The following is a 71732-nucleotide window of genomic DNA, read 5'->3' as shown; positions in this document are numbered from 1 at the left end:
TGGATTCTTAAGACCCACATACTCACTTCCCAAGTGAGCACGTTGTTGAAGTGGCTGGACCCTTCTCTTCAGGAAGTTGGCTGCCACATTGATTCCGGTCAGACCGAGTGCCTTCAACTCGGTGATCTGCTACATCAGGTGATCCAGCTCGGGAGTGTCTTCGGGATCGCTCACCCAGTTTTCCGCGTGTTTGGGCGCGTGACCAATCACCACAGGCAGGCGAGGTTCATGGTTCCCGATGTAAAACCACCTCTTCTTCCACTCACCATGGGAATCAGTCAGGTTGTACTCAATGTATGCGCCCAAGTTTCTGAGTTGGAACCCGGCACCTCCGAAGACTTTCGTCCTTTGGGCACTCGGCTGAGGCTTATAACGGAACAACTTCCTAAATAACTCGAGGCTCGGAGGAACTCCCAAATACACTTCACAGAGGTGTACGAAAATCGACATATGTAGTACACCATTGGGGTTCAAATGCACGAGTTGAAGCTTGTAGTACTCGAGAATACCTCTAAAGAAGTCGGAGGTGGGCACTGCCAACCCTCTTTCCACAAAATGCGCGAGCATCACTGTCTCGCCTGGGTGTTCCTCAAATTGCCACGCATTGGGGAACGCGGGGCGCCACTCAAGAATCTCCTTCGGCTGCAGGAGCCTTGCGTCGACTAGTGCTTGGATCGCTTCCTCCTTCATCACCGAATGTTGCCACGTTGCCCCAGGCGGTGGCAGCGCAGTCTGATTCGTCGGCCCCACCTTCGGCGCCGGCAGCACCAGCTCCTTCCCCTTCTTGGATTTTGCCTTGCCCGCCGCCGGAGCCTTGCCCTGGATCTTCTCGGGTTTCTTGCCCATCTTCTTGGTGCGCATCCGCCAATTTCAACCTCAGCAAAAGGAACTCACTCTCAGATCTCTCTCAAAGGGGAGCAATGGCGGCGGTGGTACTTGGCAATCGCGGCGGCACAAGCGTGGAGCAGAGGCACAGGGGAGGCAGAAAAAACAGATCTAATTATCGTACGGCGTAAAACCAACCGAAAGGGGACCTTCCAGTTTTATCTCTGCCAGCTCCGGTTTCCACACGTCAGTTGCGCAACGGACAGATTAATTGCATATTAATCGCCTTTAAACACTCGACGGCTACTCTTTTCAATGGACTGATGACCACTTCACCGACAGAGATCGCCCAAGTGCTCGGGGGCTACGGGTACCGTACCTGTTGGTCAGTTTTTTCTTTTTTCCTAAGATCTCCAAGGGTAAAATGGACAAAAGCTGGTTTGACCCTAAGTCTGACTCTTTGACTCAACCTAAGGCTTAGGGGCTACTCCATATGGAGTGCGATTGACATCGCACTACCATGTAAAATTACTCGGAACGGAAACAACTCAAAGGAGCAAAAAGAGTACCTTCCAGCCACACAGGACGTAGGGTATTACGCGATCTAGCGGCCCAAAAAAGTCTAAATCGTGTTCCTTACATCACCACTGATTCCTTGATTCTCGACGACCCTTACCGCATAAAAAACCACCTAGGGTACCCTCTAGGCGGGTTGCCGGTCTAAAACACCGACATGTTTGAATGCTTGAATAGTCTGAAGGTCCCGTATGGGTACTCCTCAAATTAAAGAGAATAATAAATATGAAAGAAAAGAAGTTCACAAATCTGAAGGCCCATGATTGCCACATGTTGCTGATCTAGTTGCTTCCGGTTGTACTGAGGGTTGTTCTACCAGAGAGTGTTCGATTGCCGCTCATAAAGCTATGCGCGTTTCTCAATGTGATTTCAAAGAAGGCAATCGATCCATCGAAGCTAACAAAGCTACAGAACGATGTGGTGCAATGTCTTGTCAGCTTGGAGTTGGTATTTCCACCATCTTTCTTCAATATTATGACTCACCTTCTGGTTCACCTAGTAAAAGAGATTAATATTCTCGGACCAGTATACCTGCACAATATGTAGCCTTTCAAGAGGTTCATGTCATTCCTAAAAAACTATGTTCTTAATCATGCCCATCTAGAAGGAAGCATCGCCAAGGGATATGGAACAGAGGAGGTGATTGAGTTTTGTGTTGATTTTATTGACTCAATTGACCCGATTAGGGTTCCAACTTCACGCCACGAGGGGAGGCTGCGGGGAATGGGCACCCTTGGAACGAAAGTATGTTTGAGCAATGGTTCTGATTTGTTCAACAAGGCACACTACACTGTTCTACAGCAGTCAACCTTTGTGGCAACGTATATCGAGCAGCACAAGCAGATGTTAGTTTCCGAAAAACCGGCGAGATCTGATGCCTGACTTACAAGAAGCCACGTGGAAACTTTTCCCTCCTGGTTGCGCAAACAACTTATGGGTAACTCTGAGATTCACCCATAGCTTGCTTGGTTAAACAGGGGACCTTCTAGCACAATCGTGAAATTCCAAGGCTACAATATAAATGGTTATACATTTTACACGAGAGCCCAAGACCAATCAGATGATTATGATCAGTTTGCAGGCATACCTTCATTCGCGGTTGAAGTTGACCCTAGCATCCTGCTATCCAAAGATGAGGCTCCATACTTGCGCCGCGATCATGACCAAGGAACATTCGTGAAGAAGAAATTTTTAATGTTACATTGTAATGCGTTAAATTTGCTTCACATTTATGATTAATTTCATGTACTACTTGATGCAATTTCATGTGTGCTTAAATTAGTTGTTTTCGCGCATATAAATTATTTAATTGATAATTTCTTGATGATAGTGATGCAGTAAAATAATTATTTAAGAAGGTAATATAACTAGTGTAGAATTAATGAGTCATTCAAACTTATTGTAAATATAATTGCCAATTAAATATATTTTTGCATGTTCGAAATATGTAAAGTTTTAATTTTTGCTACATGAAATCCAGCGAAAACATAAAAAAATATATTTCAAAAAAAGAAGAGGGAGATGAGAAATAGGAAAGGGACCGTTTATACCGATTTGTAAGACCCTTTTATCACAATTCGTAATTAGAACCGAGACAAAAGGGTAAATTTCAGTTCCCGCCTGGACGTGACCTTTTATCCCGGTTCGAGTTACGAACCGACATAGAGGGTTGCTCTTTTATCACGGCGCGAACTGGGATTAAAGGGTAGGCCTTTTATCTCGGTTGCTTACAAACCGAGATAAAAGGGCAGGCCGTTTATCTCGGTTTGTTAGAAGAACCGAGATTAAAAGTCCATTTATCTCGGTTCTTCTTACAAACTGAGATAAATGCTAAGGGGTGGATAAAAGTAACTGGCGTTTCTACTCCCCCCCGCACATGGTAACTTAGCGAAATTTTTACTTCTCTCTAGACTCCGCATCGTTTCCGTCACCAGCTCCGCAGGCGTCAAATTGCCGCCTCCGTCCCCATCGCTGCCGGTTGTCTTCATCCCCGTCGCCTCCTCCTCTCTGTCATCCTCTGCCTCCATCCGCACCGCCATTCGTCGTCGTCCGTGAGCCGTGTCCTCTCCTCCGTCCGGCACCCTGTCCTGCCTCCTCGGTCCGGCGCCTCGTCCTCCCTCCTCCGTCTGCGCACCCCGTCCTCCCTCCTTCGTCCGGCGCCTCGTCCTCCCCTCCTCTGTCCGGCGCCCGTCCTCCCTCATCCTCCGTCTGCGTGCCATCCTCCATCCGCGCCTCAAGCCCCAATCCGCCTTGCGCGCATTGCCGCCGCGGCCACCCTCGCGCGTCGTCAACCCCTCACCACGCCTGCACGCGTAAAACCCCAGCACCCGGTGCTCTAGTTAATAAATTTGGCAGTGATGATGCAAGGCAATGATGCAAGCCTTTTTTTTACTTTTTTCTAGTTATATAATTAATAGAAAATTATGGATTAGTAAACTTGTACATGAAGTTAGAATAAATTTGGCAGTGATGCAAGCCTTTTTTTATTTACTTTTTTCTAGTTATAAATTCAATAGAAAATTTTGAATTGGTAAAACTGTATAGGAAGTTAGAATAAATTTGGCAGTGATGCAAGCCTTTTTTTATTTATTTCTTTCTAGTTCTAAAATTAATAGAAATTTTTGGATTGGGAAAATTGTATAGGAAGTTAGAAAAAATTTGGTAGTGATGCAAGGCAGTGATGCAAGCCTTTTCTATTTGTTTTTTTCTAGTTATAAAATTAATAGAAAATTTTGGATTGGTAAAATTGTATAAGAAGTTAGAATAAATTTGGCAGTGATGCAAGCCTTTTTTTGTATGTTTTTTCTAGTTATAAAATTTGGTAGAAATTCTTAGAAATTGTACTAATTAGTACAAATTTTATTGAAATTCCAATAAAATAGTAGAAATCTGTCTAAATAAATTATGCTTCAATTTTTATAGAATTCAGTAGAAATTAGTATAAATTTGTATGGTTTCACGTTGTTCTTCTATGAGTTCATGTATGTACATTAACTTGTAATATATACATTAAAGACATTTCATGTAATTAAGTTTCATTCAAGATTTTTTATGTATTTTTTAAGAAGTTTTTGTGTAAGTTTAATTTCGTGTACGGTTTCATGTGTACATTTCTATGATTTCATTTATATACCTTAACGTACATGTAATTATGATTTCATGGGTGTTTGGAGTAGTTGATATGGCGGACGACGAGAATGCAAGATTCATGCTGGAGAACATTATTGCTGGTAGAGACCATAACGTAACGTACACCAAAGAAGAGAGTAACTAGGCGGACACGTACCTCAACATATCCGCCGATGGCAATGAAGAGCCCAAGCAAAACCTTGCCGCGGTGGAAGATATCACCGAGGTATATATTATTAATAACGTTGTACCCCATTTAGAATGTCTTCTTCTTTATTATTATGTACTAATTAACGAATCCTGAACTGTTAGCCGTTTGGATCGGCGAACCCTAAGAAGACACGAGGTCAAAGCATGGTGGTGGATGGATCGCAAAAGCTAGAGATCACAGAAGCGCCAGAAGATGGCAAGCCGGTTGCTCTCGTCGATGTGGCCAACAAGTACGTGACTCAGCTCGGGGCTATTATAAGGGACAATGTGCCCATCAGCTTCACGAAATGGAGAGGCAAATGCAATGATCCGGACGCGCTGCCGCAAGCAGAAAAGGATATGCTGTGGGAACAGGTCAAGCAACATTTCATATTTCCCGCTAGATATATTGAAAAGGATGTGAAAGCGTGGGCGCTGAAGAAGATAGCCACACAATTTCAAACATTCAAGAAAAAGTACATTAAGAAGGACAAAACTCAAGATTTCAATGAATTTCCAAAGTTGAGTGGCCACTGGGAGTCATATGTCGAGTGCAAAGAGGAGCCACGACGGTCAGCAAAAAGTCAACACCAACGTTGAAAATGCTAGTTGTAAGAAAGAGCACCATAAGCTAGGGCGAGGTAGTTACAAAACAGTAGTGCCCAAATTTTAGAAGATGGAACGACACCTGCTCGTACCAGCAACTCATGAATGGAGCCAACGAGCTAAAAATTTGTTTTTCGCTCATGAAGTCAAACTGAACCCAGAAGGTGAGACGCTGATCTTTACTAAGGAAATACGTCTCAAGGGAAAACGGCTCGCAAAGAACATTGAAGATGTTAAGGCTGGAAGGTTGGTGGTGGATCGAGAAATGGATGAGCTCACATTGGCCCTCGGGAATCCTGAGCACCCAGGACATGTTCGCGGGTTTAGGATCGTTCCGTGGAAGTACGGTTTTAAAGAAAACAGAGACTCGTACAGAAGCCACAAGCGAAGAAAGGATTGGGTTGAGCAGAGCTGGCGGCGCAACCTAGAATCTCAAGTGCAATCTATAGAAGAAAGAATGCATGACGAAGTCAATCATCGAGTGGCCCTTTCCCAATCAGAAGCACAGCCCGATCCACAGGACCAGCAACAGTTCGCTGTTGATTTCATCAGGCAACGCACCTCATGTGAGCTGCATGTACCGGTCGGCAACCTGACTGTTAAGGTATACTCTTATACATAATTAATATTTCTATAATAATCTTCTCAATCCATCGATCCACCACACCTCAGGATTGGAGTTTAATAACATCTTTATTTCTGCTATATGTACAAGTAGCGTACGCGAGTGCCTTACCAAGCTGGGCAACGCAGGCGAGCCATGGCATGGAGATTCCACCTAGCTATGCTAGTGTCTCGGTAGAGCAACTTGTTGATCGCCAATATGAAGGCTATGAGCTCCAGCTCTCGGGAGGCATTGGGGAAAGGACATTAGGAGATGCGGTTCAAGAGGTATCATTCTATGGCGCAAACGCTACATCATCATCCCGGGCATGGAGGCAGCACCCCTCCTAGAAGAACCCGAGCCGCAACCATCTCCTCAAATGGCAAGACCGACTTCTCCACCACGATCAATTATAGGACCATCACCACTAGGACCTTCACCACCAGGACTGTCGTCGATGCATGCTCGATCAAAGTCTCCATCTCCACAAATAAGGAGACTTGATTATGATGTCACGACCAACAACTTCTGATTAGTGTTTGCGAGTAGTGGAGAGGTTGATGTGAAGAGGTCAAGGATGCGGATTTATATGAAGGATGGTTTGGTCTCTGCGGGGGAAGGTTCTTCTGGTAGTAGCTCGTCTGAGTCGTCTTCTGACGAAGATGAAGGTGAAGATGGGCAAGGCCGTGCCGCGAAGGACATAGCGGGAGCGGTTGGGATAAGTGAGGCGGAGGTTCATACTGTATCTTCGGGTGAGGAGGAGGAAGGGGAGAGAGAGGCTGGCGAAGCTTAGGAGGAGGCTGAGGAAGTCGAGGAGGAGGATGCCGAGGTTGAGGCGAGGTCAGAGACAGCCAATCCCGTTGTGGGGAAAGTTCAGTGCATTCCCACTCTTTACTTCAGGCACTTCCAAGTGACTCCATAAGACACTGCGTCTTTTGAGGAGAATAATTTCTTTCCTAAGGGGGTGGGCAGAGCACCTGGGAATGAGGCGGTACCTGTGCCCGAGGTTGGTGAGGCTGTTGTTTTCAGGGACCTATTCACTGCGGGGCTTTGGTTCCCCTGCGACAGGCAGCTGCTAGTTATTTTGGATCGCTACCGTGTTAGGTTGCACTAGCTAACCCCCAACGCCATCGTGAATTTGTCTAAGTTTTACTGGGTGCAGCGCACGTTCGGTGGCAGTTCTGATGTGGAGGGTTTTGCGAGGCTGCACGAACTTCATATCTGGAAGAAGAGGACTTACTTCGAGGATGGAAAAGGGGTTTGCGAGAATCATTTCGGGTGCTGCACCTTCGTGCCACGTAGGAAGAATGATAAAAGGAATTTGCCAAGGATAGAGCTTACCTTCGCGCAGAGAAACAAGTGGGATGATGCCTGGTTGATGCATTGGTTTTATGTTAGAATTGAGATGGCTGGGGTTGGGACTGGATTCCCATTTTATGCGCCATTTGGGCCGATGGATGTGCTCACGACTCCATCATTTATTCATACGGCAGCTGTAACAAAGTGCGAGGCTGCTTACAGGGCTGCTGGGCCCTTGATATCTAGACTTGACCTCGTAGAGGAGTATGTTGCGGCTAGAGTGTGGCCTCTGTCCACTGAATTTGCGAGGCCATTTAAGCTTGTTGAGAATAAGGTGTCTTGGAGCGAGAAACCAGTGCACTACCCTTGCTTTGGAACCGGTGTTGAGAGGGATGCAGACTTAGACTCATTTGTCCAGACAGTGGAGGACATAGCTTACAAGATTTTGGGTCCCGTGACCCAGCCGGAAAGGTGCTCTTTGGAATCCGTTGTGGGACACGGGCGTCGCGTCAACCGGATTTTTTATTTGTATGACATTGTGGTTCCGCCACATCTTGAAGTTGTGGGCAAAAGGCGCTGTCGGGGTGCTGGTCTTGAGCAGAGGAAAAAGGAAAAATTTGACTTCGTGCTCGTGGCAAAGCTCACCGTTGAGTCGCAAGTGGCCGCTAAAGCGAAGCAAAAAACCCAAAACTTGGAGGCGCAAAAGAGGAAAGAAGTTATCGCGGGGGCTTCATCTGCCGCGTTGCCATCGGGGTCAACAGCTACGTCTGGCGACTTGAGAAAACCGGCATATGTCGTTCCTGTCTTCGTGCGCCCTCCAAAGGAGGTCCCTGCTCTTGCACCTTCGTCCACTGGGCAAGCCATGCGGATCAAAAGGGGTGCTAATAAACATCGATTTGCTCGTGTTACCGTTCTGGGTGCCAAGGTTGACGTGCCTTCAGCGGCTGGTACCAAGATCACGGCGCCTTCTACAAGCTCGAAGGCTAAGAGCGCGCAGCCTCTCTTGATTGAGGCTGAGAAACATGAGAGGAGGGTTGCCACCGAAAAGGCAAAGCTTGTGGATGCGTTCTCGTCTGATCCAAAGGGTGCGTGCGCCGAAGCTGTGAGATCTAGTAAGCATGTAGAGGTGTTTCTACCGAAGCTGCGATTCTTTGACTGTGGTAAGGCCTCAGCGGGATTTTTGAAGGACTTGGAAGAAACTATGGGGAGCGTTGGTGAGGTTAGTTGTGAGGATCATGTGAGGCTGAAAGTTAAATGTTATGGTGTAGGTGAGAGTTCGCCGGCGGGTCTTCATGACTGAATGAAGGTCTGGGCTTAAGCGGGCGCATAGAGATTCTAGCTACATGCGCCGAAGGTAGGGTTTATAATCCGCACAACCTGTCTTTGGTCTGTGGGGCTGAAGGTGAAGATTGCGAGCGCTATGCAGATATTGGCGGTTCAAAAAGGGGTGAGAAGGCGGGCACGGCGACTTCGGGGGAGGTCGAAGGCAAAGGAGGGGCTGTGGGTTTAAGTGGCAGAAAGGTTGTGGTGACGTCTAAAGGCGAGGCTAGGGAGGTTGTTCCAGTCGCCGTTGAGGCGCGAAAATATGAGGGTGAGAGCTGCTTGTAGGTGGTTTTACTGTCCTTATCTTTTATTAGTTTTTGTTTTATGCTTACGAGTATATCCTTTGGCGCACAGATTTTCAGCAAGCTGTGAAGTCAATGAGCTCAGAAGAGCTCTTTAACTTGGAGGCCAACCTCGTAAACGAGGTATGATTACTGGATAATTTGGTGATGTGTCTTGCGAGTGTTGTCCTTTACTTTGTTATTTTTGGTGACTTGGTTTTTTTTTAAAAACCTGTAGGTCTCTTATACTTCGATGATTACGAGGGATCAGCTTGCTAAGAGTGAGAAAGCGGCCTTAGAACTTTCGAGGAAGGTAGCTTCACTTGAAGCGACTATCACTGCTATGTCCTTGGAGATGAAGAAAGTCAAGGTTGAGAATGTTGAGCTGAAGGAGGACTCTCGTAGACTCGGCGAGAACTACGAGGCTAGGGGTGATGAGATTGATCGTCTGGTGGCGGATGTGATGCAGCTGGAGGGCCAGATGAAGGAGAAGGACCGTATTATTGAAGGCCTATGCGAGGGTGCCCAGCGCGACAGCGAGGTTATTGCGGGTTTGAGATCTAAGGTTAGCCAGATGGAGCCTGAGCTGGAAATGAAGGCACAACTGTTGAGCCATATTGAGACCACACTAAGGGAGAGGTTTGAGAAAGTTCATGAAGCTTACAAAGCCTCCCTTGGTGTGTTTGGTGCTGAATCTAATGATTGCCCGTTGGATGAGGGATGCGAACGTATGTTCGAGTGGCTTTTGGACGAGGTTAAGAGTCTCCCTGAGGTCCTTAAGGGCTTGAACGACTACTCCACAGTGTTTTGTCTGGAAAGTGCCCTTCACTTGCTGGATCAACAAAGATGCGAGCATAGTACGAATATTTTCGAAGATAACTATGTTGTGCCAACTGCCCTGGAGATTGGCTCCGCTATCAAGTGTAATGTTGCGGAGAATGCGAAGAAGAACTTGTTTGACCGCATGTGGTCAACCTCCGAGCGGGATTATGTGAAGAGGCTTGCGTGTGAGCGGTTAGCTTAGTTGCGCTTGTGGTCTGGTGCGGATGACGACAACAAGGATGCTGCGGAGTAGGTTGGTGCATGCTAGGGGGGGACTTTGACTTATTGGTTTTAGTGTATGAAGTTGACGAAGTCAGATACTTTATTAGTGTGTGAAATTGTTCTTTGTAAAGTACTTATGTGCCAGTCTTTGTTATGTATCTGACTTTTGCAACTGTTGTGTGCTTTATTCCGTCCAATCGTGCTGGCTTCTGGCAAAGTGGACCCGTTGCGAGGTTAGATAAGTCGAAGTCGGGTTGCCATGTCAGGCAACCCACCGACTTAGAAAATGCGAAAGCCGGTTGATACAGTGACCCGAAGTTGCTTCAACCGTAGTTGTATTTCTTGCTGTATTTTGCATGGGTTGCTGTATTTTGCTGTATGTTGCAAGAGAGAGGTCAGATAACAATGATTCGCAGGTCCTTCTCTTGCGAAGTCGTAGAAATTTTTCATGTTTTTTCGAAAAACGTCACCCCCCTTGCGATGTTGCAAGAGAGAGGTCAGATAACACAGACTCGCAGTTGGAGGTTTCGGTATCTTTGATCTGTAATGGCATTGCATTTACAAGTTGGGACTCCTTCGCGCTCTGGCGTGAGGTCGCGCAACTTAGTGTTGCCCGTCGCACGCTAAGTCTCCTCCGCGCCCTGGCACGAGGTCCTGCAACTTGTTGTTGCCTTTTATTTTACACGCGAAACCTCCTCCGCACTTAGTCGCGAGGTCACGCAACTTGTTGTTGCCCTCTTTTACACGCGAAATTCCCTTCGCACTCAGGTGCGAGGTCACACAACTTGTTGTTGCCCTCTTTTACACGCGAAATTTCCTCCGCACTCAGGTGCGAGGTCACGCAACTTGTTGTTGCCCTCTTTTACACGCGAAATCTCCTCCGCACTTAGGTGTGAGGTCACGCAACTTGTTGTTGCCCTCTTTTACACGTGAAATCTCCTCCGCACTCAGGTGCGAGGTCACGCAACTTGTTGTTGCCCTCTTTTACACGTGAAATTTCCTCCGCACTCAGGTGCGAGGTCACACAACTTGTTGTTGCTTTTCTGTATTCTGGATTCTTAGGGGAAACATCCTTTCCTTCGTTGTGAAAAAAGGTGTACATGGATCTGCCTCGTTAAAAACCTTGCCTCCATTATGGAGCCCCTAGCAAGGAAAAGAGTGCAGTCCAGACTCTATGACCTTACAGACGAGGTACAATTTAAAAGCAAAGAAATAAAGAAAAAATACTCTATTACCTTCGGCGTTGCTTATAGTTCCGCAAGCTGAAGGTAACTTATACAGTTATGGGTAATATTTTTGTAAGCTATCAATATTCCAAGTGTGTGGGAGATTATTTCCCTACTGGTCTACAAGGTGGAACGAGCCGGGCCTGCCACTTTTTGTGACGATGTAGGGGCCCTCCCAAGTTTCTTGTAGCTTGCCTGGGTTGTCCCAATTCTTTTTCCTTTTGATGAAGAGGTCGCCAACATTGATCTGTCTCTCTCGAATGTGTTGGTCCCTCCATCTTCGGGTTTCTTTCTGATACTGGTCCAGGTTTTCGATGGCTTCGTTGATGTCGAGCTCAATCATGTCTTTCTTAGTTCTAGCAATTTCGTCCACATCCCCGGCCTTGAGGACTCTTAGGCTTTTGTTTTTTATTTCTTCAGGGGTTACAGCTTTGGCTCCGAATAGGAGCTTAAACGGGGTAAAGCCTGTCGCCCTGGATTCTGTCATGTTATGGGACCATATGACTCTTAGGAGTTCATCAACCCATTTGCCCTTTTTTTGATCGAACAAACATTTTTTTACTGCAGTAAATATGGTGATGTTCGCCCTTTCCACAGCTCCATTTGATTGCGGGTGGTATACAGATGAGAATTTTATCTTCGTGCCGAGGCTGGCGCAGAAATCTGTGAATGAGACGCAGTCAAACTGTTTGCCGTTGTCAACGGTTAGTTTCCTTGGGACTCCAAACCGGCAGACAATGTTTTGCCAGAAGAATTTTTGTACCGAGGCCGACGTAATGACAGCCAATGGTTTGGCTTCAGCCCATTTGGTGAAGTAGTCTATTGCAACTACTGCAAATCTGCAGTTTCCTTGTGCTGTTGGCAATGGACCGACTAGGTCCATGCCCCATCTCTGGAGAGGCCACGAAGGTGGGATGACCTGGATCGGGAGCGAGGGTGCATGCGTTTGCCTTGCTATCTTCTGGCAGGCCTCACAACTTCGTACAAGCAAGTGTGCATCCATGTGGACTGAACGCCAGTAGAATCCCTGATGGATTGCTTTTCCTGCTAGAGCCCTTGAGCCAATGTGGGTTCCGCAAAAACCACTATGTATTTCTTTGAGCAGTTCGCTGCCTGTTTCATAACTGACACAGCGTAGCCATGGTGCTGAAATGCCTACCCTTGTAGAGTTGCCCCTCGATAATTGCGTAGCCCCTAGCCCTTTGCCTCAGGTGTGTAAGTTCGGCTTTGTTCTAAGGCTCAAAGTGACCTCTAAGGAAATCCATTATGCTCGCACGCCAATCGTAACATTGAATGGCGTTGATGGAGGTTGGAGCTTCTTCCTTAATCGAAGGTGAGGTGATGATTTCATAAAATGTGTCGGGTGGGATTGGCTCGCCCTCTGCTGTTGCTTTTGCAAGCTTGTCAGCGTCGTCATTTAGTGCCCTTGGGATATTTTTTACATCAAACCCCCGAAAGTGCCTCTCCATGGCTCGTACTGCCTCAATGTACTTAATGAGCTCTGGCTCTTTGGCCTCGCTATCTTTTTCGATGTGGTCACAGATAACCTTTGAGTCCGTTCTAACGACGAATGTTTGTTGCCTTATGGCCTTCATTTTCCTTAAGGCCAGCAGCAGCCCCTCGTACTCTATGGTGTTGTTGGTTGACTTCGCAGTTGGTGGGAAGTCTAGCCTCGCTGCGTACTTGATTCTTACACCTGTTAGTGATGTGACAACTGCTAACACCCCTGCTCCTTTGCGACACCAAGCCCCATCGCAGTGGACGACCCATGGTGTTTCAAATTGTTTTGGCTCCTGCTTTGGTGAGGTCCAATCAACCACGAAGTCAGCCAGTACTTGGGATTTTATAGCCGTGCGCCTTTCGAAGTCGACAACGAATTATGAGAGTTCAGATGCCCATTTGGCGATACGGCTGGAAGCTTCGCTGTTTGAGAAAAGATCATGAAGAGGCTGGCTAGTTACAACGATTATCTTGTGCCCTTCAAAGTAGTGTCGCAGTTTCCGCACTGCCATAACGACTGTGTATGAGATTTTCTCGAGTTTAGAGTAGTGTATCTTTGAGCCGCTCAGGGCTTCGGATGCGAAGTAAACTGGTATTTGCTTCATTTTGCCTTCGATTTCTTTTTCTTGAATCAGTGCAGCGCTTACGGCTGTTGCTGAGGCTGAGACGTACAATAGCAGTGGTGATTTGGGCTCTGGCGGGCATAGCTTTGTCATAGATTGTAGGTACTCTTTGAGGTCATGGAATGCTTTGCTCTGCTTAGGTCCCCATTCAAGTGTTTTGGAGCTTCGGAATGTTTTGAAGAAGGGGGAGGCTTCGCTCTGCCGCTCTTGGAATGAAGCGGTTTAGCGCAGCAACCCTACCCGTGAGTCGTTGGACTTGTTTGAGCGAAGTTGGCTCTGACATATTAGCCAGCGTCTTGATTTTATCTGGATTGGCCTCAATGCCTTTTGTCGTTACCAGGCAACCTAGAACCTTTCCTCTTTGAACCCCGAATACACACTTTTCTGGATTTAGCTTTGGCTGACCTCAGGTTAGCAAATGTTTCTATGAGATCCAGAATGAGGTCGCTTTGCTTGGCACTTTTGACGATGATATCGTCCATGTAAGCCAGGATGTTACGCCGAAGCTGGTTGTCTAGGACCGTTGCTGTCATCCTTGAGAATGTTTGGCCTGCATTCTTTAGCCCCTCTGGCATACGCACGAAGCAGAACATTCCAAAAGGTGTCACGAAGCTTGTTTTGCCTTCATCCTCCTTCTTTATTCTGATCTAGTGATACCCCGAGAAGAGGTCAAGTAGTGAGAGCATTTCATTGTTTGCAGTGTCATCCACCACCTTGTCAATCCTCTCGAGGGGGTAATCATCTTTTGGGCAGGCCTTGTTGAGATTTGTAAAGTCTATACACATTCTCCATTTGCCATTTTTGTTTTTTACTGGCACTATGTTAGCTAGCCACTCAGGATACTGGATTGACCTGATTACATTAGCCTCGAGGAGCCTGTCAACTTCGGCCTTTACGGCTTGGACCTTTTCGTCGGACATTTTTCTTAGCTTTTGCTTCTTTGGCTTAGCTCCTTGCCTGATATCGAGGCTATGCTCGATGATTTCTCTGTCCACTCCTTTTAGATCGCCTACAGACCAAGCAAAGATGTCTTTGTTCTTGTTGAGGCCCTCGATGAGGTTGCGTTCTTCTTTGGGGTCGAGGTTGGCTCCAATTGTTACGAACCTATCTGCGATGTACCCGTCTAGGAGTACCCGCTTTGTTTCGCAGTCAGCACTGATCTTTATTTTTTCTTTGTCCCTTTTGGGCTCGTCATGGGTCTTTTGCTTTGTTGTGCTTTCAGCTTTGCTTGATGGTGCTAAATGTTGGACATTCTTTTGGCCCAGAGCTACCCCTCTTTCTATGTTTCTTGCCATTTACTGGTCACCGTACACTGTTATGACCCCCTTATGTGCGGGTATTTTCATGCATAGGTATAGTTGCCTAATTGTTGCATCCATCTTGGTGATGAAACCACGGCCAAGTATTGCATTATAGGGATAGTGCATCTCCACCACGTCAAAGGTGATGTATTCTGTTCTCGCATTGTCACGATCCCCAAATGAGACTGGGAGAGACTTTTTTCCCAAGGCTTTCACTGGCTTTCCACCAAAGCCGAGAAGTGGGATGTCGGCTGGGTCGAGCGTGTTCATGTCAATGTTCATTTCTCTGAAGGCGTTTGCAAAGAGGATGTTCGCGGAGCTGCCCATGTCAACTAGGACTTTTCCAACCGTCCAGCCTGCTATCAGCGCTTTAATGACCATCGCATCGTTGTGCGAGGTTGTCTTGAGCTTGAAGTCTTCCCCTGTGAAACTTATGGGCATGTGTGCCCATTATGGCTTCGTTGGGGGTCCGTCGGGTATGATTACATTGACTTCTCTAAAATAGTTTCGCCTCTGCCTCTTGTTCTCGAACTCTAAAGAGGAGCCTCCTGTGATTGGCATTATCATGCCGAAGGTAGGTAAAGAATTTTGGTTGTTGTTTTGCGTGCTTGGCTCTAGTTTGGGCATTATGGCTAGTATGCTTGGGGGAGGAGGTAGTGTTTCTTGAGGCTTCTGAGGCGGATTTGGGTTGGCATGTTGCGGGATTGTTTGGTGGTACGGTTGTATGTGCGGCGGAAGAGGCCAGGTCATTGGCTGCTGGAAATTGGCGAAGCTAGGCTGGTTGGAGTAAAAGATTGGGTGCGGGTAAAAAGCTGTGTGGTGGATTGTTTTAGGTGCTTGTGCGGCTGCTTTCGCGGCTTCTTCTGTAGCCTTTCTCTCTTCTTCTTTCTTTTTGGGGCACCACTCTGTATTATGATGGTTCTGATGGCCATGGTTGACGCAATAGAATGATTTTTATTGTCTTCCTCGACCTCGTCCTCTACCAGAGTGGCCCCCTCTTTGGGTATTGTTGTTTTGGTTTTGGCTCTGGCTTTGGTTTTGGTTTCCCTCAATGTTCATGACACGGTTCTGGCTAGAGTTTTGAGGCTTGTTGTAAGGCGAAGGTTGCCAGCTTCGGTTCTGGTTTGTTTGCCTTTCCTTTTCATGTTCCGCCACTCTTCTGCGGTGGTCCTCGTCGGACCTGATGTATTCATGGAGTTTGCTAAAAAGAGCACTCATCATTTTGGGCTCTTTCCTTGATAGCTTCGACGTTGTTGGGCCAGGGGTGAGGCCCGCGATGCACGCGGATATTGCTACGGATTCCTCAATGTGCGGCGCTTGGGAACGAAGCTAGACATATCTTCTTACATATTCTGCGAGTGGCTCCTTGTCTTTTTGTTTGCATTGGAAAAGATCTGCTTGGGCCATGTAGGGGTAATGAAAACCCTAAAAATTTTGTGTGACCTTCGCCTTGAGGTCATGCCAGCTAATCACCGTGTGCGGAGGGAGTAGTGAGTACCAGTTGAGTGTTGCGCCTTCGCAAGCAATTATCTTGGCGAGGACGACATCGTCTCCCCCGGCTGAAGCTATGGCGGCCTCGTAACTCATTAAGAATTGTCGTGGATCTGTCCATCCGTTGAATTTGGGCAGGGTGGTTGGCTTGTATGTTGCTGGCCACGGTGCGGTTTGGAGCCCGATTGAGACCGGTGATGTGGCGTCGACCACGAGAGACACCCCTGGTGAGTGATGTTGGGTGCCTTGGCCGAAGTTGAGACTGGGTTGGAATTGTTCCTGATCAATGGTGGGGCTTTGGTGAAAATAAGCTGCGGTTTGGTTTGCATTCTCATGTGGGCTTTCAAGCTCCGCAATTTCTTTCTGTAATGCTTCCAGCTGTCATCTGGCTTCGTTCAATTTTGATAGTCTGCTCGAGGCTTCCCTCTGTTGTTGCACCTATCGTGCTAACTGTTCCTTTTTTTTTGACCTCTTCTATCTCCTGGAGGGCTGAGTCTAGCTCATTGTCCAGGTCAGTGAGGCCAGTAGCTTCGTTCACTGCAGGCTGCTGGCTCTGTTGACCGTCAGTGCGGTTGATAGCTTCGTTTGTTGTGGGTTGTTGGCTTTGGTGGTTGACCTCGGGTACAGGTCTCTTATTCATTGCTTTTGTCCTTAGGGTTGCTCGACTCTTGCAAGGCGTTCCTCCTTATCCGAAAGAACCTGATCTGTGGCCTCGGGAGTTGCAAGCTGACCGGCCTCCACTGTGCCGACTTCTCTCTGTACTGCAAGTCTCTTCTTCCGTTGTGGTGGCAGCGTAGGTTACTTGTTGAGTCAGACTACGGTGGGCGCCAAATGTTGGGCCTTAACCAAACAGTAGGTAAGACGAAGTAGCAACACGAAGGCAAAGATATCTCAAGCAAATGTAACTGTGGTTGTCCTATCAATGAATAGTACCCATTTTAGGGGGGACGGTTCACCTCCCTTTATAGTGCTATAAAGTTACATTTCCGTATACCCGTTATACCCGTACCCAACAACTACATCCCAGGCATATCCCATACAAGGCAGTAACTTGACCCCTACCCAAGATGTCGCTTTCAAAGTGAGATTACATTTCTAACCCTTTCCAAGATCTCTATTACAAAAGTGGCCCACAAGGATGTGATCCCAGGACTATCCTGATTCCTCCTTTCCCTGCTCGTTAGCTTCATCCGCACCAAGTACGCCTCCACGCGCTCTCTACCTTCGTTGGTCGAGATCAGCTAACCTTGGGCTTTGGTCGTGGCACCTCCTCGAAGTCAAGTCGCCGGGTGTTCCGGGGAGGCTTCAACTTCAGGAATCTTTGCCTACAAAATCACAGAATGAGCATCTTTAGACCAGCTAACTTCGGTTAATTGTTAGCTTCGTGGAAGAGTATAATTACGAAGTCAGTGTTGGTGTCGGAGAGAGCTCCGCGCCGGCTTCATTTAGGGTGAGTTATGAGGCGGTCCTCAATAGGTACCAATACTTCATAACTTTTACTGATGATTTTAGTAGATATGGCTATGTCTACTTGATGAGGCACAAGTCTGAAACCTTTGAAAAGTTCAAGGAATTTCAAAATGAAGTTGAAAATCAGCATGGCAAGAAAATTAAGGCTTTACGATCTGATCGTGGAGGCGAGTATTTGAGCCACGAATTTAGTAATCATCTCAAGAGTTGCGGAATTGTTCCACAACTTACGCCGCCTGAAACACCTCAGAGAAATGGTGTATCCGAGCGACGTAATCGAACTTTGTTAGACATGGTTCGATCAATGATGAGCCAGTTGGACCTACCGTTATCATTTTGGGGATACGCTCTAGAAACAACAGCTTTCACACTAAACAGGGTACCGTCTAAATCCATAGTTAAAACACCATATGAGATGTGGATTGGAAAGACTCCCAGTTTGTCTTTTCTAAAGATTTGGGGATGTGAAGTGTTTGTCAAGCGACTTCAGTCGGACAAGATCACACCCAAGTCGGATAAGTGCATTTTCATGGGATATCCAAAGGAAACTTTAGGATATTATTCTACAACCGTTCAGAGGGCAAAGTGTTTGTCGCTCGGAACGGGGTTTTCCTAGAGAAAGAGTTTCTCAAAAGAGAAAAGAGTGAAAAGATAGTGCATCTTGAAGAAGTTTGAGATGAGCCGATCGGGCAAGAATCAACGAGTGATGCTAACGTAGCAGAACAAGTTGAGACACCCATGGTAAGAGAAGCACCGCTACAACCACGAAGGTCGGCAAGGCTCCGCGAAATGCGAAAAATATTATTGTTGGACAATGATGAGCCTGCGACATATATAGAAGCAATGATGGACCCAGACTCCGAAAAATGGCAGAGTGCCATGCAATCCGAAATAGAGTCCATGGGAGACAATCAAGTTTTGAACTTGGTTGACCCGCCTGATGGTGTTAAAGCCATAGAGTGCAAGTGGATCTATAAGAAGAAAAAGGACATGGATGGAAATGTTCACATCTATAAAGCACGACTTGTCGCAAAAGGTTTTTCGACAAGTTCAAGGAGTTGAATACGATGAGACCTTCTCGCCCGTAGTGATGCTTAAATCCATTCGGATTATTCTAGCTATAGCTGCATATTTCGATTATGAGATATGGTAGATGGATGTTAAGACAGCTTTCCTGAATGGAAACCTAACTGAGGACGTGTATATGATACAGCCCGAGGGTTTTGTCGATCCAAAAAATGCTGGAAAAGTATGCAAGCTTCAGAGATCTATTTATGGATTGAAGCAAGCATCTAGGAGTTGGAACATTCGTTTTGATGAAGTGGTCAAAGGGTTTGGCTTCACCAAGAACGAAGAAGAGTCTTGTGTTTACAAGAAGGTTAGTGGGAGCTCTGTAGTATTTCTAATCTTATATGTGGATGACATATTGCTGATTGGAAATAACATTCCTATGCTTGAGTCCGTAAAGACTTCACTGAAAAATAGTTTTTCGATGAAGGACTTAGGGAAAGCGGCATATATTCTGAGCATTAAGATCTATATAGATAGATCGAGAAGGCTTATAGGATTAAGCCAAGATACTTACATTGACAAAGTGTTGAAGCGGTTCAGCATGGAAGAGGTGAAGAAAGGGTTCTTGCCTATGTCACATGACATACATCTCAGCAAGACTCAGTGTCCTTCGACTGCTGATGAGCGGATCGCATGAGTAGAGTGCCATATGCCTCAGCTATTGGATCTATTATGTATGCAATGATAAGTACTCGCCCAGATGTTTTATATGCGCTAAGTATGACAAGCAGACACCAGTCTGATCCGGGTGAAAGTCACTGGATAGCGGTGAAAAATATTCTTAAGTACTTAAGGACTAAAGATATGTTACTCGTCGATGGAGGTAAGGAGGAGCTCGTTGTAACAGGTTACACCAATGCTAGTTTTCAAACCGACAGAGATGATTCAAAATCACAATCAGGATTTGTGTTCACGCTAAATTCTAAGCAGGAGATGGAGGCTGATTCTACGACAGAAGCCGAGTACATCGCGGCTTCAGAAGCCACAAAGGAGGGTGTTTGTACGTACGTATACCATCTATCTTAGTATCCTTTTCGTTATCTGATTAATGAATATTTATGTACACAGTTACCACTGGATCCTAATAGTAATTGAGCCTGATAGAAGCCGAGTTACCGCCCTCGATTCCTTGAGGAAACCACTAGCAGAGTACCAAGAGATTCAAGACCTTCTACACTTGTAATTAATAATTCTGGACCTTTATCTCAATACAAAAGTGTATTTCCTAAATTTTTACCTAACACTATATCATTCATTATTTAAATCCGTAGGGCATGGAAACAATTCATCAAAAAACGACACCAAGGTGCATTCCAAGAAAAACTTACATGGGACAGAGACTTCCCGATACGTATGAAGTTTGCATATTTTTTACATTCTACCTGACGAATATTTTATAACTTGTTTTTCCCACTGTAGTGCTTAAGACATAATAATCTATGTGGGTAATATATCTGTAAGAACATGCAAAGTTTTATGTCACACAAAGCTAGGTTGACGCCGTAGGAAAAACAGGAAGTACATAATATAAAATAATACTATTAATAGTTAATTCTTTTCTAGCTCCTTATATTTAGTTGTTCGTGTAACATTACTCACTTCCAAATTACAGATGCATAATATTCGAGAAATGATCTTGGAGAAGAAAAGAATAGACGCAATATGCAAAAGTCTCGTAGGATTCCTGCTAGATGTCCACCAGGAGAATTTTATTACAGTGGATGAAATTAAGAAGCACCGAGCAACACCTCGACAAGAAGACCTCAACAAAGATCCTAGAGCTATATAGCTAGCTAGCTAGGAATTAATTGTACTATATATATATACAAATCAAGAATTGTACATATACTATCTAATTGTATAAGAATTGTATATATAAGTATGTAATAGTTAAATTGATTCGTTAAAATACTATATATAGTTTGATTGATTTCATTAATTATAAAAAAAAACTCTCAACTAACTAAAGAGATATGTGATGCACGAAATTATAGACTAAAGGGGTATGTCCAGCTCCTGGCATGGCAGCCCCGTTAGTCCCGGTTGGTTTACAAACCGGGATTAAAAGAGGGTCTTATATTCGGTTCAGGGACCCGTGATAAAAGACCGCCCCCTTTTATCTCGACGGATTAATCCTGGATGCATTTTTGGAAGATATGCACCCAACGAACCGGTACTAACACTACGGGAAACAAGAAAATTGCCAAGTGCCAGGGACACTCGGCGAAGGGCAAAATACACTCGGCGAGCCGTTTGCCGAGTGTAACACTCGGCAAACGGCACACAGCAAACTTTGAGTCGGCAAACATAGATTTGCCGAGTGTTTTCTGTCGCGCACTCGGCAAAGTCTTTACCGAGTGGCCAAAAAACACTCGGCATCCAATTTTTGAAAAAAATAAAAAAAACATGTTCCGCCGCCGCCGCCACCACCGCCAGCACCACCAGCCACCACCGGCCACCACCGCCAGCACCACCGGCCACCACCGCCAGCACCGCCACCGGCCACCACCGCCAGCCACCACCACCAGCCACCAGCCGCCAGCACCACCACCACCGCCAGCCGGGAGGGGAAGGGCCGGAGGAGAGGGAGGGGAGGGGCGCCGCCCGCGCCGGAGAGGGAGGGGAAGGGGAGGGGGCGGATTTGGAGGGGGGAGGCGGCGGCGCCGGAATCGGGGGAGGCGGCAGTGCCACATCCAGAGGAGGTACGCCGACACCGTCGGCCGCACCACCAGCACGTCGCTCCCATCCACGCCGCCGCCGGCCACCATCCACGCCCGCCGCCACCATCCACGTCGCCGCCACCATCCACGCCCACTGGATCCGGGACCCCCGACGCGAGTCCCCGCCAGATCCGGGGCCCCCGACGCGAGTCCCCGCCGGATCCGGGGAGGAGGGGCGGATTCCCCGCCGGATTCGGCCGGATCTGGGGAGAGGGGCGGGGCTGCCACGCGAGGGAGGGAGGAATGGAGAGGAGGGGGAGGGGCGCCAGTAGGAGAGCGAGAGGGAGGGAGGGAGGGAGGGAAGGGGCGGCGGCGGTTAGCCGGCGGCGGGAGAGGAAGGTGGGGGATGGGGGACGTCGGCCGGGGGTGCGCCGGACGGGTGGGGGGGTCTGGTGCAGGCCGCCGGATGGGTGGGGGGGTCTTAATTGCTATGCGACGCGGGTGGGTTTGGCCCTTTGCCGAGTGTCCTACGTGGACACTCGGTAAAGGGTTTTCTTTGCCGAGTGTCCCACGTAGGACACTCGGTAAATGTTTTTTGAAAATTTTTTAAAAAATATCCAACAGTTTCAAAAAAATACCAAATTTTCACACAAACTAATATATATTCTCTATTGACTATACAAAAAGTTTTGTAGTCAAACCAAACTCGACCGTCACTTCGACTCTAAATCTTATCGAATCCTCTCAAAGTTACTATTCTTCTTCTGAGATGCTTCGGTTTGTAATCATTGTACATGATGAAATGTGCAAAACCTTCTCAATTTTTTTCCACAGCCTCCACGTATTATATCATCACATCATGACAAATCTCATGATTTTCAGACTTTGCTTGTTTTTTTTACAATTTAAAAATACTACTGAAACACGTTCATGGTCGTGTTTCCTGAACAAGATGTTCGAAATTTCTTTTCAGGTCAGGTCTCAAATTGGACCAAATAACATGAATATCATTTTTCTACTCATTTTGTTCCATAATTTGAATCACTTGCCGTTCAAATTTGACTTATACCAAAAATTTCCTTGAAATACAATTAATGAAATAAATATAGCAAATAAATCCAAAAATATACCAAATTTTAACATGGAGTACCACATGTTGTATGTGGGGAGTAGAAAAAATTTCATGGTGAAAAGAGAAAAAAAATTATTTTTTGCCGAGTGTCAAAAAAACACTCGGCAAACCCCCCTCTTTGCCGAGTGTTTTTTTTGACACTCGGCAAACTACCCTCTTTGCCGAGTGTTTTCTTTGACACTCGGCAAAGAGGGTAGTTTGCCGAGTGTTTTTTATTTGACACTCGACAAAGTCCCGATTTGCCGAGTGTATTTTTTTTGCCGAGTGTTTTTAGCTTGGCACTCGGCGAAGAGCTTGTTTGCCGAGTGCTCGAAAAAAACACTCGGCAAAAAAAATACACTCGGCAATTTTTAGCTTTTCCGCAGTGTAATACCCAGTTCTCTAGTAGTGGTAGAAACCATGGAGGAGCGGCGGCTGGAGGTTGAGGAAGCAGCGGAGGAAGGCCAGCTTGGAGCCGGAGTCGGAGCGTCGGAGGCATCCATGGTGGCGAGCGGGCTCGGCCTCGGCGGGCACCCCTACTGCCCTACCTGCCGTAGCCGCAGGCGGCCTGCCGGGAGATCGAGCACCACCTCCTCTCCCTGGCTGCGGTGATTGCGCTGGCGGTCAGCTGGGCGCAATGGCGTTGCGCTTTTGCCTGATGGCCTCCGTTGATCACCTGCACAATCCAACACCGGAACGTGGCGACGGCAATCCGATCGGAGGCTTCGGAGCAGTGGCCGTTGCGTTTTTTCCGGGCGCGAAGCTGCTGGCAGTCGGAGACAAACGGCCAACTTAATCTCGGTTTCCGGCATTGCTTCAGCAACGGGCTCGGAATTCGGAAACCGAATTGAAGACGAGTGCAACCTGATCGCATGGCAAGGCATGGGCAACATAAATCCCACAGAAACCCATTCCCTTCCCATCGTGATCAAGGTGCAGCCACTACTACTCTCGCCAGATTCCTCTCCCCTCCAAGAAACAGACAGAAACCACCACCGCACCATGTCGACGAAGGCAGCCCAGATCCTCGGGCCTCCGCCCGGCGTCAACTTCCGCCCCGACGACGACGAGCTCGTCGAGTTCTTCCTCCTGCCGCGCCTCCGCGGCGAGGCGTCGTGGTTCCCCGGCGTCGTCGTCATCGACGACGACAGCGCCGCCAACACCCTGCCGTGGAACCTCCTGAAGCGCCACGGCCTGGTCGACGACGGCAACGCCTACTTCTTCGTGCACACCAACAACGAAGTTGCTCGCCAGGATCGATACTGCCCCGGCGACGGGACGTGGGTATCGCAGAGGCAAGAGTCCGGCAGCTCGTGCATCTGCGGCGAGACGATCAAGTGGAGGAGGACCAACCTGAACTTGCAGATGGGCCGCGGCAAGAAGGGCAGCATGGGGTGGGTGATGCACGAGTACACGCTCACCGAGCCGCCGTGCCCGTTCCTCAAGATCTGCCACGTTACCTTCACCGGCCACGGCAAGTGGCGCAAGCGAGTTCCAGACGACGAGTCCGACTGCCAGGCCACCGGTGAACCAGCATCTAAGCGACCTCGCGTCGCCGTCACCGCCGCTGCCGTCGACACCAGTGTTCCAGCGATCTTCCAGCAAGAACACTCGCTGCCTTTTCCGATTGACCAAGGCATCTCAGCGATGACTCACCAGCAACAGATGGTCATGATGCCCATGCCGGACGACAAGAACGACTGCCAAGCAACCAACAGCAGTTCAGCGAGTTGTGCATATGGATCGACGATGACGACGGCCGATCAAGACTCCGGCGCGGCGCATGCCTACGCAGGCGAAGAATCGACGCAAGATACTGATGAAGAAACCTTGGAGTGGTTTAGACTTGACGGCAAAGACTTGCTGGCCGATGCAGAACCAACGGCAGAGCAACACTATGGATTAGACCAGCAGGACCAGCTGTTTTGGAGGTCCATAGGGGTTGACACCGAGAACATAGTTTTCTAAGCCGTTTTGTTCAGTCATCTGGTCCAAGATATGATGTACAGCTCTAATCTAAATTCTAACTCTGTAATTATTTTCATGGTTCCAACACTGAACCAAAGTGCTAATGTTGTAAAGTATGTACTTTCTTTCCATGCTGCGATGACAAAAGTACCTGTGTGTGAACCAAGATGCTGTTCTTGTGATTGTTTATCAGTAATTTTTTTTGTTTATTCTTGCACTTGTGAACAATATGCATGCTTGATATGAAAATTGTATTCATTTCATCGATACTTTCGTGTGTACCAGCTGATGGCATTTTTCTGTTGAACTTTTGTTTGATGGAAAAATTTTCCCATGAGTGTTGGAAGCAATTTTTGTTCAATTTTATATCTAAACATTGTATCGATTATTTCAACACCAAAATAGCTTCAAATTAAAAAATCAATTTAAAAATTGTAAATCTCGTGGAGATCTATAATTTTCGAATAATATTGTCCCCATCCAAGTTCATATGAAAAAGTTACGATTTTTTTAAGGTACGTAGCGTGGAGACGGGACATTCTGCCAATTAAATTGGCGGTAAGATGGGTGCAAGAGACATTCCATCAATTCAAGCAGTTATGGCTATTTCAAATGGCTATAAAAGGTATAATTTTGCATTTTTGGGATATATATTTTTGCAAAACACTAAAATAAAAGGTATAAAAATGAAAACAAATTCGGAAAACTAGATAATCGAATAGGCTTGAAGAGTGTTGTTTGGTCAAAATCTTAGCCCAAGTCCAACTTCAGCATGGCCCAACTACCCCATGACGTGGCCCTCTTCAAGCCTAGCGGTGCAATGGTAGCCCACAGGCGGGCCAGGTCTGTTGCGACATTCTCCTCGCCTCGAAACTTTTATTGATCTCTCTTAACTCATTGTGTTTTCCATTTTATCTACAGTTTTTCCTGCAATGGCAATTTATAAGTGTACTCTGATGTTTCAGTTTATAGCATCTATAAGCTAAATAATGCATAGATAGATGGAAAGCTTGAAGCATAGACATGCTTGATAAATAATGCATTTTGTACAGCATAACTAGTAAATGCCAATAATCACATCAGAGGACATAAATACCATTAATCCGATAACTGTAGTAACTACTAATCAACAAATTTTACAATCTTATGTCTGAAATAATGAACCACATAAATGGAATGAACCACATGAATAAACTGAACGAAAAGAAAACGGCAGCTAAGAATAATCCTTCCCCAGCAGTGTATGTATTACTATTAGTACCGATATTTACTGCACTGTAAGTTCAGCTCGGGCTGCCACCACTGGCTGATGCCATGAGCATATTTGAAATCAGGTGAAGGGCTCACGTTGACAATTAAGTCAGCAGAAGGAAGAAGGTGCAGTGGTTCTGATTCCCACCCTAATGCCTTGAAGAACAGATCTCCTATAGAATTCTGTGTTGCGAGCTTCTCGATAAATCCAGCGCCGAGATCCTCCATGTTCTTCCGGTGCTGGAAGTACCCGATGTACTCTGAACAAATGTGGTCTCCTGGATTGACGTATAGATATGGCGTCCATGATGACAAAATGCTGAAAGATTCTTCAGCAACAGATCTCTGACTGTTCCCCTCAGTTTTACCTTTCATTGCAATGGTTAATCCGGCAGTAATTACACTTCTTGCGATGCGGAAACCGTGCTTTACCCTTTCATCTCTGATCCTTTCAATTGGAGCAGCGACAAAGGGTGGATTGAAGAGAAAGCTTTCCAAAAGCTCACCCTTCTTAGCCATGTTTCTTCCGGTAAGGATAGCCATACCTGCACCCAGTGAGTGGCCTGCTAGCCAAACTTTGGATCCGGGGAAAACTGAGGCGACATTTTGAACAGCTTGCATTGCAATGGTAAATCTTGAGGTCCTATGGAGACCATTTTGTACAAGATGGAGGTCAAGGGAAAGATCCCTAGAGATGGTATCCTTTTCTGTTATGGTGCCTCTGAAAGCAATGACAAATCTTGGAGCATTCATAGCAGAAGCTTCTTCACTTGAAGGAGGATTAAATTCAAATATTGCACCAAATGTGGACATATCAGCATCATCAATGAGTTTGCGAATCAGCTCAAAATGGAAGAATTCCCACCATGGAGGTGCCAAGGCTTCAACAGATTGACGATTTAGTTGCCGGTCTCTCTCCAACACATATACAGCCTGAACTAAGCTTGCAGCCACAGATCTCCGATTGTGCTCGCAGTTCCTTTTGACATTTGATAATGAGAAAGTTACATCCCCAGCTCAATGCATTGTAAAACCTATACTAGTAAAAGAATCACATGCCTGCATCTATACCAACAATCAAATCAAACAAACTTCTGACAATCATGGATTTAACCAATAGTGTTGATAGAGTTCAGACTGAGAATGCAGGATATATCCAAGACTTTGTGAACATAACCCTAAAAGTCATCCAAATAGATTGGTTCCTAGTACATTTCAACTAGTGCCCTGTGCCTACCTGAAAAAGTGAACAAGATGGAAACTACAAGTGCCATCTAAGCTAGCAATGATTTCAAAAAATGTTGATAATACAACAAATGAGCTAGGTCGATAAGGAACTTTAAAAGTATTTCTATTCAGTGTTTTAGCACTACACAGTATATATGCAATGTATATATACAAACTTCTACTAATATTTCCTTATACACAAATGATGTTATTTGAAGGCATATGAAATTAAACAAAACACTAGCAACAGATAAAAGTCTGGATTGCATACGATAATTGCTTATTGTTAATGCATAAACATTTAAAGAGATTCAACCCGATCCATAACAGTCATATATGAAGAGTAGCGAGAGAGTCATGTGGTCAATCAAGCACATAGATTGAGCAAAAGCTAAAACACAAGAAGCTATATTTCACAAATTATTTCACTGCTCTTAGAAATATGGTATGCTCCATAATCCATCAATTTCGCAAAATAAGTTGCAATAAATATTACTTTCCTGTATTGAGCTAACCAGAAAAACCTAATTTAGGGTGCTGCTAAAGCATGAGCTGTGTAATTTTCTTCGCATGGGCTTGTTTTTGCTTTTTTCATACTTATACAAAATTTATTTTTGTACCAACATAAGAAATATCAACAAGGACCAGGGCTGAACTTGGACAGGAAAGGACAATCCAGAGGTAATACATGCTACCGACCACTGAGTAATTGTCAATGGTGATTTTTTTTTTCTGGCCAAAGGAACTCCCCTGTGCCACCTTTTTATAGAAGGGTCTACCACATATTTGTGATGCAGAACATTACAAGTTCATACTGGCAGTTGCACATAGCAATGCACAGGTCCCTAAACCCTGAAACACATACGGACAAAATAAACCGTGGCAATGCAGCTTGGAGGGTTGCAGAATCAAAAAGGAATGTAAAGTGAAACAACAATAAAGACAAACAATTTGAACTTCCCTTGAAATTGAAACTCAGCTAGATTAATGACACACTAGAATCAAATACTAAGATCATCTGACATCTTATTACCAATGGTGAATGCTTTTGATAAAGATAAAATGGCAAGTAATTTCATTAGAGAGATTTAACCTCAGTAGACATAGAGAGGTTTGTTGTGCCTTAAACAACTTAACAGTTAGACACTAATGCTCATAGTGGGAGTAAGGTGAAGTAGGTGGGGATGGTTAGCAAGAGTTAAGGGTCATAATTATTTCCAAGTCTGAACATGACAGTGGCTAATAAGGGCAGACAATGGGTCTAGCATCTATCTACATGACAGTGATGTCATGCCATGAACTAATTGGTAACTTGGTGTTAAAAGCAACCCCAAGCCCCATATTATAAGAGTGAAGAAGATGCATGCCTGGTATAAATAATTAAACACGCATTTCTTCTAGTGCTTCTCTTTTTTCATCAGTCTTGAATTTACGTAGTTCATTAGAACGACTTAATTCTCTAATTCCCAGGAAAGAATTGAAACTAAAATTTACAGAAGAGAATACTTGGATGCTTCATGTACTGTGATTGCATTCCCGGAGAACATGAGAACAATTTCATTTAAATGTAGCATTTTCTGCAAACCTAACCCTCTGATGGCCCACAAACATTCCACAAAATGTCATGTAAAATTATTGAAGATGAGAGGAGCTATTAACTACATACCAATCAACACATTTCAGATATGTCGGCCCTGAGATGGCAAACACATCTCTTTCCACAGCCATTGTGCTACAAAAATCTCCTGTTTAGTTGAACAGTTGCGCCACTGGAGAAAAACATAACACTGGAACAGGTAGGGAAGAAGTCAGCATATAAAATATGATACTCATGGCAATAATAGACAAGAGCAGGACTGAAAAAAATAAATAAAGGTCAAACTTAAGTCGCTATCTAGCATTCGATAAGCTAAGCAGAAAGGTGAACAGCAAGCAAAGGTAAATGTCAGTGACAAGTGAATGCAATTGGATGCTTTTAACTGGTGTCGCGGCGTTTCAGTGCCAACCAATCGGGTAAGAGAACGATCTACAACGAAAGGGAAAAAGAAAAGACATTCCTCTGAGGTAAAAGCCGATTCGATAACAGGGGCGAAGGTGGGTTCAAACTCGGGGGAAAATAAAACCGCTGGAAATTGGAATTAGTCAATTACCACCCGCGCACCCGCCCCCGCCACCTTTGCAGCGAACAAATCCGCGACAAGCTAACGTACAGGAGCAAATCCCCATCCCAAAAGGAATGATTTTGATCCGATGGCTGACGGAGGAGAACAACGAACGAATCGACTCTGCGGCGAAATGAACAGCCCGTGCAAGCAAGCTAGGACAGCCTTACCGGAAAACGAAGAATCCGGCTCCACGCCAATCTCCGCTCGGGGGAGTAGGACGGACACCCGCCCGCTCGCCGCCGCCGCGGGAATGAATGAAGAGGGGCGCGGATGCGGCGGAAGCAGGCGAGGATGGCTGGATCTGGATGGAGGCGGGGCACAGGTTTGGGGGGAAATGGAACGGCGGCGAGCGGCCTTTGGATCCGACTATCCCAGTCGGTGGTGGTTGCCGGTTGGGAACTTCTGGCGCTATGGGGAACAACCGACCGCACGGACCCGCTAATCGCCAACGCCAATGCCAACGGTCAAACTGGCCAGTGGCCGCACATTACAGTCTTTCTATTTCTTTTTCTTGTTTATAACTTTACTCTTCAGTTTTCCTTCTAGAAATTTTTCTAAACAGCAACTATTTACTCCAGTCCTGCTCTTGTCTATTTATTTATTTTATAAAGGTTGTCTTTTCTAAACAGCATATAACTTCATCTTCAAACTGGCTACTATTAAAATATATAAGTGAATGTCTTGTTTTTTCTCATTTGCTTTAGCCTTTTTGTGTGTTGAGTTCCAGTAGTGATGAAAATAGTCGGGATAAATCTCAAACTGACCGCTTTCATTTTTCACATTATAATTTTGCTTTCAACTGTTTTCATTTTTAGCAAAATATAAAATTTTCAGATTCAACTAATTTTAATAACATTTTCTCCATTTTATACTCGATCCGGGTATTTTTACATATCCCACTAGGTTTGTTTTAAGTCAAACTAATCAAATCTAATAGATTAACATCTGTAATATTAAATTTGTTTCATTGAAATCGACATGGAATATATTCTGATTTTTTTAGTATAGATGTTGTTATATTTTTTTATAATTTGGTCAAAGTTAGATAAGTTTGACATAGAAATTAGGACAAACCTAATCTGTCATGTAAAAAATTAGAGGAAGTGTTTGTCTGTTTTCATAAATATGGAAAAATCCTGAATGTCCCACTTTCTTTTCTACATTATGATTTAGTTTTCAACTATTTTCGTCCCTAGATCTTAGGATCAGATGTCACGAGTTTGAATCATAATATGACAAATAAGAAAGTTTAAGTGAATTGTTCACTTTCCTAACGAAGGGGTATAAATAACTTTTCCCCTTCTGCTTAATTTCTCTTTTTAATAATTTTATTTTTGAAACGAATCACAGGTGAGCTACCGATTATGTTAAAATCCCACCTTCTCCAGCTTAATTTCTTTTAAATTCTTAAAAGATTTATATTTTATGGAAATATAGAAATGTAACTACGATTTTATCCGGATAAAACCTACTCCTAATCCATATGATTTGAGTAAAAAAAATGAACATTTTGGCCTGGTTTCTTTCATATCGGAGGGGATTTATGTTCCATTTCGTCCCCATTGATTCAAAATCAACTTTCTTGCCCGAAACCCCTCGTTCCTCGCTGCGCTGCTCCCCTTCAGAATTCCACTCAATCCGTGCTCCTCCACTCCAATGTGCGCGGCGCTGCACTGCGTGGCGTGGCGCCGCTATGGAAGCTGGGCTCGGGAAGCACGTAGTCCACACCGCCGACGGTGGTGGCGGCATTCCGCCGCGGCGGCCGCGATCCCTTCGTGCTCGGCGGCGACGACCTCCTCCTCCTCGCCTTCCCCGTCCGTCTCGTGGGCGCTGTCCTCGGGCTGGCTCCGGCACGCCTCCAACCCAGACTTCCTCCCCGGCTTCCGCGGCCACCACGCGCCCCGCCTCCACGGCTTCTACCTCATCACCAGGTCGTTCAGTGGGACAACAATCCCCACAGTTCGTTCCGATGCCCCCTCAGCCTCGCAGAGCTCACCGCCGTCCTTCGCGGCGCGGGCTTCGGGTTTGACACCTGCGCTTGTTTATCCGCGCGAGTCATGGTCTGCCGGAATTGCAGAGGCTTCGTCAGCTTGTACCGCCCCCCTCAAAAAATAAAAAAATCAGCTTGTACCGCGACTGGGACGCGACGGCCAAGTCACAAGCGCGGGATGCGCGCCGCTTCACCCCGCGAGAGCGAGAGGCATGCTCAACTGCTCATCTTTGGCCATTCTCTGAAGAAGGGAGTAGGACACACATTGTACGGTTCTACTCAGCTCCAGTCCAGAGAAGGTAACGATGTGTTGTCCTACTTTTGATTCCCAGTGGAGTTCAAAGCGGAGGAGGGAGCAGCCGGGCATGTGTCTGTAATCCTATATGGTGGCATGGTGCAAGACCATGCCTGGTCCATCTGTATTTCAGCTACAATAGGGCTGTGTATTGCCATTGTGGATCTCGAACATGCTGCTTGTTGACGACAGGATCTGTATGTTGGGCACCGTCAGCTTTGATTGGATTTGGTATCCTCAAAATTCTTCGCAATTGAGCTCTCAAAACGGTGGCATTTGGAGATGGTGGGATCATGCTATCATGCCAATGATTCAAAGATTGATCTTGTTCATGTGAACTGTGAAGGAGCCTCAAATTTGCATCTGGACCCACAGGTCTGGCAGCGAGGGGGGGCTGTTTGATGCCATTTGCTCAGGCATGTGTATGCTAATCTGATGTCAAATTGCACAATTGAGGACGGGTTTATCAATGTTACCATACATCAGGTGGGATACAATGCTGAGTCTGTGTTCCTGAAGATGGATCAATGTGTAGTCGACATATTTGATAGGGGCTGAGTGCTGCACAAAGGGTAGAAGGCAGATAAAAGGATACACAGAAAGACCAGATCCCTGCATTTATGATGAGATAAGCCTTGGGTCTTCCTGGTGCCACAGAAATGATTCTGCAAGGTTTGTCTTCGGGTTACCTGTTCACTACTGTACCTGAAGTTCTGCATTGTGCTAATCTCTTATATAACTGTTTTGTGACGTGTTCATTTCCTTGTGGTTATATCTAGTAAAAAATTGTAGTTTCTCTGAAGACACCATCAGAACTAATAAGTTGTGGTAGGAAATTTGCATGATTGAGCTAGCGATTAGCCTATTGTGAATGTTAGTAATTAGTTATCGATTGAAATGCTTGGTTCAGTTGTGGTGGTGTAGTACTGGCTCTTTAGGCCAGTTTATTATATACTAGTTAAGCAACAATTCCTGTTATGTAATATGTGAAGTACTAAAATTCCATTGCTGTGATCTTGGTATAATTTACTTAAGTTGCACCGGTAGGGGCTGGTAAAGGAAATATGAAATGCTTACCAAAAATACATTACCTATAAGGGTACTAAAATCAATATAAATGGTACTCATAGACATTCAGATTTTGGTGTGGAGGTTGAGCATGTTCTCAACATATGATGGAAGGAATATGTTAGATGTATATGTATTCTTGTATTTTCCCATTGTATAAGGGGTTTTGGTCTAGAGCCCCCATATTGAATACAAGTGCTATTCATAATATGGTAACAGAGCCAAACTAGGTTTAGGTTTTGTTTCAATCTCCTAGCTGTTCCTGTTCCAAAAGCACGTTGCACTTGCTTGCTACCCATCCACCATCGTTGCCTTTTCCATCGATTGGATTGATATTCCTCTATCAATTCAATCCTAGCAACACACATTCGTCAATTTTGCTGCTGCTGACTCATTTTTTGCTGTCGCCGACTTGTTCTGTCGTCATCAGCTCATCGTCGTCAGCCGCCTGTGACTCACCGCCCGCTCGTCGCCGCAGGCCCCGCCTGATTTTTCCACGTTGCCTCTGCAGAATCGGCCCGCCTGTCGGGCTTCTCTGCGCCCGTCTCGCCCGCGCCCGTCCGCGGCTTGACGGCGCTGCTTCGGTCCGCACTGCCTCGCCGTCGGCCAGGGGACGCTGTTCCAATTCGATTCACTCTTCTGCAATTGGATTCGCTTTGCCTCTGTGATCCAATTTTGCTCGTGTGGGATTTGCTGTGACTTATCTACTCTGCCCGCCTACCTACTTATGATGGCGTCTCCTGTTCCTTCATCCGGTGTTGTACAGGTTCTACGATGCCTGGTGCTTTTCAATGGCACCAACTATCGTGACTAGGTTTCCCGTCTGCGTTTGCATATGCGTGGTCTTCGTCTTTGGGAGTTTCTTACCGGTGATATACCCTGCCCAGCTCCTCCTGTCAAGCCTACTATTCCTGACACAGCTGTTGAGGCCGTGCAGAAGAAGCTGCTTGATGATTTTGATGATAGTACGGAATCATATGCGTTGCAGTTTGTTGCATACAGGACATGGTTAGATGAGGATGCTCGTGCTGGTGCTGTTCTTGCTGCTAGTATGGAGGAGAGTCTTTCTGCAGATATTGTTGACTTTGATCATGCACATCAGATGTGGGCTTTTCTTCGTCAGCATTATGAGCCCACCGGTCAATCTACATATATTGCTGCTCTATGTCAAGAATAGCTATTGCGATAGGGTGACTCTACAGTTGAGGAGTTCTTTGCTCAGATGTATGCAGTGTAGCGTCAACTTGACTCTATTGGTCCTCCATTATCACCTAGCACTTGTGAATCTTGTAAGGCTCAAAAAATTGCTCTGGAGACTAGGCGCACCCATGATTTTCTGACCCATCTTCGTGATGAGTTTGAGCAGCTTCATGCTCAGCTGGTTTCCCATGAGCCTTGTGTGTCTCTAATGGATGCTCTTGCTGCTGTTCGTAATGAGGAGATATGTCTTCGTAGTGTTGGTCTGTTGCAGTCTTCATCTTCTTCAGTCTTGGTTGCTCGTTCTTCTTCCAAGGCCTCCACTCCTCCACCTATGGCGCCTTCTTCGGTAGTGCCTTCTTCTTAGAGTGGAGGGGGTGGTGGTCTTAAATGTGACTAGTGTGGCAGGGATAACCATATGGAGGCATATTGTTACAGAAAGAAGAAGGCTCAGTCTCGTGAGGCTCAGTCTCGCCGAGGTGGTCGTTCCTCACAGGGTACTAGTGGTGCTGGTGGTTCTGGTACTGGAGGTTCTCAGCAGAGTTCTGCTGGTTTTGAGACACAGGAGATGCTCATGATGCTTCGTCGCCTAGCTGCCTCTATACCCGCAGGAGCTGCTGGTTCTGTTACTCAGGCTTCTGCACTGCCAGGTTTTGTTGCTGCTTCCTAGTCTTCTTCTTCAGGTACTTTTCCATGGATTCTAGATTCTGGTGCCTCTTTTCATATGACTCCTGATCGTACCAACCTTTCTTCCATTAGTACTCCATCTCTTCCTGTCACTGTTCAAACCGCAGATGGATCGTCTCTCTGTTGCAGGATGAGGCACTCTTTTGTCTTCCTCTTTTCATGTTCCTGCTGTTTCTTATGTTTCCAAACTGACTATGCAGCTTATCTCTGCTGGCCAGCTCACTGATCATGGTTGTCGTGTTATCCTTGATTTTGACACTTGTTGTATTCAGGATCGCAGCACGAGTCTCCTAGTTGGTACTGTCCCTCATCGACGTGATTCTCAGCATCTTTGGGAGCTTGACTGGCTCCGTCTTCCTTCCGCTGCCTTTACCAGTCTTGTGGGCTCAGTTGCTTCCTCTACGTCATCTACATCGTCGTTTGCTCAGTGGCATCATCGTCTAGGACATCTTTGTGGCTCGCGTTTGTCTACGGTAGTTCGTCGTGGTCTTTTAGGGTCAGTTTCTGGTGATGTATTTTTGGATCAGTGTCAGGGTTGTCGGCTAGGAAAACAGCTACAACTTCCTTATTATTCTAGTGAGTCAGTGTCAAAACATCCTTTTGATCTTGTTCATTCTGATGTATGGGGTCCGGCGCCCTTCGTTTCGAAAGGTGGTCATCGATATTATATCATATTTATAGATGATTTTTCTCGCCACGCATGGATCTATTTTATGAAACATCATAGTGAGGCTTTATCTATCTATAAAAATTTTGTCACCATGATCCATACTCAGTTTGACACTGCTATTAAGGTTTTTCGTGCTAATTCTGTTGGGGAGTATTTGTCTGGAGCACTTCGTCAATTTCTTTCTGAGTAGGGCACCCTTGCCCAGTTCTCTTGTCCTGGTGCTCATGCTCAGAATGGTGTTGCGGAGCGCAAGCATCATCATTTGCTTGAGACTACTCATGCTCTGATGATTGCCTCTACTATTCCACCGCATTTTTGGGCTGAAGCTGTTTCTACAGCTACTTATTTGATTAACATTCAGCCTTCTTCTGCTCTTCAGGGTGGGATTCCATATGAGCGTCTTTTTGGCAAGCTGCCTGACTATACTAGCCTTCATCTCTTTGGATGTGTGTGCTATGTGCTTCTTGCACCTCGTGAGCGCACCAAGCTGAACGCTCAATCTGTAGAGTGTGTTTTTCTAGGATATAGTGCTGAGCATAAGGAATATCGTTGTTGGGATCCTGTTGGCCGTCGGATGAGGATTTCTTGGGATGTTACTTTTGATGAGTCTCGTCCTTTCTACTCTCGTCCTTCTCCTGATGCTTCTCATGCATCTTTCGTTGAGCCCCTTTCTTGTCTAACATTTCCTGATACTCCTATTGCTCCTATGCATTTTTCACACTCGGTGCCTACTTCTGCGGCTCCTGATGAGCCTCCTCTAGTGCCTTCTTCGGCATCCCCTTCATCTGTGGAGACTTCTTCTTCCGATTCTACTCCACAAGTTCCTATGGGTACTATTTATGACACCAAACCACCTGTCACACATTTCTATATACGTACTCGGCGGGTTCTTGAGCCATCTTCCTCTGATGTTTCTTCTCCTCCTGCTGAGCCATCTTCCTTTGGTGTGCCTGCTCCTCTTGATGAGCCACCTTCTGATTTGTCTTCTTCACGATATGCTCTTCGTGATCGTCTCATGGTTCACCCTCCAGACTGGTATGGTTTTCCTCGTGCTGATGTTGTTCTTTCTGAGCCAACTTCTTATCATGATGCCATTACTCATAAGGAATGGTAGCACGCGATGGTAGAGGAGCTTGCTGCTCTTGAGCGCACTAGCACATGGGATCTTGTACCTCTTCCCTCACATGTTTGTCCTATCACATGTAAGTGGGTTTATAAGGTTAAGACCCGTTCGGATGGTTTTCTTGAGCGCTATAAGGCTCGTCTTGTGGCACGTGGTTTTCAGCAGGAGCATGGTCGTGACTATGATGAGACATTTGCTCCTGTGGCTCACATGACTACTGTTTGCACTCTTCTTGCAGTGGCTTCTTTTCGTGAGTGGTCTATATCTCAGCTTGATGTGAAGAATGCTTTTCTTAATGGTGAACTTCGTGAGGAGGTTTATATGACGCCACCACTTGGCTATTCTGTTCCTGAGGGTATGGTATGTCGTCTTCGCCGCTCTCTTTATGGCCTCAAGCAAGCTCCCCGTGCTTGGTTCCAACACTTTGCTTCTGTAGTCACTACTGTTGGCTTTTTTGCAAGCGCCCATGATTCTGCGCTCTTGGTTCATACTTCCTCTCGTTGTCGGACTCTTCTCCTTCTTTATGTTGATGATATGATCATCACTGGAGATGACTCCTAGTATATTGCCTTTGTGAAGGCACGTCTCAGTGAGCAGTTTCTTATGTCTGATCTAGGTCCCCTACATTATTTTCTTGGGATTGAGGTTTCTTCCACACCTGAGGGCTTCTACCTATCCCAAGAAAAGTACATTCAGGATCTTCTTGATCGTGCTTCTCTTACTGATCATCGCACAGTTGAGACTCCCATGGAACTTAACGTTCATCTTCGTGCTACTGATGGTGAGCCTCTTTCAGATCCCACTCGTTCTCGCCACATTGTTGGGAGCCTTGTCTACCTTGGTGTTACTCGACCTAACATTTCTTACTCCACACATATTCTTAGTCAGTTTGTTTCGGCACCTACTCAGCTCCATTTCTTCTTCGTGTTCTGCGATATCTTCGTGGAACTATATCTTATCGTCTGTTCTTTCCTCTCTCTAGCTCCTTATAGCTCCAGGCTTATTCTGATGCGACTTGGGCTAGTGATTCCTCTAATCGTTGATCTCTTTCTGCTTATTGTGTTTTTCTTGGTGGTTCTCTCATTGCTTGGAAGACTAAGAAGTAGACGACAGTTTCTCGTTCGAGTGCAGAGGCTGAGTTACGGGCTATGGCTCTTGTGACAGCGGTGGTTACTTGGCTACGATGGCTTTTTGAGGATTTTGATGTTTCTGTTTCTATGCCGACTCCTCTTTTGTCTGACAGTACCGGAGCTATTAGTATTGCTCGTGATCCGGTGAAGCATGAGCTTACCAACCACATTGGTGTTGATGCTTCTTACACACGAGCCCAGGTACAGGATGATGTTATTATTCTTCAGTATGTGCCTTCAGAGCTTCAGTTGGTAGACTTCTTCACTAAGGCATAGACGAGAGTTCAACACAGGTTCTATCTCTCCAAACTCAGTGTTCTGGATCCACCTTGAGTTTGAGGGGGGGTATTAGATGTATATGTATTCTTGTATTTTCCCCATTGTATAAGGGGTTTTGTGCATATTTCCTAATACCTGTACATGTATATATTTGGGCCTAGCCCCCATATTGAATACAAGTGCTATTCATAACAGAATACTCCTAGAGTGAATAGCTACTACTCATCTTTATGTTCTTCCCCAAACAGTGACTTCTTTCTCCTTTCATGTTTCAGTTATTTTTGGGCTTGACACTTTTTTGACTTCTTACGTTTTAGGTTCTTCACTGCAGTAAAATTTTCCACACACTACTAAGTTTACCATGGCTTCTCTATATATTGAGCCAAACATTATACTTGTACTCTGTGTAGGACTCAAGATTTCTTCTGAAAAATGCTCTGGAATTTGGATATGCTGACTGACAGACCTACTGCTTATCCCGGTTGTGGTGAATTCAACGTTTGAACTAGTTATTGAATTAAATACAGCTGATGAACAGGTAAAGTAGTTACATGCATAGTCTTGTTCATTTAATTTACAATCGTCTAGGAACGCTGATGTCACCTAGGCATGCCTTAGGCGCTAGGAGGGGCCTGACTGGCTGCCTAGCACTTTTTGAAACATTACCAAGTTTGTTAGCTAAGAGATTAGGAAAAGATGGATTAAATTCAGTTGCGAGGATCAGCTATATAAACGCCTACTGATGACCTCTTGAGATTAAGCAAGGAATGATCAAGGATCTGTCTCATTTAACCCCTCATGTCTCATCCCTCTCTCTGCCTAGTGTCTCTTCTCCCTGGAAGTCTCTCCTCCCTAAAGCGACCATACTATTCTGCCTCTAGTCATCACAGTCCACCTCACTATTGGCTGAAAATTTACCAAACTCTAAGCCAGTCCATATCAATTAATGCACTGACATCTGTGATAAAACTTTAAATTTCAATGTTTAAATAGTTCTATCAATATAATGTCAAGTAATAGTGTTATTCTAAAAATGATGAAAGCCATGTCAGGGAAGCTGAAGTTATATGTGTTTGATGGAGATGATTGATATCTGATATTCACTGAAAGGTAGTTGAGATTGGAATTTGGAAATGAATGATTCTTGACATTTACAATTGAGAAACAATTTGTTTTAATTGTGGATTTTATTCATATTGATAATTGATCTGTTGCAGACTGATGTCACATGAACATTTACTCATATTTCTGCTGCAAATGTGGCATTGCTAATTTGTACACAGAAACTCACCACACACGCAATATGAATACCTTATCTATTTTTGTTGCTTCTTCCAGGCTTGCTTGATGCTTTAGAAAGCTCCAATTGTGTTATTGTGAGTAAATTTCTGCTGAGCTGACTTTCTGGTTTCTCGGCGTGCTTTGATGTTCTTAGGCTATTTCTGCACTTATCTTCCATTGCCTCCGTATTGTTGTTAATTCTTCAATGATCAATTGCTGACTGCTAGTAAGGTATCTAGACTGCATATGATGAGTACCAAGGAAGAATAGCAATTGGATGGATGCATCATGCATGCCACAAGAACTGCAGCGTTGCATGGAAGTCATGGTATTAATTTTCTTAGATTGTGCATGTTCCTGCATGATGATGTAAACATTAATATTCCAGTGAGAAATTACATAAGAATCGTGGTAGCATCATAGACAGTCTCAACCAAACATGGTAGCATCTTGATTACTAATTACATGTAAGAAACGTGGTAGCATCATAGACAGGCTCCGCCAAACATGGTAGCATCTTAATTACTCCCTCTGATTTCGTGTACTTGTTCTAATTTTTTTCCAGTTAACCTCTGAAGAGATGACCATTAATATCCATGGAAGGTATTTTTCAATTTTCACATGAAATGGTATTAGTATATTTGCAATGAAAAGTACCACACTATACTTTAATAGTTTTTGTTAACATACATTTAGGGAATAATATTAAAAGTCTGGATTATTAAGTTAAATGTTTGATCTATCATAGATGTTGGTGCATTTTTCTATATATTTGGTCAAATTTAGAGAAGTTTGGCTGAGGACAAAACTAAAATATCTTACATTTTGAAAATGGAGAAATGCATGGGAGCAATCACTGAGCTTTTTGTGTAATGTAAAATCTGTGGAAAAATGGTTGACATGGAAGCTAGTATTGCTTTTCTGTTGAAATGCTTGATTACAATTTATATAATACTTTGATACAGAAAAAAGAGGTAGTATTATGCTAGTATTACTTTCATTGTAGTATTTCTGTTACTACTGAATAAGGGTATAAAATCATGTATCATAATCCAACAAACCGTTCAATTTCCTGAACCTAGCATTGTTGTGTGATTCTTTCCCAACTCTGAGATCCAGAACATGTTTGCAATCATAGGCATGCTAAAAGTATAATGATGATTTGAACCCTTGAATTTGGAATTACTGGTTTCTATGATAACTCATCACTCTGAAGAACATGAATAAAACTATATGTTTTAGTGGAATAATTAAAATACTTTCTGCCAAATAATGTGTGCTACCTTTCTCTACTGAATTTAGATCAACAGACAACATATGAATCATCTAGCACTTTTTCTTTCCGCTGGAAACTGCGTTGCTTGATTCATATTGATCTTATTTATTCAACACTCCTGATTTTGAGTAACCTTTGATCCTTATCGAATATGTACAAATCACTTTCTTTAGTGTGGTTCATCGTCAGTTTGCAGAATTTTTGGGAGTTGGGCCATTACTTTTTTTGTGTAGCAATCCTTAATTACATATCATTTTTCTTATCTTGTGAAGAAATCATGCACGAGTGAATCATTTGAACAAAAAGTTTCAGGTCTTTCAATGAAAATGGGAAAAAATTGCTTGGTTATTGACATTACTAGTCCACTGCGTACTGCTACTTCCTCATATTGAGTTGCTGCCTTAATGAGAATTGTTTTGAATGATAGGCTCATATTGAATTGTTTTGGGAGTTGCCTTATCACTGTCTTTAGTAGCTATGGCCCATGGGCTGGAGAGCTAAGTTCATGTCATCAGGGCTCCTTGGTGGTATGAATAAGTTTTGAAGTGGTAAGTCATTTCCTTAAATTTATCCCAGCATCTAACTTTGATAAATTATCTAGATTGCATTTGAAGATGGAAGCACTACTTAGTTCTTACGCACTTTTTAATGCACTAGAAAGAGGTCTGCTGTTTGTCCAACCTGGATACGATGCTTACAAAGGTCAACTTGTTCGTATCCATCAGCGACCTGGTGATTTATCAATTAATATGTGCAACAAAAAGGCTGCTACAATTTCTTTTCCCCAACAAGGAAACTACATGCAGAACTACATTTGTACTCAGCACTCAGCAATTTGATGGTTTTCGTTTTTTATTGCTAGCAAACCTACAACCTTTTATCTGATGAAATTATCTCTTCAGACAGAACTTCTGAATTTAGCTGCTGTAACATAAATGATAAAATTTTGGAACAAGAAAGATTAGAGATCTTGGTAGTTACGTCGCAGGAGATGTAGGTTGTTCTTCCTGAGAAGTAGCAAGTGCTGAATTGCGCAATAAATACATGGAAATTCTTTTAGTACTTCACCAATGTTCATATCTGTCGTCTCTTATCTTTTGATCAACCTGTGCTGAATTCTGTTTCTTTCCTATTTTGCAGTTCTTGAGTCTTGACGAACCTGTAAGCTACAGTTTCGTTGACTGCATATTATTCAAGAAGATAAGGTAGCGGAGGTTACTCCAACAAGAATGCACATGTGTCCAAAGAAAAACTAAAGCTTACCACATCGATTCATTCTCAAGGCATCATTTTTAGATAGGAGCTGCCCTTTCCATTGCCGGGGCTGATCTGACAGCTACGTGGTGTCCCACCAGGTCAGTAACTGGGTTATTTTTAGTGGTCTCCACAGTAAATGTTGCAAGATTCAGAATTTCGGATGTGGATTATATGCAATTCTGGTGATCAATCACCAGATTATGCTCAAGATTTATTGTAAATTCCAAGAAACAGCTGAAACACTTGCAAACTGGAGATTCCAGCATAAAAGAATTGGACATTTTGATAAATTCATAGATAGATAGATAGGGCTACAAAATGAGCACACTTGCAAACTGGAGATTCCAGCATAAAAGAATTGGACATTTTGATAAATTCATAGATAGATAGATAGGGCTACAAAATGAGCACACTTGCAAACTGGAGATTCCAGCATAAAAGAATTGGACATTTTGTTAAATTCATAGATAGATAGATAGGGCTACAAAATGAGCGGTGCTACTCTACATCAGTGGATTACAGTTACTGCAGAAAAGAACATATGGGAAGCAGCCTAAGTTACTGCAGACTGCTATAGCGGCTGACAAAGACATCCCAAGGAACCAACTCGTAGCTGCAAAAATCGGTACTGCCGGTTCCCGGCACAGCTGCTCCTTGCTTGTGCAGCAAAAATCTCCGAACAACCGCCAATTCTTGGGCAGAAGAAACTACCTCCTAGCTACCCTTCTAGCAGGTGATGCAGTATCCTCCCCAGTGAGCACCACCAAGCGCTCCGACGGCCATGTCTGGCACTGTGCAGTTGCTCTGGACACCATCAACATTTGACAAGCTCCAGAAGTCCTGCTGGTCTTGATGGTCTCCCTCCATGTTGCCAATGCGCGGCACCACAGTGTTGCTGTCAACCGCAATCGAGCCCCGGAATTCCTCCTGCTCAGCACAGTTACTGCTTTGAACATCGACCCCTATGAAGCTCCAGAGCTCCAGTTCTCCTGCACTCAGCTGCTCCGGTTCCGCCATGCTGCTAGATTGTTGGTCCATCAACTGCGGCACCATGACCTGCTCCTCCTCTGTACTCGGCACCTGCTGCTCCAACTCTTGGCCCTGCTCCGCAACTCCAGGCTCTGCGGATGGGAAGACTAGAGAATCGCTGCTGTTGAGAAGAGGACTCTGCCGGAAGATGTCGTCATTGGTCAGGAGAAGCTGCGAGCGCTCTTCATCTGCAGAAGAGTACACCATTAACTGCGGCATCATGACATGCTCCTCCGCTGTACTCGGCACCTGCTGCTCCAGCTCTTGGCCCTGCTCTGCATTGGCTGTCGCTGCGGACGGGAAGCTCAGATAATCACTGATGTCGAGAAGAGGACTCAGCAGGAAGATGTCATCGGTAGGGACAAGCTGCGAGCGTTCTTCATCTGCAGAAGTGTGCACCATCAACTGCGGCGTCATGACCTGCTGCTCCTCTGTACTCGGCACCTGCTGCTCCAACTCTTGGTACTGCTCTGCATTGGCTGGCGCTGCGGATGGGAAGCCCAGATAATCGCTGATGTCGACACGAGGACTCTGCGGGACGATGTCGTTGGTCAGGACAAGCTGCGAGCGTTCTTCGTCTGCAGAAGCGTACTCCACCATTAACTGCGGCATCATGACCTTCTCCTCTGTAGTGGGCACCTGCTGCTCCAACTCTTGGTACTGCTCTGCGTTGGCTGACGCTGCGGAAGGGAAGCTCAGAAAATTGCTGCTGGCAAGGAGGGGACTCTGCGGTAAGATGTTGTCTTGGGTCGGAACCTGATCAGCAGAAGCGTACACCACCGCGCCGGAGTCAGGATCGAACATCATCCCCCCAGAACAACCACCGGCCGCCGTGGCGACGACGCGCGCACGCTGAGACGACGCCTGTCCAATCTGGCAGTCTTCTTGGTAATCCGGGACGCGCTTTCTCTTCTTCCCGTGGCCGGTGAAGGCGATGTGGCAGATCTTGACTAGCGACGGACATGGCGGCGCGGCGATGGTGTACTCGTGCATCACCCACCCCACGCTGCCGCCATTCTTGCCTTTCCCCATGTGCAGGTTGAGATTACTCTTGCGGCAGCTGATCTTCTCGCCGCCGACGCGCAGGCTCTTCTCCAGGCTGCTCTGAATCTTCCACGACCCGACGCCGCCGTCGCAGCTGCGGTCCTGGCGGGCGCCGGGCTTCTTGGCGTCGCTGGTGCGCACAAGGAAGTAGGCCTCATCCTCGCTCCCCAGGCCGTGGCGCTCGAAGAGATCCCAGGGCAGCGAGCTCCCCGCCGCGTCGTCCTCGATGATGACGCCGGGGTATGGATCTTGGCCGCGGGCGCGGGGCAGCAGGTAGAACTCCACGAGCTCGAGTTCCTTCGGGCGGAACCTGAAGGCGGGAGGCATCCGTTCCAGGATCTTCGACATGGTCGATCGCTCGATCTGGTGACGGGATCTGAGCGAGGAGCGGCGGCGGAAGAGGGACGGGGAAAAGGCGGCGGAAGGGGGACGGGATCTGAGCGAGGAGCGGCGGCGGAAGAGGGACGGGGAAAAGGCGGCGGAAGGGGGACGGGGAAAGGCGCGCTGCCTTCGAAGGCTCCGGGTTTTATAGGCGGGTCGGGGGTTTTGGGAGGACTGTCGGAATGGAATTGATGTTTCGGATATGCCTGACGTCACTTGCAGGTTCGATGCCAGTTTGCACGCCAGATGTCACTTGCACGCCAGATGTCACTCCAATGCCAGTTGTCACACTGTATTTTTAATGAAAAACCAGCCACTTTGCTTGGATGGGCCGCGGGGTTCAGGATTGTCGAAGGTGGATGGAGACCAAAATTTTTAGATGGAAAGTTTTGAGGCTTCCGAACATTCAAAGTTTTAGAGGTTCAATTTGTGCTCAATTTAAAGGAGACTCCCACGGTATTCGAGCTCCGGTCGTCTTCCTCAACTCTGACAAGCCGGTGAGGTTCGGAATTAGGGGGTTTAGGGTTAGGGATTTGGAATTTTAGGGTTGGGCACCGGTGTTGTGGCCTTAGAGGGAGAGTCGTTGGTGGTAGGCTAACTCGGTGGAGGTTGGTGGGCGGAGTGGCAAGGCGGAGGCCGCCTGCCACGGGAGGTGGAGGAGGCCAATTGGATGGTATCGGGTCGGGAGCATCGTGAGTCGAGAGTTAGCGTGGGACGGTGAGTCGAGAGGTTAGCGTGGGACGGTGGCTAGCGGCGGCTAACCGTGGGGAGCTGCTGGAGATGGAGAGGGGGGAGGCTGGGGTGTCACACCATGTCCCGAGCTTGTTTTCATGGCAGCTGGACTCCATCCGATGGAAGCTAGGAGAACAGAACACGCGGACCATTGGATCTCAATCGTGTGGCTGAAAAAAATCTTGTGTTAATGATCCCTAAAACACTCGAGTAGTAGGTAGACAACCCCAAATTTTACTATTGAAGAAGTTGAAGATGAGTTATATAATAAGATAATTTATTAGGTAACAAATGGATCGTATATGTTTTGTTTGGTAAAATTTTTACTTTTATTTCACGACGTTATGGGTGTATCTCTGGTACCTATGATTGGGTTTCTTGAACCAGATTTTAAAAATCTGTCTACTTTTTCTTATCCGTAATGCCACTCCCTTCCTCCTGTGTTAGTCAAATCTTTTTTGTTGCTCCCACTTTTAACTTATATAGACAAAAAGAAAAGGATGATGCTATTTGGATAAGCAAATAGATTAGCTTTCCGTTTTTAGTAATAAACCTCACGCACGTAGCTGTGGCTGTCGCTGCAGGCAGCATGTCTTCAACTTTCCACCTGCCCACTGCCTATCCCAATGCAATCCAGAAAAAAACAACTATTCCACAGAGGTGCCCATAATTTGCTCAGAAAAATTCTGAAACTGCACGAATGCAAATCTGCACATAAACTGCACGTCATTCTGATCATGCAACATCTCAGCAAATTCTTTGGCAGCCCTATCTATACTTCAAACTATTTTGCTTTTACTTTTCTGTACAAAAGCAACCTGATATGGTGTCCTCAAACAATACCCATTACAATTTCAAGTATTTGCTTTCTCTGTGCACAACCATATGACCTGCCAATGCAACGATCACAACGAACTTGGGTCTTTGCAAACAATTAATTCTAATCTGCACAATGGTATGATGTGTGTTTGCCTTACTGTAGCAAATGAGCCAAAATTTACCTTCTTTGAGCTTAAGTGAAGTCATTAGAGCTTAATGGAACCAATGAACAGCCTTGCACCCAAGTAAAATGACCCCTTTTGCCCCTCACGAGCTAAACATGTGTTTAAGCCATAACTCAATTTTTTTCTTAAGAACTTAAAAATCTGCCTAACTAAGAGTTGTATAACTCATAAATTCTAACAACTTTTGTAATTAGCTTTTTGCTTGAAACTGATCAGAAAAGGGTCAAAATATCGAATTACAAATCTGGGCCGAAAGGTGCAGATCAAATAAAGTCAGAACTTTGGAGCCCTTTTTCTCACATTTTCGAATGTATGCTCATGACAAACCTTTTATGAAAGTTTTAGTGCTACGAGTCCTTAACAACTTTGATTTTTGAGCATAGGCCAAAATCTGCACAGAAGGTTTTCAAAAACGAGGTCAAACGCAGCTAAAATGGTCAACACTGTCAAAAATGGCTGAAGTGTTCAAGTCTGAAAGTTTCGGATTTTGCCAAACTTTGAAGCGTTTTATCTTCAATTCAGCTTCGAATTTGAAATCAAGACAATTACAAGAATTGAACTTAGATCCTAGGCCTACAACTTTTGTAAAGGGAGTAGGGGTTGTGCAGTTCAAAAATCTGGAGAAGATCGCGCTCGAAGATTGCCCTATCGTCCGATCCCGCAAATCCCGCACCAGAGCTCACGCCGAGCACGCGTGCGCCGCGCTCCCCTCGCCGGCCGCCCCGTGGCACGTGCTCCTCATCGCTGCCCCGTCGAGTTGCCCCCTGCCGCTGCTCTATCCGCACGCGCCCTGCGACGCTCTGGCACGCCACCGCCGCCATGCCCGCCAACGCACGCCCGAGACAAGACGCAACAGCTCCTCGGCCTCGCCTGCAGCGCCCTGATGGAGCCGTTCACCCGTGCACGCCTGCTTCGCCTGCAGCGCCCGCCTGCAAGTGCACCCACCAAGTCACCTCCCATGTCCGCCAATGGCGCCCGCCGTGGCCGATCCACCCCGCAGCAGCGTACTAGCGCCCCATCCTCCAAACCACCCTCCTCAAGTATCCTGCCTCCTTTCCAAGCCCCAGTGCCCTCCAACAGAAAGTTCTTGCCCCAAACCGGCAGCTCGAGAGGTTCCCGTTCCCCGATGAAATCTGGCCAGCTCCCTCCGCCTCTGTCTAATAGCCCACGCCTGAGGCTCCTCCACTTCCTCAGCCACACCCTCGGACACTCCTCGTCGCCTGCCATCCACCCCATCGCCCGGAATCCCACTTTCCCCAACTCCAGGAACTCCACCCGCCACCCCCACTGCCTCACCGCGGAACACCATCTTCCAGTCATCCTCGTCGACAACCAACCACTCAAACGGAACCGCGGTAAGACACTGATCATCATGCTCGCGCTCGATTTCCTCTGGGGTCAACTTTCCGCGCTCGTTCCCGCTCATGTCGACGGCGTTCCTCGCCGCCCGCGGAGCCCCTTCTGCGCCGCCCCGATCCGCGTCTCTGGACCTGCTTCTGGGAGCCGTTGGCCCTGCTGCGCAGCCCCTCCTCGCCCCCAAGCCGCCCCGCTGCCCTCCCCCTACCGCCGCTGGCCCAATCCCGAACGCCGGCCAAGCCTGTCTGTTTTGCTGTGCTGTGCGTTCTGTTCCAGAGGAAGAAGAAGGCCAGGGGTCTAGTTGCGAGTGGAAAAGAAAGTCAGGGGGTTATGGGGAAAATCGTGGGATTTATGTTTGAGGTGGGTTTTTGTCCAGGGGTGTAGGCGCAAGATCCAGGGGCCTCTACGCATTTAACCCATAGACTGGAGGGCTAGATTGGAAGATTGCCTCGGTTTTCTTTTTTTTTTCCTAGATCTAAAAAGGCTGAAAGTTTAAAAAGGCATAGAAAAGTGTAGAAAAATGCTAAAAATGCAAGATAAATTTTGTTAGACTCAATATTCTGTGTAGTTTCACATAAAAATAAGTTTACACATGTCTCTGTTAGAATTAATGTTATATGATTTAATCCTTGTTTAAGCTAGTTTAAATCATAGCAAATCACAGAAAAATGCTAAAAAGGTAAATCCAACTCTCAAGTGTTTGTTTCAGAGAATAAAAGCTTAGAAAAATGGTTTAGAGCCTAGCTTAGACATTTAAGTTACTGTTTTAGTTTATTAATTGAAATCTACGGGTAGATTTTTCTTTTTGCATAATGATAAATCCAGAGATGATAAAAATATGAAACCACTTGGAATAATTCAGGAATGAGGTGTAGTTCACAGGAAAATTATGAGACTTGGTTTGAAAGTTAATGAAAACCTCTTTCCTTTTTAGAGAAAGATAAAAAGGAATAATATATGAAATGCCTTTCAGACTCTTGGTTTTGCATGTTGAATCATTTGCACCTGCATTTCATGTAGAAGTTAACATCGCCGACGGTTTTGCATGTTGTTTTGATTATGCATTTACGTTTATAGGAATTGATTGAAACCATAGATGCATGAATATAGTGCCCCTTGATCTGAACACTAGTATAAGAAGTCGAGTAGTTGCAATGCTAAATAGGACTCGGTAAAAGTCAAGTGATTTCCTGTCACTCGCGAGTTATAGGAGTTGAATGATTTTCTTTTTGTTGCAACTATAAGGATGATGGACGGGGCCGGGCTTATGTTGGTACTCGGTGGTTTGCCCCGTCTGTCTACTTGAAATTGGACTAAGGTCGAAAGGTGATGGTGTTCGTGATCAAGTGTTTGAAAGTACTAATCTCATACCTAGTATGGGATGGGGAAGCCTAGTACCTGATTGAACTGGGACGTGGCTTATACCCCTGCTGTCCTTGGAACGTCGTTCCCATGGTGCATCATGTGGGTGCAATGGCGGTCATAGTACGGTAGAGACCGGGACTGTGGAGCATTGCATGCCAAAGGAAGTTTGGACCTGACACGTACCTAGGGATCGATGGGGACGGCTGACAAGTGAAGCGACCCTTCGTGGTGCGCGGATGTCGTGGGATTAGGTTCGCCATGCATGGTTAATAAATTCGAATCGATTCGTCTGCCTCTCACAGTGTGGGACTACTTGATCGCTATGCTACACTGAGTAAGAATGAAAGATGATGATGATATAATATTGTTACTTGTTATTAATTGCTTGGAAAACTATGCTTGTTTAGTATAGTTGCTAACTTAGAATGATAAACAACAGTAGAACTGGTGGCTAAAATGTTGAAAGTAAGGACCTACACTAGTCGCTTTTGGCAAAACAAAACCCAGAGCCAAAAAGCTTACATGTCTAGGTGTTAGTGGATTAGTACCACAGGTCGGTTAAGTCTTGTTGAGCATAGTTGCTCAGCCTTGTTTGTGGCACCTCTTTTCAGGTGAGGATGATGTTTCTGAGTTCGCTGCTAGTTCTGCTTGGTCTACCCAGCTCCCTCCGGGTTGGACGGTCGAGTGGGATCCCTCCTTGGACGGCGAGGACAGGGGTCAGTGATGTCATGATCGGCTTCTTCATGATATCGTGCATCGACGTTTAGTTTCTGTGCATTTTATTTCTGTTGCTTGAACACTCTACAAACTATGTTTGAATTTCTGAACTTTATGTTGTAATAAATCGATGCACTTTGTTTAATCTGGATGGACTGTTGTAATCTCTGTAACCACTCACCATCGTGTGAGTTTTGCTTTCTCGATCCTGCGTTACGTGGTTTTATCGGAGGAAATCCGACGGACGACCAAGTTGACTTGTTTAAAGTACATGATCGCGTTTAGGCGACTTAAGTGTGCTTTAGCCAAGTTAATTTAGGCGGTTCCGCCACAGCTGGTACCAGAGCTTGAAAGCATGACAGAGAAAACAACAGACTTTAAATACCTTTTCTAAAATAAAACTTGCAAGAAATTAGTTTGAACATTTCGTACGATCGTTAAGGATGAACTTAGTACGAGAAGCCCTAGGGGAATTTTTGGGTTATTTAAGGTGGCTATTAGCTATTGGTTATTTTACTGACTTCCAGCACTTTCGCCCACGTGTATTATACGTGCGCAGAGTTCCGCATCGTGAGTATGCGAGGGGTGATAGGAAGTTCTATTCAAAAGAACCTATCATCGCGGTTGTTTTTGCCCATGTTTATTATACGTGCGTAAGGTTCCGTATGATGATTCATGCGAAGGGTGGTATGGTTCGATTCCAACGAGCCTATCATCACGGTTGTTCGCCCACGTTTATGATACGTGCGCATGATTCCGCATCACGAGTATGCGAAGGGTTATATGGTCCTATTCGAAGGGGCCTATTTCCACGGTTGTTGCGCTGTCCATGCAGCGTTAAATGCATGGGTGCCATTTCTATAGTGAATGGTAATGAATGGGGACGCTTTCGTGAGTGCTGGCACGAAAGGTTCATGTGGTATTGTGTTTTTCTGCAGGTACACTAACCACGTTCGCATAGGAAAACGATATTAGAAACCCGACTAGATACTATAGGGAGCGATGTAATTGTTGCCTTGCCACCGGCACTAATCACGTAAGTCCAATTTTTGGCAATTATTTTGGTTGAGAGGACGATGTAGGTCGTGCATGCATCATGAACTAAAATCCGTGAAACCGAACCATTAAATCGACCTTGCTCATGCGTTTTAAGTTTTTTTTTTCCGCGTTAAGGATTTTCTAGCTGCCCTTTTCAGCATGGTGTCTTATCAAAATCTTTTGGGTTGTTTCCATGTGTTATCTACAGAAACTTTATATAAGAAAAGTGTGTAAAAACGTTTTATTATGCCACTGGTAAAATTTGGTAATTTCTCCCAAAGGATCTGCGAGCAATGACAAAAATTTGTAACTCCTTATTTCCTGGAAATACAGTTTGTGCACCTGTTATAGTCTTCCTGTTTCGACTCCCTTAAGGACATTTTCTGCTAGGCACTGCTTAAGAAAAGTTGTAGAGCACTGTTTGAAGAACCTTGTGGTAAATATTCAGCTTATTTATATCTCTGGTTTGGGAGTTATGCTCAGTTTATTGCCACACTGTCCCTGAAAATTCCAGCATGTGCCACCTGCCAAAGATCTGAGTATATCACCCTGTTAGGATCTGTTTTCACTCCACTTGTGAATACCAAACTTGTTACCAATTATCAGAAGGGAATGTTGGTAAAATTTGGGAATTTTTGGATGAGTACTTGTTGAGTTATGAGCTTTTTCTCTAGCCTACCAGAATCTGTTTTCATCCTGAGTTTTAATCTCACGTTTCTTTTATCACTCCTTGGTTCCAGATGGCCGCTCCTGGGCACGTGATGCGTGGCACGGATGGCACCTCCCACTCCACGTGCCTACACTTCGAGGGTTTTCCCGCTATCTTGTGGGACACCTTGAGGTGGTTTGGGTACCAGTCGCTGCCTCTTTACGCGGGACGCGAGTACCTGGAGCACGGGGTGCAAAGGTGCAGCGTGCGTGTGGTCGTACCTCCACCCCCAGTGCAGCCACAGTGGCCCCAGCTTGAGGTTTCGACATATGGTCATACCCTCGAGGATACTTGGGAGTCCGCTGCCCTGCAGGCCCTCACTCAGTTCTGCAGACTACACCCTTTCGAGGTCCTTTTGGATCCGATTGGCTTGTTCCCCGCTAGGGACAGGCTGGACGCAGACTGGCTTGATAGGGTGAACAACATGGAGGTGTTGGTCACCTCACACCCGCAGGTCACCCTCTCCACCGCAACGCGTTGTATGAATGCGTTGTACCGACTGGTCGAGCTCCAGGGGAGAGCTATGGCTGTCTTGGCTCGGATAGCTGTGGACACCCAGGAGCATCTCAATACCACCAAGAAAGATTTGGTGGAACAGTCGTACCAGCTCATCCAGAGGGGTATACGGATCTCTGACATGGAGACCCGGATCACCGAGCTAGAGGAGGAGGTGACAGATATGGAGCACGATATGGTATTGCTTGCAGAGGAGAAGCTAGAGGTTGAGATGGAGCTAGCTGTTGCTAATGCGCACTTGGATGAGCACCACGCCGAGCTCAATGCCATCCATGCGCAGGAGCAGCAGGGGGAGAATGACCCGATGGAGGAGGAGGAGGAGGAGGAAGACCCCGAGGAGATCGAGGGTGTCTCGAGCATGGACTTCGAGGGCGTTCAGTCTCCGCCCCGAGTTGGTGACGCCCCTTCTCCGGCGCACAGCGCTTCCTCCGTGGGCAACTTAGATGACTTCTAAGTTTTTGTTGTAGCGAGTTGGTCTTCTGTTGTTACTCCTCGGCAACCTATATTTTGGATGGCGATGTAATAGGTTAGCCTCGAGTTGAGTACCCTTGCTGCCATAGACTTGTTATGTATGCATGGACATGCTTTTGTCATGACTGGCGATGTAACCGAAAACTTGGCAGAAATATAGTTGCTGTTTGGTCTCAGTTTTAACCCTATCTCCACTCACTTTTGAACTGATATTTAAATACCAAAGTTGTGCAAAAACTTGTGTTCTAATCGCTCGTAAAATTTCAGCTCCTTTCGATCTGTTAAACTCGTGTTAGAAGCCAAAACTTCACCGCTCAGATTGCTGAAAAACAGCCGGACAACGACTCACTCAGCTCACTTTTCGATCTCTTTATCTTATGTTTTGGTCAGCGAGCGTAATACAAAAGTTGTGGCATATGAAATGCGCTAACTACTGACCAAAGATGATAAACAATGTGCATACAGAAGAAGAGATATGCACCTACTCAATAAAAGGATCTTATTGTTGTTTTTCTCAGGATCCGCAAGATTTATGTTTATGATCCCGCACATAATTTTTCCTTGTTTTTAAGCAAGCTTTCGAATTATGTGACTAATGGAAAGATACCCTCTTGCAGATGGTGCGCACTGCGCGCTTAAGCTCGATCCCAAGTGGTAGCGAGGATAATCGAGCACCTCCGCCGCCACCGCCTCCCCCGCCTTCGCTAGAGGCGATCTTGGCTGCACAGACAGAGCTCTTGCGACACATCGTCCAAGGGCAGCAACAGCAGCCTCAGGGAGGAAGGGGTCATCAGCAGCCCCAGATCGTTCGTTACGAGGATTTCTTGGGGACCCAGCCCCCGCTCTTCCACAAGACTGAGGATCCTCTCGATGCTAATGCATGGATTCACATTCTGGAATCCAAGTTCGAGCTTCTCACTACGCCTTGCACCGATGACAACAAGGCACGGTTCGCAGCCCAGCAGCTGCGTGGTTCTGCCCGCCTCTGGTGGGACCACTACCACGCCATGCTGCCGGCTGACCACATCGTCAGCTGGGACGAGTTCAAGACCGCTTTCAGAGGCCATCATATCCCTGAGGGCCTAATGGAGCGCAAGCTCAATGAGTTCCTGGCTCTCACCCAGGGAAGTCGCGACGTCCTGCATTACGCGCAGTCCTTCAACGACCTATGCCGCTATGCCAGCTATCACGCGGATACGGATGAGAAGAAGCGGGATCGGTTCCGCAGGGGCTTGAGTCTCGAACTCAAGGAAAGGCTGAACCCCATCAAAGTGGATACCTACAATGAGCTGGTGAATCAGGCCATTTCCCAGGAAGACTGCATGAAGGCCCTCAAGGCCGACCTGAAGCGGAAAGCTCCCATGATATCACCTAGCCCGCCTGCTCGGAAATTCAGGATGGTTCCCCCTTCAGCACCTCGCAGGCCCGCGCAGCCTGGGAGATGGGTTGCTCGCCCTCCACCACTGGCAGCACCTCGTTTCCCCGGTTTCCAGCCGCAGGCACCTCAGCGCAACCTTCCACCGCCGCCGCGCCCTGCAAATGGTAACCGCTGCTTCACCTGCGGCAACGTTGGACACTTTGCTAAGGACTGCCCCAGAAACAAGAATCAACGCCCCGGTCAGAGCAATGCAATGGTGAACAAGGGAAAGAAGCCCAAAGTACAAGTTCGTCATGGCAGGCTAAACTTCACCAATGTGGCAGAACTCCCAGAAGGCGCACCGGTGATGACGGGTACATTCCTTATTCATAATCAACCAGTTTTGATTTTATTTGATTCCGGAGCATCTCATAGTTTCATCGGAAGTAAAACTGGTGCTAGATGTGGGTTAAGGTTCTGTCACACCAAAGGGTCGTATATGATCTCTACCCCGGGTGGGAAAATAGCCTCAGATCAAATGAACCTCAATGTACCTATCAAGTTAGGAAGAACCCTCTTTAAGGAAAATCTTATTATTCTCGGTCTAGAGGGAATAGATATTATCTTGGGTATGGATTGGATGACTCAACACCGAGTAATGCTAGATATCTCCGCCCGAGCTGTCCACATAGACTCACCACTGTATGGCACCTCCACTATCCACTTACCCCACCGAGAGTGCGTAAACTCCTGTGCTTATCCCGTGGTTGAAGCCCAACTGGAAGATATCCCCATTGTTTGTGAGTATCCAGATGTATTCCCGGATGACCTGCCAGGCATGCCACCTGACAGGGATATTGAGTTTGCTATTGAGTTGCAACCAGGCACGGCACCAATATCCAAGAGGCCGTATCGAATGCCACCCGCAGAGCTGGCAGAACTGAAAACCCAATTACATGAACTGTTGGAAAAGGGTTTCATTCGCCCAAGTACGTCACCTTGGGGCTGTCCAGCACTGTTTGTGAAGAAGAAGGACGAGAGTCTACGCATCTGTGTGGACTACCGCCCTCTCAATGCGGTGACGATTAAGAATAAATATCCATTGCCCCGCATTGATGTCCTATTTGATCAGTTAGCTGGAGCCAGAGTATTCTCCAAGATAGACCTTCGCTCAGGCTATCATCAGATCAAGATCCGACCGTGTGACATTCCCAAAACGGCTTTCTCCACACGGTATGGACTCTACGAGTATCTAGTTATGTCGTTTGGGCTTACTAATGCACCTGCTTATTTCATGTATCTCATGAATTCGGTGTTTATGCCCGAGCTGGACAAATTCATCGTGGTATTCATTGATGACATCCTAGTGTACTCGAAGAATGAGAAGGAACATGCCGAGCATCTTCACATTGTTCTTCAACGCTTGAGAGATCATCAGCTGTACGCGAAGTTCTCCAAGTGTGAGTTCTGGTTGGAGAATGTTAAATTCTTGGGACACACTATTTCTCGAGATGGCATTGCAGTCGACCCCAGCAAAGTGCAAGAGGTCATGGACTGGAAGCCACCCACTTCGGTTCATCAAATTCGAAGCTTTCTTGGTCTAGCAGGCTACTATCGGCGATTCATTCCGGATTTCTCAAAAATAGCTAAGCCTATGACTGAGTTATTGAAGAAAGGAGTCAAATTCACATGGAGTGATAAATGTGAAGAAGCTTTCCACACCTTGAGAAGACTTTTAACCTCTGCCCCAGTCCTAGCTCAACCTGACACTACTAAGCCATTTGACGTGTATTGTGACGCCTCCGGCACTGGACTTGGGTGTGTTCTCATGCAAGACAACCGAGCCATTGCCTACGCCTCACGAGCGTTACGGCCGCATGAGCTGAATTACCCGACACATGATCTTGAATTGGCAGCCGTGATTCATGCCTTGAAGATGTGGAGACACTATCTTATGGGCACTCACTGCAATGTCTACACTGATCACAAGAGCCTCAAGTATATCTTTACTCAAGTGGATCTTAACATGCGTCAGAGAAGGTGGTTGGAATTAATTAAGGATTATGATTTGGAAGTGCATTATCACCCCGGCAAAGCAAATGTAGTTGCCGATGCTCTCAGTCGCAAGGCCCATTGCAATTGTTTGTCAGCAACTAACTTCGCAGAAACCATATGTCATGAGATGGGAAAACTTAGTTTGGAAATTATTTCCCATGGCACCTTAGGTCATGTTTCCATTGAATCTACCTTAGAGGACCAAATTGGGCTGATACAATTAGAAGATGAGGAAATAAAGCTAATTAAGGAGAAAGTTGCACAGAGAGATGAGGGGTATAAACATTTCCGACAAGATGAGAAGGGAATAGTGTACTATAAGAACCGACTTGTTGTCCCATCTAACCCCGACCTTAGGAAGCAAATCCTGGATGAAGCACATCTCTCCAAGTTCTCGATTCATCCTGGCAGCAATAAGATGTATCATGACCTCCGTCAAACATTTTGGTGGAGTGGAATGAAACCGGAAATTGCACGCTATGTCTCGGAATGCGACACGTGTCAACGTATCAAGGCAAGCCACTTGAAGGTAGCAGGTACCTTGCAACCGCTACCTATTCCATCTTGGAAATGGGAAGATATCAGCATGGATTTCATTGTGGGATTACCCGTTACCTCTCAGCGCCATGATTCTATCTGGATTATAGTGGACCGTCTTACCAAGACGGCACATTTCCTTCCTGTTCACACTACCTACACCGCTCGGAAATATGCAGAATTGTATCTTGACCGTATTGTGTCCCTACATGGTGTGCCGAAGACAATCATCTCTGATCGAGGAGTTCAATTCATCGCACGCTTTTGGGAACAACTACAGTCCGCACTTGGCACTAAGCTAATCCGTAGCTCAACATATCACCCTCAGACTGATGGCCAAACAGAAAGGGTGAATCAAATTCTAGAAGACATGCTACGTGCTTGCGTCATACATTATGACAAGAATTGGGATAAATGTTTGCCATTAGCGGAATTTTCCTATAACAATAGCTACCAGGCTAGCTTGAAAATGGCACCATTTGAAGCCCTATATGGTCGAAGGTGTCGAACACCTTTAAATTGGTCACAAGCAGGAGAAAGACAAACCTACGGGCCTGATCTAGTAGTTGAAGCCGAAGAGCAAGTTAAAATAATTCAGGCAAATCTTAAAGCCACCCAATCACGACAGAAAAGCTATTTTGACAAAAGGAGAAGGCCCTTACAGTTTGACATTGGTGATCATGTATACCTCCGAGTCTCACCGACTAAGGGTGTACAACGGTTTGGGATCAAAGGAAAATTGGCTCCCCGATACATTGGTCCCTATGAGATCGTGGAAATATGCGGACCAGTCGCATATAGAGTTAAACTCCCTAACAGACTTTCAGCTATACACAACATATTCCACGTATCGCAGCTCAAGAAGTGTGTACGAGTTCCCACGGCAATTATTGAGCAAGAAGAGGTATCGATAGACCCGGATCTTTCCTATGTGGAGTACCCAATCACGATTGTTGATCACAAGGAAAGGAAGACCCGGAACAAAATAATGAGGATGTTCAAAGTTCAGTGGAGTCATCACACAGAAGCCGAAGCCACATGGGAAACGGAGGAGTATCTTAATACCCACTTCCGCGGATTTCTTTTCGATCAGGGAGGTATGATACCCAAGCCACACTAGTTCTTTTTCTTTCACTCGAATCTCGGGGCGAGATTCCTTTAAGGGGGGTAGGTTGTAGCAAATGAGCCAAAATTTACCTTCTTTGAGCTTAAGTGAAGTCATTAGAGCTTAATGGAACCAATGAACAGCCTTGCACCCAAGTAAAATGACCCCTTTTGCCCCTCACGAGCTAAACATGTGTTTAAGCCATAACTCAATTTTTTTCTTAAGAACTTAAAAATCTGCCTAACTAAGAGTTGTATAACTCATAAATTCTAACAACTTTTGTAATTAGCTTTTTGCTTGAAACTGATCAGAAAAGGGTCAAAATATCGAATTACAAATCTGGGCCGAAAGGTGCAGATCAAATAAAGTCAGAACTTTGGAGCCCTTTTTCTCACATTTTCGAATGTATGCTCATGACAAACCTTTTATGAAAGTTTTAGTGCTACGAGTCCTTAACAACTTTGATTTTTGAGCATAGGCCAAAATCTGCACAGAAGGTTTTCAAAAACGAGGTCAAACGCAGCTAAAATGGTCAACACTGTCAAAAATGGCTGAAGTGTTCAAGTCTGAAAGTTTCGGATTTTGCCAAACTTTGAAGCGTTTTATCTTCAATTCAGCTTCGAATTTGAAATCAAGACAATTACAAGAATTGAACTTAGATCCTAGGCCTACAACTTTTGTAAAGGGAGTAGGGGTTGTGCAGTTCAAAAATCTGGAGAAGATCGCGCTCGAAGATTGCCCTATCGTCCGATCCCACAAATCCCGCACCAGAGCTCACGCCGAGCACGCGTGCGCCGCGCTCCCCTCGCCGGCCGCCCCGTGGCACGTGCTCCTCATCGCTGCCCCGTCGAGTTGCCCCCTGCCGCTGCTCTATCCGCACGCGCCCTGCGACGCTCTGGCACGCCACCGCCGCCATGCCCGCCAACGCACGCCCGAGACAAGACGCAACAGCTCCTCGGCCTCGCCTGCAGCGCCCTGATGGAGCCGTTCACCCGTGCACGCCTGCTTCGCCTGCAGCGCCCGCCTGCAAGTGCACCCACCAAGTCACCTCCCATGTCCGCCAATGGCGCCCGCCATGGCCGATCCACCCCGCAGCAGCGTACTAGCGCCCCATCCTCCAAACCACCCTCCTCAAGTATCCTGCCTCCTTTCCAAGCCCCAGTGCCCTCCAACAGAAAGTTCTTGCCCCAAACCGGCAGCTCGAGAGGTTCCCGTTCCCCGATGAAATCTGGCCAGCTCCCTCCGCCTCTGTCTAATAGCCCACGCCTGAGGCTCCTCCACTTCCTCAGCCACACCCTCGGACACTCCTCGTCGCCTGCCATCCACCCCATCGCCCGGAATCCCACTTTCCCCAACTCCAGGAACTCCACCCGCCACCCCCACTGCCTCACCGCGGAACACCATCTTCCAGTCATCCTCGTCGTCAACCAACCACTCAAACGGAACCGCGGTAAGACACTGATCATCATGCTCGCGCTCGATTTCCTCTGGGGTCAACTTTCCGCGCTCGTTCCCGCTCATGTCGACGGCGTTCCTCGCCGCCCGTGGAGCCCCTTCTGCGCCGCCCCGATCCGCGTCTCTGGACCTGCTTCTGGGAGCCGTTGGCCCTGCTGCGCAGCCCCTCCTCGCCCCCAAGCCGCCCCGCTGCCCTCCCCCTACCGCCGCTGGCCCAATCCCGAACGCCGGCCAAGCCTGTCTGTTTTGCTGTGCTGTGCGTTCTGTTCCAGAGGAAGAAGAAGGCCAGGGGTCTAGTTGCGAGTGGAAAAGAAAGTCAGGGGGTTATGGGGAAAATCGTGGGATTTATGTTTGAGGTGGGTTTTTGTCTAGGGGTGTAGGCGCAAGATCCAGGGGCCTCTACGCATTTAACCCATACACTGGAGGGCTAGATTGGAAGATTGCCTCGGTTTTCTTTTTTTTTCCTAGATCTAAAAAGGCTGAAAGTTTAAAAAGGCATAGAAAAGTGTAGAAAAATGCTAAAAATGCAAGATAAATTTTGTTAGACTCAATATTCTGTGTAGTTTCACATAAAAATAAGTTTACACATGTCTCTGTTAGAATTAATGTTATATGATTTAATCCTTGTTTAAGCTAGTTTAAATCATAGCAAATCACAGAAAAATGCTAAAAAGGTAAATCCAACTCTCAAGTGTTTGTTTCAGAGAATAAAAGCTTAGAAAAATGGTTTAGAGCCTAGCTTAGACATTTAAGTTACTGTTTTAGTTTATTAATTGAAATCTACGGGTAGATTTTTCTTTTTGCATAATGATAAATCCAGAGATGATAAAAATATGAAACCACTTGGAATAATTCAGGAATGAGGTGTAGTTCACAGGAAAATTATGAGACTTGGTTTGAAAGTTAATGAAAACCTCTTTCCTTTTTAGAGAAAGATAAAAAGGAATAATATATGAAATGCCTTTCAGACTCTTGGTTTTGCATGTTGAATCATTTGCACCTGCATTTCATGTAGAAGTTAACATCGCCGACGGTACATACGAGCTGCACCCGACGCCCGAAGAGGAAGCTGTAGCGGATCTACACCACGCCGAAGTCGAGCCCGTGCTAGAGCAAGCCGAGGACCAGTTCGCTAACTCCGAGTGTGAAGGCAAGCCCCGGAGCATAAATTCCTATGTTTAAATACTTGCAATATATTGGTTGTTTTGATTATGCATTTACGTTTATAGGAATTGATTGAAACCATAGATGCATGAATATAGTGCCCCTTGATCTGAACACTAGTATAAGAAGTCGAGTAGTTGCAATGCTAAATAGGACTCGGTAAAAGTCGAGTGATTTCCTGTCACTCGCGAGTTATAGGAGTTGAATGATTTTCTTTTTGTTGCAACTATAAGGATGATGGACGGGGCCGGGCTTATGTTGGTACTCGGTGGTTTGCCCCGTCTGTCTACTTGAAATTGGACTAAGGTCGAAAGGTGATGGTGTTCGTGATCAAGTGTTTGAAAGTACTAATCTCATACCTAGTATGGGATGGGGAAGCCTAGTACCTGATTGAACTGGGACGTGGCTTATACCCCTGCTGTCCTTGGAACGTCGTTCCCATGGTGCATCATGTGGGTGCAATGGCGGTCATAGTACGGTAGAGACCGGGACTGTGGAGCATTGCATGCCAAAGGAAGTTTGGACCTGACACGTACCTAGGGATCGATGGGGACGGCTGACAAGTGAAGCGACCCTTCGTGGTGCGCGGATGTCGTGGGATTAGGTTCACCATGCATGGTTAATAAATTCGAATCGATTCGTCTGCCTCTCACAGTGTGGGACTACTTGATCGCTATGCTACACTGAGTAAGAATGAAAGATGATGATGATATAATATTGTTACTTGTTATTAATTGCTTGGAAAACTATGCTTGTTTAGTATAGTTGCTAACTTAGAATGATAAACAACAGTAGAACTGGTGGCTAAAATGTTGAAAGTAAGGACCTACACTAGTCGCTTTTGGCAAAACAAAACTCAGAGCCAAAAAGCTTACATGTCTAGGTGTTAGTGGATTAGTACCACAGGTCGGTTAAGTCTTGTTGAGCATAGTTGCTCAGCCTTGTTTGTGGCACCTCTTTTCAGGTGAGGATGATGTTTCTGAGTTCGCTGCTAGTTCTGCTTGGTCTACCCAGCTCCCTCCGGGTTGGACGGTCGAGTGGGATCCCTCCTCGGACGGCGAGGACAGGGGTCAGTGATGTCATGATCGGCTTCTTCATGATATCGTGCATCGACGTTTAGTTTCTGTGCATTTTATTTCTGTTGCTTGAACACTCTACAAACTATGTTTGAATTTCTGAACTTTATGTTGTAATAAATCGATGCACTTTGTTTAATCTGGATGGACTGTTGTAATCTCTGTAACCACTCACCATCGTGTGAGTTTTGCTTTCTCGATCCTGCGTTACGTGGTTTTATCGGAGGAAATCCGACGGACGACCAAGTTGACTTGTTTAAAGTACATGATCGCGTTTAGGCGACTTAAGTGTGCTTTAGCCAAGTTAATTTAGGCGGTTCCACCACAGCTGGTACCAGAGCTTGAAAGCATGACAGAGAAAACAACAGACTTTAAATACCTTTTCTAAAATAAAACTTGCAAGAAATTAGTTTGAACATTTCGTACGATCGTTAAGGATGAACTTAGTACGAGAAGCCCTAGGGGAATTTTTGGGTTATTTAAGGTGGCTATTAGCTATTGGTTATTTTACTGACTTCCAGCACTTTCGCCCACGTGTATTATACGTGCGCAGAGTTCCGCATCGTGAGTATGCGAGGGGTGATAGGAAGTTCTATTCAAAAGAACCTATCATCGCGGTTGTTTTTGCCCATGTTTATTATACGTGCGTAAGGTTCCGTATGATGATTCATGCGAAGGGTGGTATGGTTCGATTCCAACGAGCCTATCATCACGGTTGTTCGCCCACGTTTATGATACGTGCGCATGATTCCGCATCACGAGTATGCGAAGGGTTATATGGTCCTATTCGAAGGGGCCTATTTCCACGGTTGTTGCGCTGTCCATGCAGCGTTAAACGCATGGGTGCCATTTCTATAGTGAATGGTAATGAATGGGGACGCTTTCGTGAGTGCTGGCACGAAAGGTTCATGTGGTATTGTGTTTTTCTGCAGGTACACTAACCACGTTCGCATAGGAAAACGATATTAGAAACCCGACTAGATACTATAGGGAGCGATGTAATTGTTGCCTTGCCACCGGCACTAATCACGTAAGTCCAATTTTTGGCAATTATTTTGGTTGAGAGGACGATGTAGGTCGTGCATGCATCATGAACTAAAATCCGTGAAACCGAACCATTAAATCGACCTTGCTCATGCGTTTTAAGTTTTTTTTTTCCGCGTTAAGGATTTTCTAGCTGCCCTTTTCAGCATGGTGTCTTATCAAAATCTTTTGGGTTGTTTCCATGTGTTATCTACAGAAACTTTATATAAGAAAAGTGTGTAAAAACGTTTTATTATGCCACTGGTAAAATTTGGTAATTTCTCCCAAAGGATCTGCGAGCAATGACAAAAATTTGTAACTCCTTATTTCCTGGAAATACAGTTTGTGCACCTGTTATAGTCTTCCTGTTTCGACTCCCTTAAGGACATTTTCTGCTAGGCACTGCTTAAGAAAAGTTGTAGAGCACTGTTTGAAGAACCTTGTGGTAAATATTCAGCTTATTTATATCTCTGGTTTGGGAGTTATGCTCAGTTTATTGCCACACTGTCCCTGAAAATTCCAGCATGTGCCACCTGCCAAAGATCTGAGTATATCACCCTGTTAGGATCTGTTTTCACTCCACTTGTGAATACCAAACTTGTTACCAATTATCAGAAGGGAATGTTGGTAAAATTTGGGAATTTTTGGATGAGTACTTGTTGAGTTATGAGCTTTTTCTCTAGCCTACCAGAATCTGTTTTCATCCTGAGTTTTAATCTCACGTTTCTTTTATCACTCCTTGGTTCCAGATGGCCGCTCCTGGGCACGTGATGCGTGGCACGGATGGCACCTCCCACTCCACGTGCCTACACTTCGAGGGTTTTCCCGCTATCTTGTGGGACACCTTGAGGTGGTTTCGGTACCAGTCGCCGCCTCTTTACGCGGGACGCGAGTACCTGGAGCACGGGGTGCAAAGGTGCAGCGTGCGTGTGGTCGTACCTCCACCCCCAGTGCAGCCACAGTGGCCCCAGCTTGAGGTTTCGACATATGGTCATACCCTCGAGGATACTTGGGAGTCCGCTGCCCTGCAGGCCCTCACTCAGTTCTGCAGACTACACCCTTTCGAGGTCCTTTTGGATCCGATTGGCTTGTTCCCCGCTAGGGACAGGCTGGACGCAGACTGGCTTGATAGGGTGAACAACATGGAGGTGTTGGTCACCTCACACCCGCAGGTCACCCTCTCCACCGCAACGCGTTGTATGAATGCGTTGTACCGACTGGTCGAGCTCCAGGGGAGAGCTATGGCTGTCTTGGCTCGGATAGCTGTGGACACCCAGGAGCATCTCAATACCACCAAGAAAGATTTGGTGGAACAGTCGTACCAGCTCATCCAGAGGGGTATACGGATCTCTGACATGGAGACCCGGATCACCGAGCTAGAGGAGGAGGTGACAGATATGGAGCACGATATGGTATTGCTTGCAGAGGAGAAGCTAGAGGTTGAGATGGAGCTAGCTGTTGCTAATGCGCACTTGGATGAGCACCACACCGAGCTCAATGCCATCCATGCGCAGGAGCAGCAGGGGGAGAATGACCCGATGGAGGAGGAGGAGGAGGAGGAAGACCCCGAGGAGATCGAGGGTGTCTCGAGCATGGACTTCGAGGGCGTTCAGTCTCCACCCCGAGTTGGTGACGCCCCTTCTCCGGCGCACAGCGCTTCCTCCGTGGGCAACTTAGATGACTTCTAAGTTTTTGTTGTAGCGAGTTGGTCTTCTGTTGTTACTCCTCGGCAACCTATATTTTGGATGGCGATGTAATAGGTTAGCCTCGAGTTGAGTACCCTTGCTGCCATAGACTTGTTATGTATGCATGGACATGCTTTTGTCATGACTGGCGATGTAACCGAAAACTTGGCAGAAATATAGTTGCTGTTTGGTCTCAGTTTTAACCCTACCTCCACTCACTTTTGAACTGATATTTAAATACCAAAGTTGTGCAAAAACTTGTGTTCTAATCGCTCGTAAAATTTCAGCTCCTTTCGATCTGTTAAACTCGTGTTAGAAGCCAAAACTTCACCGCTCAGATTGCTGAAAAACAGCCGGACAACGACTCACTCAGCTCACTTTTCGATCTCTTTATCTTATGTTTTGGTCAGCGAGCGTAATACAAAAGTTGTGGCATATGAAATGCGCTAACTACTGACCAAAGATGAGAAACAATGTGCATACAGAAGAAGAGATATGCACCTACTCAATAAAAGGATCTTATTGTTGTTTTTCTCAGGATCCGCAAGATTTATGTTTATGATCCCGCACATAATTTTTCCTTGTTTTTAAGCAAGCTTTCGAATTATGTGACTAATGGAAAGATACCCTCTTGCAGATGGTGCGCACTGCGCGCTTAAGCTCGATCCCAAGTGGTAGCGAGGATAATCGAGCACCTCCGCCGCCACCGCCTCCCCCGCCTTCGCTAGAGGCGATCTTGGCTGCACAGACAGAGCTCTTGCGACACATCGTCCAAGGGCAGCAACAGCAGCCTCAGGGAGGAAGGGGTCATCAGCAGCCCCAGATCGTTCGTTACGAGGATTTCTTGGGGACCCAGCCCCCGCTCTTCCACAAGACTGAGGATCCTCTCGATGCTAATGCATGGATTCACATTCTGGAATCCAAGTTCGAGCTTCTCACTACGCCTTGCACCGATGACAACAAGGCACGGTTCGCAGCCCAGCAGCTGCGTGGTTCTGCCCGCCTCTGGTGGGACCACTACCACGCCATGCTGCCGGCTGACCACATCGTCAGCTGGGACGAGTTCAAGACCGCTTTCAGAGGCCATCATATCCCTGAGGGCCTAATGGAGCGCAAGCTCAATGAGTTCCTGGCTCTCACCCAGGGAAGTCGCGACGTCCTGCATTACGCGCAGTCCTTCAACGACCTATGCCGCTATGCCAGCTATCACGCGGATACGGATGAGAAGAAGCGGGATCGGTTCCGCAGGGGCTTGAGTCTCGAACTCAAGGAAAGGCTGAACCCCATCAAAGTGGATACCTACAATGAGCTGGTGAATCAGGCCATTTCCCAGGAAGACTGCATGAAGGCCCTCAAGGCCGACCTGAAGCGGAAAGCTCCCATGATATCACCTAGCCCGCCTGCTCGGAAATTCAGGATGGTTCCCCCTTCAGCACCTCGCAGGCCCGCGCAGCCTGGGAGATGGGTTGCTCGCCCTCCACCACTGGCAGCACCTCGTTTCCCCGGTTTCCAGCCGCAGGCACCTCAGCGCAACCTTCCACCGCCGCCGCGCCCTGCAAATGGTAACCGCTGCTTCACCTGCGGCAACGTTGGACACTTTGCTAAGGACTGCCCCAGAAACAAGAATCAACGCCCCGGTCAGAGCAATGCAATGGTGAACAAGGGAAAGAAGCCCAAAGTACAAGTTCGTCATGGCAGGCTAAACTTCACCAATGTGGCAGAACTCCCAGAAGGCGCACCGGTGATGACGGGTACATTCCTTATTCATAATCAACCAGTTTTGATTTTATTTGATTCCGGAGCATCTCATAGTTTCATCGGAAGTAAAACTGGTGCTAGATGTGGGTTAAGGTTCTGTCACACCAAAGGGTCGTATATGATCTCTACCCCGGGTGGGAAAATAGCCTCAGATCAAATGAACCTCAATGTACCTATCAAGTTAGGAAGAACCCTCTTTAAGGAAAATCTTATTATTCTCGGTCTAGAGGGAATAGATATTATCTTGGGTATGGATTGGATGACTCAACACCGAGTAATGCTAGATATCTCCGCCCGAGCTGTCCACATAGACTCACCACTGTATGGCACCTCCACTATCCACTTACCCCACCGAGAGTGCGTAAACTCCTGTGCTTATCCCGTGGTTGAAGCCCAACTGGAAGATATCCCCATTGTTTGTGAGTATCCAGATGTATTCCCGGATGACCTGCCAGGCATGCCACCTGACAGGGATATTGAGTTTGCTATTGAGTTGCAACCAGGCACGGCACCAATATCCAAGAGGCCGTATCGAATGCCACCCGCAGAGCTGGCAGAACTGAAAACCCAATTACATGAACTGTTGGAAAAGGGTTTCATTCGCCCAAGTACGTCACCTTGGGGCTGTCCAGCACTGTTTGTGAAGAAGAAGGACGAGAGTCTACGCATCTGTGTGGACTACCGCCCTCTCAATGCGGTGACGATTAAGAATAAATATCCATTGCCCCGCATTGATGTCCTATTTGATCAGTTAGCTGGAGCCAGAGTATTCTCCAAGATAGACCTTCGCTCAGGCTATCATCAGATCAAGATCCGACCGTGTGACATTCCCAAAACGGCTTTCTCCACACGGTATGGACTCTACGAGTATCTAGTTATGTCGTTTGGTCTTACTAATGCACCTGCTTATTTCATGTATCTCATGAATTCGGTGTTTATGCCCGAGCTGGACAAATTCATCGTGGTATTCATTGATGACATCCTAGTGTACTCGAAGAATGAGAAGGAACATGCCGAGCATCTTCACATTGTTCTTCAACGCTTGAGAGATCATCAGCTGTACGCGAAGTTCTCCAAGTGTGAGTTCTGGTTGGAGAATGTTAAATTCTTGGGACACACTATTTCTCGAGATGGCATTGCAGTCGACCCCAGCAAAGTGCAAGAGGTCATGGACTGGAAGCCACCCACTTCGGTTCATCAAATTCGAAGCTTTCTTGGTCTAGCAGGCTACTATCGGCGATTCATTCCGGATTTCTCAAAAATAGCTAAGCCTATGACTGAGTTATTGAAGAAAGGAGTCAAATTCACATGGAGTGATAAATGTGAAGAAGCTTTCCACACCTTGAGAAGACTTTTAACCTCTGCCCCAGTCCTAGCTCAACCTGACACTACTAAGCCATTTGACGTGTATTGTGACGCCTCCGGCACTGGACTTGGGTGTGTTCTCATGCAAGACAACCGAGCCATTGCCTACGCCTCACGAGCGTTACGGCCGCATGAGCTGAATTACCCGACACATGATCTTGAATTGGCAGCCGTGATTCATGCCTTGAAGATGTGGAGACACTATCTTATGGGCACTCACTGCAATGTCTACACTGATCACAAGAGCCTCAAGTATATCTTTACTCAAGCGGATCTTAACATGCGTCAGAGAAGGTGGTTGGAATTAATTAAGGATTATGATTTGGAAGTGCATTATCACCCCGGCAAAGCAAATGTAGTTGCCGATGCTCTCAGTCGCAAGGCCCATTGCAATTGTTTGTCAGCAACTAACTTCGCAGAAACCATATGTCATGAGATGGGAAAACTTAGTTTGGAAATTATTTCCCATGGCACCTTAGGTCATGTTTCCATTGAATCTACCTTAGAGGACCAAATTGGGCTGATACAATTAGAAGATGAGGAAATAAAGCTAATTAAGGAGAAAGTTGCACAGAGAGATGAGGGGTATAAACATTTCCGACAAGATGAGAAGGGAATAGTGTACTATAAGAACCGACTTGTTGTCCCATCTAACCCCGACCTTAGGAAGCAAATCCTGGATGAAGCACATCTCTCCAAGTTCTCGATTCATCCTGGCAGCAATAAGATGTATCATGACCTCCGTCAAACATTTTGGTGGAGTGGAATGAAACCGGAAATTGCACGCTATGTCTCGGAATGCGACACGTGTCAACGTATCAAGGCAAGCCACTTGAAGGTAGCAGGTACCTTGCAACCGCTACCTATTCCATCTTGGAAATGGGAAGATATCAGCATGGATTTCATTGTGGGATTACCCGTTACCTCTCAGCGCCATGATTCTATCTGGATTATAGTGGACCGTCTTACCAAGACGGCACATTTCCTTCCTGTTCACACTACCTACACCGCTCGGAAATATGCAGAATTGTATCTTGACCGTATTGTGTCCCTACATGGTGTGCCGAAGACAATCATCTCTGATCGAGGAGTTCAATTCATCGCACGCTTTTGGGAACAACTACAGTCCGCACTTGGCACTAAGCTAATCCGTAGCTCAACATATCACCCTCAGACTGATGGCCAAACAGAAAGGGTGAATCAAATTCTAGAAGACATGCTACGTGCTTGCGTCATACATTATGACAAGAATTGGGATAAATGTTTGCCATTAGCGGAATTTTCCTATAACAATAGCTACCAGGCTAGCTTGAAAATGGCACCATTTGAAGCCCTATATGGTCGAAGGTGTCGAACACCTTTAAATTGGTCACAAGCAGGAGAAAGACAAACCTACGGGCCTGATCTAGTAGTTGAAGCCGAAGAGCAAGTTAAAATAATTCAGGCAAATCTTAAAGCCACCCAATCACGACAGAAAAGCTATTTTGACAAAAGGAGAAGGCCCTTACAGTTTGACATTGGTGATCATGTATACCTCCGAGTCTCACCGACTAAGGGTGTACAACGGTTTGGGATCAAAGGAAAATTGGCTCCCCGATACATTGGTCCCTATGAGATCGTGGAAATATGCGGACCAGTCGCATATAGAGTTAAACTCCCTAACAGACTTTCAGCTATACACAACATATTCCACGTATCGCAGCTCAAGAAGTGTGTACGAGTTCCCACGGCAATTATTGAGCAAGAAGAGGTATCGATAGACCCGGATCTTTCCTATGTGGAGTACCCAATCAAGATTGTTGATCACAAGGAAAGGAAGACCCGGAACAAAATAATGAGGATGTTCAAAGTTCAGTGGAGTCATCACACAGAAGCCGAAGCCACATGGGAAACGGAGGAGTATCTTAATACCCACTTCCGCGGATTTCTTTTCGATCAGGGAGGTATGATACCCAAGCCACACTAGTTCTTTTTCTTTCACTCGAATCTCGGGGCGAGATTCCTTTAAGGGGGGTAGGTTGTAGCAAATGAGCCAAAATTTACCTTCTTTGAGCTTAAGTGAAGTCATTAGAGCTTAATGGAACCAATGAACAGCCTTGCACCCAAGTAAAATGACCCCTTTTGCCCCTCACGAGCTAAACATGTGTTTAAGCCATAACTCAATTTTTTTCTTAAGAACTTAAAAATCTGCCTAACTAAGAGTTGTATAACTCATAAATTCTAACAACTTTTGTAATTAGCTTTTTGCTTGAAACTGATCAGAAAAGGGTCAAAATATCGAATTACAAATCTGGGCCGAAAGGTGCAGATCAAATAAAGTCAGAACTTTGGAGCCCTTTTTCTCACATTTTCGAATGTATGCTCATGACAAACCTTTTATGAAAGTTTTAGTGCTACGAGTCCTTAACAACTTTTATTTTTGAGCATAGGCCAAAATCTGCACAGAAGGTTTTCAAAAACGAGGTCAAACGCAGCTAAAATGGTCAACACTGTCAAAAATGGCTGAAGTGTTCAAGTCTGAAAGTTTCGGATTTTGCCAAACTTTGAAGCGTTTTATCTTCAATTCAGCTTCGAATTTGAAATCAAGACAATTACAAGAATTGAACTTAGATCCTAGGCCTACAACTTTTGTAAAGGGAGTAGGGGTTGTGCAGTTCAAAAATCTGGAGAAGATCGCGCTCGAAGATTGCCCTATCGTCCGATCCCGCAAATCCCGCACCAGAGCTCACGCCGAGCACGCGTGCGCCGCGCTCCCCTCGCCGGCCGCCCCGTGGCACGTGCTCCTCATCGCTGCCCCGTCGAGTTGCCCCCTGCCGCTGCTCTATCCGCACGCGCCCTGCGACGCTCTGGCACGCCACCGCCGCCATGCCCGCCAACGCACGCCCGAGACAAGACGCAACAGCTCCTCGGCCTCGCCTGCAGCGCCCTGATGGAGCCGTTCACCCGTGCACGCCTGCTTCGCCTGCAGCGCCCGCCTGCAAGTGCACCCACCAAGTCACCTCCCATGTCCGCCAATGGCGCCCGCCGTGGCCGATCCACCCCGCAGCAGTGTACTAGCGCCCCATCCTCCAAACCACCCTCCTCAAGTATCCTGCCTCCTTTCCAAGCCCCAGTGCCCTCCAACAGAAAGTTCTTGCCCCAAACCGGCAGCTCGAGAGGTTCCCGTTCCCCGATGAAATCTGGCCAGCTCCCTCCGCCTCTGTCTAATAGCCCACGCCTGAGGCTCCTCCACTTCCTCAGCCACACCCTCGGACACTCCTCGTCGCCTGCCATCCACCCCATCGCCCGGAATCCCACTTTCCCCAACTCCAGGAACTCCACCCGCCACCCCCACTGCCTCACCGCGGAACACCATCTTCCAGTCATCCTCGTCGTCAACCAACCACTCAAACGGAACCGCGGTAAGACACTGATCATCATGCTCGCGCTCGATTTCCTCTGGGGTCAACTTTCCGCGCTCGTTCCCGCTCATGTCGACGGCGTTCCTCGCCGCCCGTGGAGCCCCTTCTGCGCCGCCCCGATCCGCGTCTCTGGACCTGCTTCTGGGAGCCGTTGGCCCTGCTGCGCAGCCCCTCCTCGCCCCCAAGCCGCCCCGCTGCCCTCCCCCTACCGCCGCTGGCCCAATCCCGAACGCCGGCCAAGCCTGTCTGTTTTGCTGTGCTGTGCGTTCTGTTCCAGAGGAAGAAGAAGGCCAGGGGTCTAGTTGCGAGTGGAAAAGAAAGTCAGGGGGTTATGGGGAAAATCGTGGGATTTATGTTTGAGGTGGGTTTTTGTCTAGGGGTGTAGGCGCAAGATCCAGGGGCCTCTACGCATTTAACCCATACACTGGAGGGCTAGATTGGAAGATTGCCTCGGTTTTCTTTTTTTTTCCTAGATCTAAAAAGGCTGAAAGTTTAAAAAGGCATAGAAAAGTGTAGAAAAATGCTAAAAATGCAAGATAAATTTTGTTAGACTCAATATTCTGTGTAGTTTCACATAAAAATAAGTTTACACATGTCTCTGTTAGAATTAATGTTATATGATTTAATCCTTGTTTAAGCTAGTTTAAATCATAGCAAATCACAGAAAAATGCTAAAAAGGTAAATCCAACTCTCAAGTGTTTGTTTCAGAGAATAAAAGCTTAGAAAAATGGTTTAGAGCCTAGCTTAGACATTTAAGTTACTGTTTTAGTTTATTAATTGAAATCTACGGGTAGATTTTTCTTTTTGCATAATGATAAATCCAGAGATGATAAAAATATGAAACCACTTGGAATAATTCAGGAATGAGGTGTAGTTCACAGGAAAATTATGAGACTTGGTTTGAAAGTTAATGAAAACCTCTTTCCTTTTTAGAGAAAGATAAAAAGGAATAATATATGAAATGCCTTTCAGACTCTTGGTTTTGCATGTTGAATCATTTGCACCTGCATTTCATGTAGAAGTTAACATCGCCGACGGTACATACGAGCTGCACCCGACGCCCGAAGAGGAAGCTGTAGCGGATCTACACCACGCCGAAGTCGAGCCCGTGCTAGAGCAAGCCGAGGACCAGTTCGCTAACTCCGAGTGTGAAGGCAAGCCCCGGAGCATAAATTCCTATGTTTAAATACTTGCAATATATTGGTTGTTTTGATTATGCATTTACGTTTATAGGAATTGATTGAAACCATAGATGCATGAATATAGTGCCCCTTGATCTGAACACTAGTATAAGAAGTCGAGTAGTTGCAATGCTAAATAGGACTCGGTAAAAGTCGAGTGATTTCCTGTCACTCGCGAGTTATAGGAGTTGAATGATTTTCTTTTTGTTGCAACTATAAGGATGATGGACGGGGCCGGGCTTATGTTGGTACTCGGTGGTTTGCCCCGTCTGTCTACTTGAAATTGGACTAAGGTCGAAAGGTGATGGTGTTCGTGATCAAGTGTTTGAAAGTACTAATCTCATACCTAGTATGGGATGGGGAAGCCTAGTACCTGATTGAACTGGGACGTGGCTTATACCCCTGCTGTCCTTGGAACGTCGTTCCCATGGTGCATCATGTGGGTGCAATGGTGGTCATAGTACGGTAGAGACCGGGACTGTGGAGCATTGCATGCCAAAGGAAGTTTGGACCTGACACGTACCTAGGGATCGATGGGGACGGCTGACAAGTGAAGCGACCCTTCGTGGTGCGCGGATGTCGTGGGATTAGGTTCACCATGCATGGTTAATAAATTCGAATCGATTCGTCTGCCTCTCACAGTGTGGGACTACTTGATCGCTATGCTACACTGAGTAAGAATGAAAGATGATGATGATATAATATTGTTACTTGTTATTAATTGCTTGGAAAACTATGCTTGTTTAGTATAGTTGCTAACTTAGAATGATAAACAACAGTAGAACTGGTGGCTAAAATGTTGAAAGTAAGGACCTACACTAGTCGCTTTTGGCAAAACAAAACTCAGAGCCAAAAAGCTTACATGTCTAGGTGTTAGTGGATTAGTACCACATGTCGGTTAAGTCTTGTTGAGCATAGTTGCTCAGCCTTGTTTGTGGCACCTCTTTTCAGGTGAGGATGATGTTTCTGAGTTCGCTGCTAGTTCTGCTTGGTCTACCCAGCTCCCTCCGGGTT

The 71732-nt window shown here is 46.2% G+C and overlaps 4 protein-coding genes across 4 annotated transcripts in view; 2 read left to right on the top strand and 2 right to left on the bottom strand.

Annotated features, from left to right (window-relative positions):
* Window positions 1–14520: 14520 nt before the first annotated feature.
* On the bottom strand, window positions 14521–14967 carry LOC140221596 (uncharacterized). Its single transcript, XM_072291347.1, has one exon. It carries the CDS (start codon window positions 14965–14967, stop codon window positions 14521–14523), a length of 447 nt encoding a protein of 148 aa, XP_072147448.1.
* Window positions 14968–25362: 10395 nt separating this feature from the next.
* On the bottom strand, window positions 25363–29371 carry LOC117862476 (GDSL esterase/lipase At4g10955). The gene is made up of 3 exons (XM_034745959.2): window positions 29108–29371; window positions 28442–28562; window positions 25363–26527 (listed from the first exon to the last, which is right to left on the bottom strand). The coding sequence occupies exons 2-3, from the start codon at window positions 28501–28503 to the stop codon at window positions 25552–25554; spliced, it is 1038 nt and encodes a 345-aa protein (XP_034601850.1). The 5' UTR covers window positions 28504–28562; window positions 29108–29371; the 3' UTR covers window positions 25363–25551.
* A 34240-nt stretch (window positions 29372–63611) lies between these two features.
* The window catches only part of LOC140220152 (uncharacterized), a 9964-nt gene continuing 1843 nt past the window's right edge, over window positions 63612–71732 (top strand). Inside the window, exon 1 of the mRNA XM_072291346.1 lies at window positions 63612–65622. Coding sequence (XP_072147447.1) covers window positions 63650–65622 — 1973 coding nt within the window. The 5' untranslated portion in view covers window positions 63612–63649. The remainder of the gene's footprint in view (window positions 65623–71732) is intronic.
* LOC117864904 (uncharacterized) overlaps window positions 68644–71732 on the top strand; it is an 11114-nt gene continuing 8025 nt past the window's right edge. The window contains exons 1-2 of the mRNA XM_072292675.1: window positions 68644–69536; window positions 70557–71732. The exon at window positions 70557–71732 is cut by the window's right edge and continues 8025 nt beyond it. The gene's annotated coding sequence lies outside the window, so the exon portion shown is untranslated. The remainder of the gene's footprint in view (window positions 69537–70556) is intronic.

This window comes from Setaria viridis, chromosome 1 (assembly GCF_005286985.2).
Source record: "Setaria viridis chromosome 1, Setaria_viridis_v4.0, whole genome shotgun sequence".
NCBI lineage: Eukaryota > Viridiplantae > Streptophyta > Magnoliopsida > Poales > Poaceae > Setaria > Setaria viridis.
The sequence above is the reverse complement of the archived record's forward strand: the minus strand, read 5'-3'. Positions and strand labels throughout refer to the sequence as shown.

Excerpts from the sequence above, each read along its gene's own strand:
- LOC140221596 (XM_072291347.1), bottom strand. The coding sequence starts at position 14,967 with ATGCCCATAAGTTTCACAGGGGAAGACTTCAAGCTCAAGACAACCTCG.
- LOC117862476 (XM_034745959.2), bottom strand. The coding sequence starts at position 28,503 with ATGGCTGTGGAAAGAGATGTGTTTGCCATCTCAGGGCCGACATATCTG. Across the intron at positions 26,528-28,441 it reads TATCTGAAATGTGTTGATTG|GAACTGCGAGCACAATCGGA; the intron begins GTATGTAGTTAA and ends AAATGTCAAAAG.